The sequence below is a fragment of the Lactuca serriola genome, chromosome 9 (assembly GCF_051521515.1).
Source record: "Lactuca serriola cultivar US96UC23 chromosome 9, Lser_US96UC23_V15, whole genome shotgun sequence".
In the NCBI taxonomy this organism is placed as follows: domain Eukaryota; kingdom Viridiplantae; phylum Streptophyta; class Magnoliopsida; order Asterales; family Asteraceae; genus Lactuca; species Lactuca serriola.
The window spans coordinates 59,255,505-59,326,968 of record NC_136416.1 but is presented as its reverse complement, the minus strand read 5'-3'; the positions used below and the strand labels follow the sequence as shown (position 1 = coordinate 59,326,968).

Sequence of the window (71,464 nt, the reverse complement as noted above, 5' to 3'; positions counted from 1 at the left end):
TGGGAATACCATCCCCTCAAGAAGTCATGAAGAGTTGCAGGTGATGTGGCAGCGTTGTGGATGGAAATGGGTTTGACCCATACCCAATGCTCTAAAAGACAAAAATTGTTTTAAAAACAATCCAAATACCCCTAAATTACACAAAATAAAAACATATATATTAAACAAAATAATAACATATATCTTTTTGAAAAATTGAAAGATAATACGTTTGATTTTCTAGGATTTCATTCACATTTAAAGCAATACTATTTTGAGATTTCTATTTATTTTATCTTATTTTATTTTTTGTTAGTGCAAACAACACTTCAAGGTGGTAGAAAATCATTCAAGTCGACCTTGAAAATCAATTCATAATTTTGTTCAATTTATTTCTTAAAAAATTTATTCGATTATAACTTATACCAAACAATCCCACCAAATATAACTTGGTTTCAATCATACCAAACAAACCCAGAACCAAAGGATGATGAATAAAAACAAAAGCAGCAAACATGCTTTCAATTGAATTCAACCCCTGATAAGTTAAAACCCATGTATCTTTTTTATCATAATTTTTAGAAGAAACTAAACCAAATCTCCAATTGTACAACATTTGGTTCGTAAAGTACTACTACCGATGATGATGATGATGATGATGATGATGCAGAATGTACATGCAATTAAAGATCTGTACAACAATTACAGTACCACCAAACCAAGCAAGCTTTCATGGCCAAACAACATCATGCAAAAAGCTTTCTTTTCCTTTTCCTTTTCCACCAACACAAATCAAATCATATCCCCCAATTCCACAGATCCATATGTTGCAAGAGCTTCTGCAACCCTAAGTGCCATTGTCGCCTTGTAAGTTAGTAAATCTGCAACCTCCATTAACATCTGAGCTCTTTCACGCTTCACAATCGCTCCCTCTTCAGCCCTTTTTGCAGCTCCTTCTGTTTCTTCGACTTTCAGGGCCGTGTTTTCCGCCTCTTCCACGTTTTTATCATACAGGGCTGCTGTAAATATGACCATCATACCAAGGTCAATTTCGTAATTTCACATTATATGAGAATAAAAAAAAAAAAAAACAAACAGAATAAAATATATATTGCATTAATATGTACACACCTTTCAAGAAAGTTAGTTGCTTTCCTCTTCCCGATTGATTTCCACGTTTTCTAAATGACCTTTTCTTGCGAAGAACGGATTTGGTGTTGAGCTGTTCGGTTTTCTTTGGTTTGTAAAACTGCCAAAAAAAAAACAAAATTACATAAGAAGGTCTGCAAATGAAAAGACGTTAATGCCCTTATGAGATGGCATTATGATATTGTTAATAACATTTTATATTTACCTGAAAAACACGGATAAGAGCCGAATGCTTCTTCTTGCGTTTAGCCATCCAATAATCATAAACACCTTCTAGAACATCCTTCGATGCCAGCATTTGACATCGATCAACAACCAATGCCACGTCAGCATAATCTTCAGGACTACCATAAATCCCTCTCTCAAAACTATCAATTATTTTCTCAAAATCATCTTCATTGACTTTCACATCACGGTCAAAATTAAACTTTTTCAACCACTCGTCATCGTCAGAATCCATGTCATACACAGTGTCACTCCTTTCCAAAACCCTAGAAACTTCATCACCTCTTGAAGTAATATAAGAATCAGGCATTATAAAAGGTGAAGATTCAACATCTGCATACCCTTTTACTTCATTTACCCGAGGAACAGGGATTATGCTAGTTAAAGTAGCTTGCAATTGGACACTTCTTTCAGAACATTTCCTGTAAAGTTCTTTGAAAACAAACCAATCTTGTCTATTTGGGAATTCAAGTCTCCAGCTTTCATCATTTCCAGCCCAAATTATTGCATGGGTGACCCGGTTGTGAAAACAGGATCGCATTGCGGTTCGGGTTTCGACCCGGAAACTTTCGACCCCGTTTCTTTTAACTACAAGAAACCATTGTTTAGGAGCAGCCATTTCCATGGTGATTACAGCTCCACTTTCTCTATAGCACCTATCTGATTCTATCACTAATATATTTGCACTGCAAGTAGCTGAATCTATATTTTGGGTTAGTTCCACAAGTGTAGATTTGAGTTCTTTGAAATTAGGTCTGCAGATTGACTGAGAAATCTCGGGGTTTGACTTTATTGGGAAGAATGGAACGCCATCTTTTACCAGACAGCTTGAGGGGTTCCTTCGTTTTCTTGATCTGAAAGAACTTCGCCTCTTTTGAATAGCTCGGTGGATTGTGATGTTGTTTCTTGGTGGCAAATTTGAAGTATTCATACCTGTTGGAACCTTCTTTCTTTTGGATTTGGATCTTAAAGGTAGCCGCTTGACTGGAGATTGATTTCTTTTGATAATGATTTTTGGTGGCAAAGTTTGAAAATCGGTTAGTAATTCATCTGCTATGATTGTCTTCCTGGCTTGCTTTCTCACAAACTTCTTACCATATCTTTTATCTGAAGAGACTTGAGTATCATGATCTGTAGATGGTAGATTTCTCTTCCGTTTTCTTGAATAAACCAATCCCCACCTCCTGCAACCACTGTTATGGTGAATTTGATGGAAAGAATCGTCTAACCTCAATTCCCCTAATTTGATTTCAGTTTGTGTTTCTCCTTCAATGTCCATAAGCTCGTCGTTGTTTGCTTCATGTGAATTGTGCCATCCGTTATCTTTAAATTCAACATCACCATCGTCGTGATCGAGCAACTCAATCCAATCTTCTTCGGCGTTTTCAACAGCGAGATTTGTTCGCCTCATATGTTTCAGCTTCTCGTCAGTAGGAAACAATCGTCTACCTGACCTCAAAACCCTAGCACCAAAAACCCTAGTCGTCCTCCTCATCTCCACCGACGGCATGGGCACCGTCCTATCCCTCTCCCTCTCCCGATGAGCAATCAAAACCTCCGACGATCTTTCTTTCCTAATTCTCCTCAGACTCTCAAAATTCTCATGACCGATGAGGTCAATTCGTATCCTCAGGTAAAATCCTCGACGACAAACTAAAAATTATACATATACATATGCTTATACTCACAAAAAAAAACCAAAAATCTAAGTAAAAAAAGAAGACTTCACGGACATATTAGATCCGGATTTTTCTAAGAAGCGACTAATCGTTTGAAAAGTTCTAGTCCTGACTATGTTCTACATACATGTCTGTGATATAAACGTACCTGTTAACGGCTGATAGAGTTTAGAGATAGAGATGTGGTGGTGGGGGTGGTGGTGATGAGTGGGAAATCGGCAAGGGCGGGGGGCGGAGGGCGGGAGGAAGAAAATGATGTATGTGGCGGCCGTTATGGCAGAGAGGGGTAAGTGAAGAGGCGGAAGCGGTGCTGGCCGTTGGATCTGGAACCCTAGGGTAACTGTTCCGCTCATATTATTATTCAATCAAAATTAAAAAAGAGGGAGTAAAAAGGGCAAAATTAAATTGAATTTTTCTCTTACATCCATATATTTTGTCTCAATCTCAACTTTCACCCCAAATGTTTGAAGTATTTTCACTTCCAGTCCTTTTAATACAGAGACAATTTTCACAAACTTAGAATTCTAAATGGAAACATATCAAACTTATAAAACCAAACATTTATTCAACTACACTCTAAATACCTTATAAAAACTATTTATTATTCTATAACCATGTGTGACTTAAAAGAAAATACCAAAAAATATAATTTTATAAAGAGGTTTGCTAACGAGTGTTTATATCATAAGTTGCATACGGTCAGATAAGAAAAGAAAATGTGTTGGATGTGAACATAAAATTTAATTATTTATTACAAAGTTCTAATCTAATATAAAATTTAATTTTTTTTATAAAATTCTAATTTTTATGTAGACAAAAAAAATCTCTAAGTTATATGTGATAAAAGAGAAAGAGAAGAAGAGATACAAAAGTTTTGGATGTTTTTAAATTAAGCTTTTATTTTATTGCTATAAATAAATATAAATAAATCAAGATGTTTAATTGGTGCAAATTCAGGAAAAAATAATCACGAAGTGTCGAGGTCTTAAAATAAGAAAGTTATGCCAACATGTAGTCCATTAATAAAGGTTGTGCCAACCAACATGTGTTGACAGGGGAAGCAAGAAAATCTATGCACATAAATAAAATTTATAAATAAATTATATTATGTTTTCTTGACAGAATTTGTTTTATTTTTTTATAGCTTTATGGTTGTGATTTCGTACCTTTTAACATAATAGTTATGGGTTATGTGATAGAAAACGTTACCAAAATGGTTTCAAAATAAAGTAAGAGTAAAGGGTTTTCTAGACTTTATGATAATATTAATGAAGGGTAGAAAGGATAAATATGCATAAAATTGGGGGTTTAAATGCAAATTTTTACTGAAGTCTATCAGTCAATTCATGCCAAAGCGTACACAGCAAGGAAAACAAACAAGGGCAAAAAGGACATTTCGCATTAAAGCTATCACAGGTTTCTTTACCTGGAACCAAGAAAATGCCATTAAACCGCATTCAGATTTTCTATTTCAAGAGTATCGAGAGCGAAAAGCTTATTTGGTAAGCTTTTCGTTACATGTAGACAACTCGTCCATTTTAAAAGTTCAAAAAAAACGTAACAATAATAGTATTAATTTATCTCATTCGTAGTTTTTTATTTATTTATAATTTATAATATAATGTTTTATAAATTTTAATGAACAAGATGCTATTACTTTAAATATGTTCCAGTAACTATTTTAGAAAAAAAAAATTGAAATTAACTAATTGACCAAATTTTTATAAAGCTTTTGTCTAATGTATTATTTTCTAAACATAATTTATAAGCTTAAAAAGTAGTTTATAATTACATTAACTAAAACAGAAATGTCAAATCTATCCTTATTCTTTAATTATTTTTCAAGAAAATAACCAAATATTAAGAAATGACCTTAATAAGATTTGAAAAAAAAAAAAAAAAAAAAAAAAAAACGTTATACTCATTTTTGCACTTTCGCTTGAATGGAGATATTAACTATCACCATCATGTATTTAATACCATGAGAGTAAATAACTTGAAGCAAACAATCAGATTCAATGGAGATATGTTACAACTTACTACAACCACATGTTCTTCCATACAATTAGATTCAATGGATTTGTCTCCAAGTTTTATTAGAAGAATGATATTTCTAACGATTTTTCTCATGTGATTCCTTGAACATAAGTTAAAAGAAAACTAATATAAGTTGGTTTCGATAAACAGAAAATGTTTTCTAATTTCTATTAATATTGTTCATGCCAAGAGCCGTAAGCATCACATCTTGAGGACTAAATGTGTAGATTTATAAATAAAATTAGATATGTGTGAGTTAGTTTGTTCTAAAAAAAACACATCTTATGATGTTATGATGTCTATGACTATGACACAGAGTTAATAATGTCAAAAACTTGACTATGATGTATGTATTAAATTTTAAGCAACGTAACTGTTTTAGAGGCTGTTTTCATGTGTGTGTGTGTGTATATATATATATATATATATATATATATATATATATATATATATATATATATATATATATATATATATATATATATATATATATATAAAGAGAGAGAGAGAGAGAGAGAGAGTTAGGTTCAAATGTTTTCACTATTTATTGTGTGCCTGTATGATTGATTCTGGACCAATCATTTTAGTTATTTGTAGAAAGTAATTAATGCATATTAAATGCTGAAGATGTAATTAATATCTATTATATCTTCAACATGTAATATGCATTAATTACTTTCTTAAAATAACTAAAATAATTGGTCCAGAATCAGTCATACATGCACACAATAGATAGTGAAAACAAAATAACCTAACCCTATATATATATATATATATATATATATATATATATATATATATATATATATATATATATAGGAGACTTCAATTGAGAAAAAAAAATGTTTGAGAATGGGGAATCATTCTCAGCGAATCATTTATTTTTGCCGCAAAATCTTCCAACGTACCGACAGAAATGGGAAACGAATGCACATGTGTTTTCCAACATAACATATTTCCTTAAACTATGTTAATCATTACCTTAATATATACAAAAACATAGTTTTTTTTTTAATTTTTATAAGCTATTTTTATCAAAAAATGATTTTAAATATACCAAAATTCATGATTTTTTATTCTCTACAAATAGACATCCATATTGATATAGTTTTAAGATAAAATAATTTTTTTTTTATATTTTCAGCTATCGTTATTCATAAGTGAATAAAAATGAAGCAGGTTTTTACTACAGTACATTCGTTATTCAGTTATGAATAAAAACTATGATTAATTTTTTTTTTTACAATTTAAGTATCATTCATATATGAATATAGCATATAATAAACATATTATATTCATATTTAAATATTAGACGATGCATTCACTTATGAATATTACATAGTATATTCACTTGTGAATATTAGATGGTATATTCACTTATGAATATTAGATGATATTTTCATATCTGAATATTACATAGTATTACATGGTATATCACATGTAGGCCTGGCAATTCTCGACACGACACGCGACACGACCTGCGACACGACACGAAATAAATGAGTTTGGGTTGAGTTTTCAACCCGCCAACCCGTCAACCTGTTTATTAAACGAGTCATATATGGGTTTCTCAAAAAATAAACGGGTTGACCCGCCAACCCGTTTATATTCTTAATAAAAAAAATTATTTTATTTTTAAATGTATTTTTATGTATCAAGTATGAATATTTAATTAGTATTTTATAATATATACCATTGATTCATAGACTATTTGACTGTTTTGACATTTTGACTCGTGGTGAATGGTCTAAGGTCGTAAGTCGTAACCTATAAGGCTAAGTCTGTAACATGTTTCTATGAATGTTTATAATTTTCATTTGGATGTTTAAGACTTTAATGTCTAAAATTCGGACTCACGAACCTAAATCTGACCCACAAACCAGCCAACTTGTGAACCCGTATAAATAAATGGGTTGGCGGGTCATATATGGGTTTATGTTTCAAACCCGCCAATACGTGACCCGCCAACCCGTGACCTGTATATTTAAATGGGTCGTGTTTGGGTTGGCATATTTTGACCCGCCAACTCGCGACACGCCAACCCGAACACGACACGATTGTCAGGCCTAATCACATGTGAATATTACATAGTATATTCATTTGTGAATATTAGATGATATATTCACTTATGAATATTACACAGTATTTTCACAAGTATATATAATTTTTATATGTTATTCACATATGAATAACATACAGACTTGCATATTTGTTTTTTTGTTTTAATAATCATATATTGAGAAAACATATTCATATATGAATATAACGTGATAATTTAGTCCATGCATTTCATTAAACAGTTGGAGTGCATACAATTTAACTTTTTTTAAAAATGTTAAATACATGATATTTTGACCATTTAAATCTTACAAAAGAGTAGATTCATAGAGAATTATATGAAATTTTTCAAAAAAAAAAAAAAAAAAACGATTTGATATTTTTCTAACCTCAATTTTCAAGTTTTATTTGATAATCGATGTAAAATGAATGATATGAAGTGGATTTTTGTTTATTATTGATGATGTTGATCTAATAACGTTGGGAGTATAATTAATCACTAGCTATCTGGTTTATTTCTTAATATTTTGGTTGTTTCGAGAAAAAAGTTTAAAATATTAGGTTAAATTTTGTCTTTGACTCCAAATAAAATTACTACTAAATCTATACTATATTTCGTTTCTATATAAATATTAAAAATGATGAAAATATAATATGACTATTACGAATTTAATATTTAATATTGAAGATCAAGATTAAAAGAAAAAGGTAGTCAAAACAATAAACTTTTAAAGGTTATATATAATAAAACGAAGTAAAATGGAACATTATTGGACAAATAAAGTTAATTGTACAAAACATGAGATTCATATGGTAATTAGTGTAACAAAAACAGTTGATAATATTTACCATAAAAAAAAAAAAAGCTTAAAACTTAAATGGTAAAAACCATTATTGGAGTCCAATATTAAATTAAAGTGTTACATGTTAAAGCTTTAAGAAAGTTTTTGATTTATTCATGTGACTAATTTGAATATGAATTATTTAATTGTATTTTATATATGTTGATTATTAACAATTTATTATAAATTTGTGATACTACTCACCGTAATTATAAAAAAAAAACTCCAACCAAAAGTTGTAAATTTACAATCTTGACTAAAGAAACCGGTCAAATATTTCTCATAATAGAAAAAGTTTTAATTATTTGATACGAGGCTCAGATCAAAGGATGCCTATTATGATTTTATAGAGCTGACAATAATCGATCCTTCAAAATTAGCAGATTGGGTTAAGATTTTCAATCTATTTAGATTAAATGGGTGAACCCGTCTAACTCATTTAATTAAATAGGTTGAGTTGGGTAAATATTATCGGCCCGTTTCAATCCACCAACCATTTAACTTATATATATATATATATATATATATATATATATATATATATATATATATATATATATATATATATATATATATATATATATATATATATATATAATTTAATAATTATTTAAATATTATCATGTATTGATCTAAGAATTAATTTATAAATTATAATGTTATATTATTATTTATGTTTTAAAAAATGTAATTCTAATACGTATCTTTTTTCTTTACACCGAAAACACCAGTCACGCTTCAAAATCATTTCGAAATTACATATGTTTAATGTTGTTTGAACAATTTCTTTTTATTTGTGAATAGGGACTGTGCTTTTATTATATTTTGAAAGTTTATTTAACTTTGAAACTAATTTAAGTGGTGTAATTTTTAGTTAATTTATTTATTTTTTATTTGAAATGAGTTAACCCAGTTTAACCCATTTATTTAATAGGTTGAGTTATGAATTACATAAACGAGTCAACCCGGTGACAACACATTTATCTGAAAAGTTGGGTTGGGTTGAAATTTCAATTCAATCAATAAATGGGTTAAACCCGAACCCAACTCAGATCAACCTATCGTCAGCTCTATGACTTTGTTTCACAATAGCATAGCAGACCCAATTGGTTTTTGGTCCATGTATTTATATCTATATAAGGTCTAAATGTTGATTTTTTATGTTTGTTTTTTTAGTATACCTTAATTTAGTTGTAATCTAGAACTTTTAATTATTTTCATGTCATTGTATCAGTATTTTCCTATTAACTATGACAATAGTCTTTGGGTAACCAATCAATTCGACTTGAAGACATGAACTTTGAATATTTATGATAACATGTTTTTGTAAGGTCATACTTGGAAACTCTTGAAAAACTTACAACCTTTCATAGCTTATTCGAATGATCACTTAAAGTCCATGTTACTACGACACGAGTGGATGGGAGTCCACTGATGTGCTCTTGAAGGTTAATTTTCTCGAACATTTACCACAACAAGGTAACGGTCATGATTATGGTGTCTTTAGTTGGATGCGGTTATAAGCATTAAGTAGGGGTAGAACAGTGATAATGGAAATAGATAAACAAGGATATGTTAATGCCAGATGTTGGGATTATCGTGATTGGATGACTATGATTAATTGATTATCTCCACACGTCATGACCACTAATGCATATACATTTTCATTTTTTATTATACAAAATAGTCATTTAAGTATTTCATATTATTTAACAACTGCTTTTTTGGTTATACGTACATAAATTATAACGGATACATTGTTTTTTCCCGATCAATAAAATTTTGTCCAATTCTAATAACATCTACAATAAGTTCATCAACCTCCTTGTCGCCAATATCTGAGAATATGTTAAGATCATAACGATAACATTCTCCATTTTCGCAATAATATGAGTATGTATAGACAATTCTTGCATATCCTTTCCCTTTTGAGGTCATGTTGGATCGAACATCAACACTCGAACTTAAACTTCTTATGTAGAAAGAGATATGAAATTGATAAACAAATTGCTAGACATACATAACATCTTATATGTGCAAAATTCGCAAGGCTATATTAATTTCAATAGCATCATTAGTGGGCATGTAGTTGTGGTTGTGGTAAATAATGGTGCTCACATCATTCACGAGGCCATATGCACATTTGTGTAGCATGCATTTATTCTAAGTAGGTAAAACAATACAACATATCGCATATTAGGCGTGAGCAAAAATTGAACTGCAACCAAAAAAGTGCATAAACCCAAAACCAGAACCAAAACCGATGGTGTGATTTTCAATTTTTCAAAAACTAAACATTTTCGGTGTTGTAAAACTTTTACTTTTTCAAAAACCAGAAAAAAAACAAACCGCACTAGATGTATTAACCGCACCGCAACTATTTATATACAATATCTAATTATTTATTTTTTTAATTAGTTATATATTATATAATATATATTAAAAGGTTAAAATAGAACGCACATTTGAGCGGATACCAATAGTCATAATACACGATTACACGCTCATTCTCATTCTCTTCCTCACCGGATCAATTTTGAATGGGATACCAATAGACGATAGTCGTGGTGAAACTTGGCAACTTTAAGATACTGATTGTTAATTATTAATTATTTGACTTTTTAAGATAATAATTGTTTGTGATTTAAGCTATTGTTTTATACCTTATGTGTTTTTATTATTACTAGTAATATGTTTGAACTCTTAAAAACATTAAAAAAAATGTCTCAATTGTCCAAATGAATCATGAAAAAACTGAAATATTATTTCAACTGACTGCACCAAACCGGTTTTAAAAATGGAATAACCGCATTTACGGTTTGCGGTGCGGTGTTAGCCTATAACCGCATCGTGCTCACTCCTAGATATTAGTATGTTATGTAGGGGTGTGCATGGGTCGGTTTGGGTCGGTTTTGGACTCAAACCCAACCCAACCCATAAATGGTCGGTTTCTGGTTTTTAGAACCCAATAGGATCAGTTTCTGGTCGGTTCGGTTTCTTGGGTTCTGAGGTCGGTTTGGGCGGTTTTTCGGTTTCTTGGGTTCAACCCATACACTCACGGGTTTTAGGTTTAAACCCATGGGTTTAAGGTTTTAACCAATTTTCCATAAATGAAGCAACAAGTTAGATACTTCAAAAAATAACAAATTGAAGTTAAGTACTTCAAAAAATATGAGTCTTACAACAAATAGTCAATTACAACTTACATATTACAACTAAAACACAATCAAGTATGGGTGGTTTTTCGGGTTGGATGGGTCGGTTTCTTGGGGCGGTTTGTCGGTTTTAAGTATGGGTCGGTTTCTTGGGTTGGATGGGTCGGTTTATGGTTAGAAACCGAACCCGAACCCGATTTTTCGATTTCTAAAAATATCAAACCCAAACCGTCGGTTTTGCTTCGGTTTTGGTTTTTTCGGTTTCGGTTTTGTCGGTTTTAGTCGGTTTCTCGGTTTTTTGGTTTGGGTTTGCTCACCCCTAATGTTATGTCATTGACACATAATCTTAGTAGTTTAGCAGAAGATATGTTTAAAAGCTTTTCTATTGAGTATATATGAAGTTAGACCACTTATGATGAACAAATGACAATGAGATGTGCCTATGCATAGGCACATACAAAATATTACCTTGCATAAATGTGGAAAAAATTTACATTGGCCTCATTTTGAATTCAATGCATGTCAAAATCAGTACAACTGGATATGTCTTGTATTGTCCTACATAACAAATAAAAGCTCTTATAACATGCCACCAGGCACATATCCTTCATCAAACAATTGCTCATTTAATACATTCAAAACTTCCGATACACACTCCGCTTCAAAATTACCATCCTGCCCCGAAGAAAACAAATACGTTTTCTTCTTCACCTCAATCCAACTATACCCCGTGTCCTTTTTCAATACCTTATCTTTCATAACTTTCCTAACTTTCGCAATTTCATGCCACATATTTAACTCACCATAAATATTCGACAACATGATATGCGCTGAAACATCATCCGGATCAATACTAAGAATTTTCTCAGCAGCATATTTTCCCAATTCAAAATCTTTATTTATTCTACAACCCGATAAAAGACACCTCCACACCACCTTATCCGGTTTAATATCAAAACTATTTATAAAATCCAACGCCAACTTCGTTTGCCCTTTACGCGAAAACAAATTAACCATACACGCTAAATGATCGGTTCCAGGGGTAAGATCGTAATTTTTCATACAACGGAAATGGTGTAACCCTTCTTCTAGAAGCCCGGAATGACCACAAGCAGATAAAACACCAATAAATGTCACACTATTAGGTTTCACTCCACAATTCAACATCATATCATAAATTTCTAAACTTTCTTTACCATGACCATGATGCGCGTATCCATTTATCATTGTATTCCACGAAACGATGTTTTTCGAATTAAATTTATCGAAAATTACACGCGCATTCGATAATCGTCCGCATTTCGCGTACATATCAATAAGGGCACTTCCAACCACAACATTTGAATCAAATCTGTGCTTCACGATGCATCCATGTGTCTGTTTCCCCCACTCGACAGCTGGCAGATCGCCACATATGTTTAAAATGCTTGAATAAGAGTAAAGATTGAGTTCAAATCCTTTGAACAACATGTCACGAAGAAGCTGTAAAGCTTCTTCGTGACAATTTAAATTCATATGTCCAGAAATGAGTGTGTTCCATGTGACAACATCGTGTTGAGTCATTTCTTGGAAAATCTTTAAAGATTCTTGGAGAAGGGCGTTTTTGGAATAGAAGTCGATAAGTGAATTCCCGACAAAGGTGAAGGAAATGTAACCGAGTTTTGTAATTAACGAGTGGAGTTGTGTCCCGATTTTGATTTCTTTTGTGTCAATGAAAGCTCCAAGAATAGTTGCAAATGTTCTTTCGTTTGGTTTGTGATTTGAAGAATGTAATTTAAGGAAAAGATTAGTGGCTTCTTTACCTTTGCCTTGTTGGACAAAACCCTGGATGAGTGCAGTGTATGTGGTTAAATGAGGGTTGTTGACTTCATGAAAAGCTTGTAGAGCCATTTCTAGTTGACCACATTTAGCATACATGTTAACTAATCCAGTGATGACAAATTGGTCCATTCTGATTCCACATTTTATTGTGTATGAATGGAGTTGAATGCCAAGATTCATGTTTTCTACAGCAGCAGAAGCACCAAGAACAGTTGCACATGCAAATTCATTGATCTTTACTGCTGCTTTGTGGGATTTGGAGAAAATCTTTAATCCTTCTAAGTATTCTCCACATTGACAAGCACATGAAACGAGTGAAGTCCAAGAAACCTCGTTTGGGTCCAAAATTTCATTAAAAATAGACATTGCATTCTTCAGCATCCCACATTTTCCGTAGAAATTAACCAAAGAGTTTTCTACAAAACTGTTTAATTTGTTCTCTAACTTTATAATCATTGCGTGAATTTCTTTACCTGTGATCAAAACCCCTAAGTTAGCACAGGCAGATAAAGCACTGACGTAGGTGTAGTGATTCGGAGTAAAACCATCAGCTACCATTGATCTAAAACAATCCAAAGCTTCATCCGAGAAACCCATATGAGAATAAGACGAAATTAAAGTCGTCCAAGAAATAAGGTTTCTTTGAGGCATTTTATCGAACACCAGGCGCGCATCATTAATACGGTTTGTTTTACAGTACATTGTGATTAGATGGTTGTACGTATAAACATCTGGGAAGACCCCAGATTTGATAAGCATGGCGTGAACTGCTCTGCCTTTGGGAGCTGAGCTTGTATTCGTAAACGATCGTAGGAGATGAGTGAAATTCATCGGGAGATGGTGGTGTGTTGTTGTGGAGGATGTTTTCTGATGGATGTGGCCAGTGTTGCATTGGTGCTAGTCGTCAATAAAACTCGTATGGATCCTATGGGAGTTGATAGTAATCGCTGATGGCTCCCAATAAATCTCGTATGGATCCTATGGGAGTTGACAGTGACGACAGCCGCTTTTAAAAGTGTTGCACCTTTTCTTTTCTTTTTTCTCTTTTATTCAAGATATAACTATAACTACACTATATAAAAAGAGCCCATTTAGTGGCCAATGGCCATTCATTCATGAAGGTGATTTTATTTTTTATTTTTATTTTTTTTTGGGTTCGGCTGGATAATGGATATCGATTTCAACGGTAAATGAGATGAGCACTTGACATTGATAGATTTTGCTCACAATAACAGTTTTCATTCGAGTATTGGAATGCCCTCGTATGAAGCTTTATATGGAAGAAAGTGTGGGACACACATGTGTTGGTTAGAAATGGGTGAGAAGAAGTTTACGAGACCAAAATTGGTAAGGATTACCAATGAAAAGATCAAGATTGTCCAAACTCACATGAAAGCGGCCCAAGACCGACAAAGAAGTTGTGCAAATTTGAAGAAGAGACATTTCAAGATGAATCCCGATGATTTATTTATGTTGGAAATATCGCATTGGAAATGAGTGATGCGTTTTGGGAAGAAAGGAAAATTGAGTCTCAGGTATATTGGCCCGTTAGATATTTTTGAGAAACCGGATCTCAAGTTTTCAAGTTAGAATTTCCCCTAGAACTTAGTAGTATACACAATGTGTTTCATGTATTCCCCTAGAACTTTGTAGGGTTTGGATCTTAACTTGCCTTAGAATAATTTGTTAAATTGTTTCTGTTGTCATGTGTTTATTCTATTGTTGGGATTAGTAAATCCCATTAGTGATGTCGTCTCCCACCATCGACCATCTCCCGATATTACAATACTCCCCACTTATAGTTATTCCTTCTAACGGCCCAAGCATTAAATAAAAACCAAAATAGAAATTAGTGTTGTTTTGATGTTTTAGTAAGCTAAAGGACGTAGTAATGTAAATCATTCATGTTGAAGATGGTATTAGGTTAAGTTGCAAATGGTGTTCCATTTGAATGTATGTACATCGATTTTGGAGTCATATCACCACTTTTAGCGAGCTTTGGGTTCGTATAATTTTTGTATGACAATTGACAGCTACAATTGGCATAGATGGGTGGAGTATTGGGTTATAAAAAAAATGCATAGAGAGAGGTGATGATGTTTAAGATTTCCATTGAATATTAGTGAACTCTGATGTGTCGGTTATCTTTTTTAGGGCAACTCCAGTCACCGCAAACTACAAGTCCGTCAGTGGCACCCATCTACAAGTTCAAGGGTGGGGTTGGAAGATGTGTTCCATTTATTTAATAATTTAAATAAATATAATAAGAAAAGAAATTAGAAGTAGACATAATCATGAGCATTTTTGTCATTTCATTTGTGTTTAATGGAGTCATATGGATGGTAACTACAAGGACCAAAGATGATGAAGTTGCCAACCATAAGGATCAGTGACATGATAAATCTCAAAACTATGACCAAACCTATATAACACATATGAACCAAAAAATCTAAATTAACTATATAACATTTCAACAAGATGGGTTACTATAAGAACCAATATTTTTGGGATAATTATGATGTAGAATGTTATTTTCGTTGTTAAGGGTATTTTGATCCTTTTGAAGATATTTAGATTTGTGAAATATTTTGGATATGTTATATGCATTTATCTTGTGTTTTTAGGTTATAAGAATGTGATATTTGATTTATAATGGAATAGAATTGATGAATGCAGGTTTGGAATGGAATGACATTGAAAAGGGAATGGAAAAGCTGATTTCAGCCTCACCATGTCGCGGTAACGTGCTTGTTGCGGTGCAGTGAGCGAGGTAGTGATTTTGAGTTTTCTCTGTCGTAAGTAGTAGGCAATGTACTTTGGTTTAGTGGCATGGTGTATAGGTGCCATAAAGCGATGGGCAAAGTAGGTTGTTATGAGGAATAGTCATCACGTCGTGGCATAAGGTTGACCACGAGCTCATTTAAGATGACATAGCGCAGTAAGTACCTCGCCACATCGCGATTTTGATTAGTGATAAATCAAGACTTAGGGCTCATTTGTTCATAATCGATCCCCATCTCCTCTAGAGATCCCTCTGGTGATTTTATGATTAAGAAGGTATCAAGAGGCGATTTAGCTTGCTTTGGGCTAGGTAAGAGCATATCAAACCCTTATAGTAGTTGTTTTCTCCATTTTCAAGCTTTTGATGGTTTTAATGGTGAATTTCAAGTTTTAGGTTTTGATGCTAGATTTCTCAAAGTAAACTTGTTATTAATGCTTGAATAAGTTTCATAGAGCTTAGTCCATGGTTTATATGAAGTTTTAATGGTTGAAATCCATGATTTGATCCTAGGGTTTGGAACCCTAGAAATGTAAATAACGAAGAGGGTGTTCATAAGGTTAATTGTTTATTAGCTTGATTTGAGTAATTTGGGGTTTTGTCCAAATTGTGAATTTTTGGCTAAAATCACAAGTGATGTCTTAATGGATTAAGACATGTTTGAGGGACTTAGGCCTAATTTTTTTTATTTTGTTAAGTCATGAACTTTGAACTGATAAAGTGTACTGAATGGATAAAGAGTTGTTGATATAAACACTGTTTCTTTTTTGCATTGAACGTATTTTCTGAATCTGAATAAATGATTGTTTTACCCTATTGTTTAATAATAACAAAAAACATAACTAATAAGAGAGAACAAATTAGAAATAACCACATTAAATAAATTAAAATTATTAGATCTTATTTTTTTAAAAAAATAGATCAAAATATTTATATTTTCCAACAAAGAGAAAACCCTATGTTTCTAGGATTTTTTAATCAATTGGTTGTAGTTTGTACGCACATTCTCAATTGGAAATTTTGGTCAAACTATTCAGCTTATATTTTAGACCAAAAACTTTTTTGGAATTAATTTTGAGGTTTCTTGGCTTACAAAATACAACAAAGAATGATTTTTTTAAATGACAAGTTAAATATATGACAGAGAGTTTAAAAACAAAGAGATAGATATACGGTGGAAACCTGATTTACTTTAGGAAAAGGTAAAGGACAATTTTGGAATACCAAATATAAAATCATGGCTTAAAGTTTAGAAGACCTTTATCTTAACTTAGCCCATTAAGAGATTTTGTTAGCATCAAGTAAAAAAGAAACAATCATATATAGTTGAACCCATTAAGTTTGTTATACTTTAAGTTTATTAAGTTAAAAAGAAACAACACCTTAATATGTATAAATGTCCTAGGTGGTAGAAAGGAAGGATTTGGAGCTTCTCAAGAGAAGCTTTGGAGAAGTTGGAAGTAGGTTGCTATTCCACAACACAAGGTGAGTTACATCTCTTTTAGAGTATGATTATGTGATATAGAACATGTGCAAGCACGTAAAATTTTAAATATATGGATGTAATCATCGATTACATCATTATTAGATTGTGTTATGCTGAATAATCTTGTGTTATGTTTTATGATGTGTATGCTTATGCATGAAATAGTTAGATTCAGGGATCAAGTTGTTGTTACAACTTACAATTCCTGTAGCTAAGGTCAAATCAGGTTGCATTACATTTTAAATGTTTAAAAGATTTATGTGACAACTTATTCACAAAATGAGTCTGCTCACAGTGGACAAGTCTTGAATGCTTCTTTGTCGTTTTTTTTTTTCTAGATGTGAGGGTTGGATCCCTCAATCATTATTTTTTTCATGAGCTTTTTTTGTAACTTTTTTTTTTCTTTTTTATAGTTTAAGGATTTTTTATAAAAAATTTGAGGCTGATGTCTTTTTAATAAATTTTCTTACACACTTTTATACTAATTTATTTTTTACTTCTGTAAAAATTATTTTTACAACATTTTTATATTTTTTTCACAGCTTTATTTTTCATGAACTTGTGTTTGTAGAGTTAATTTTTTAAATAATTATTTTCTATATTCTTTAATAACATTTGCCAAGTTGTGGGTTACTATAAATAATATTACATCATAATTTTTTTTTCAAAAGTTACATCCCTATAACCTAAGTAATAATTTGCAAAGTTACAAATATCATTATAAATTACATATATGGTGCTATATAAAATAGTCAATCCGACAAAACACACAAATAAATCTCCATTAGCTCGGATACAATTGCATTGAAAATTAAAAAATGACACATGTCATAATATTTAAATGAAAAATATGATGGACCTATTATAAATTTTATAAATAAATAAATAAAAACATAGACACCGCAATCATAGTTTGTCATTTTTTAACAATGCAATAAACGTAACGATTCAAATAAATAATAAATAACAACTTAATCAATCAAGTTTATTAACTTTTGGGATTTAGAAAAGGCTATTCACTCAAACAACCATACATGAAACCATCCTATTATCACAAGACCACATTTTCCTGAAGTTTAAAAAGGAAAAACGACCTAAAGGGTAGTACTTATAATGTTTATTTTGTAATATATACAAAATAAAAACTTTACGAGTATTATTTTTTACTTTTCCTTTTAAAAAATTACCATAAGTCTAGTTACTCACATTGAATGATATTTTCCTTTTTATTCGAGGCAAATGATGCAGTTACTTGGAAACACCCCAAATCACACGACCCGCGAACAAAACAGGATTACGCGGTTTATACCTCGCCCTTCAAGATAACTTCCATCTCTCTTGATCCCAAAGCTTCGTTGACCCGAAATCTTCCATCCTCGTTCTTGATTTCCCACTTTTTTCATATCAGTCGGACAAAATTCAAGTAAGTGTTGGGTTTCCGTTTGATCTATTCAAGAATCGAGTTTTCATGATCCTCTGTTTGATCCAGTGATCGATTTTACCGTGTTCTATCTCGTTAAGTCTTGATCCGATCTGATTTTTATTCAATTATTGCAAAGTTTATTTGATTGTGATTTGGGGTTTTTTTTCATGTTGTCAATTCTTCATTCGTAAATAGAAGATGTATAGCAATTTTAAGGAACAAGCAATCGTGTATGTAAAGCAAGCAGTTGAAGAAGACACAGCTGGTAATTATGCAAAGGCCTTTACGCTTTACATGAATGCATTAGAATACTTCAAGACCCATTTGAAGTATGAAAAGAATCCAAAGCTTAAAGAAGCAATCACCCAAAAATTCACCGATTATTTGAGGAGGGCTGAGGAAATTAGGGCTGTTCTCGAGGATGGAGGAGGCAATAAACCCTCATCAAATGGAGGAGATACAGGGGTCGCTACAAGGCCTAAATCAAATAAAAAGAACGGAGATGGAGATGGTGGTGAAGATTCTGAACAATCTAAACTTAGATCAGGGCTTAATTCTGCAATTATAAGAGAGAAACCGAATGTTAAATGGAATGATGTTGCGGGTCTTCAGAGTGCTAAACAAGCTTTGCAGGAAGCTGTGATTCTACCTGTGAAGTTCCCACAATTCTTTGTTGGTTCGTTTGTTCACTTTTTCCCTTTTGATATTTGAATTTTCAAGTCCATAATGTTTGGTTATATTTATATTTGGTGATTACTAATAAGCAAACATGTTTTGTAAACTTATGTTTAATTCTTTGATTATTATTTTTTTTACAAAAAGGGAAGAGACGGCCATGGAGAGCTTTTTTATTATACGGACCACCAGGAACAGGAAAATCCTACTTGGCTAAAGCTGTGGCAACGGAAGCGGATTCAACTTTCTTCAGGTAAAGTTGTGAGTCTGTGACTCTGACTCTGACTGTGACTGTGACAGTGTGATGTATTGACAATCATCATATTTTCTTGTGTTTGTGTAGTATATCTTCTTCGGATTTGGTTTCAAAATGGATGGGAGAAAGTGAAAAGTTGGTTTCAAATCTATTCCAAATGGCTCGAGAAAGCGCCCCTTCAATTATTTTCATTGATGAAATAGACTCGTTGGTGGGCCAACGTGGTGAAGGAAACGAAAGTGAAGCATCTCGACGTATTAAAACCGAACTTCTTGTTCAAATGCAGGTATTTTATGCTCAAATCCCTTTTGTTACACATAACAGGTTTTACTGCCTTTAACATGCATTGGACTGGACTCAGACTGATGTCAGTAGGACAAAAATTATTGTTTTTGTTTTCTTTCAGGGTGTTGGAAATAATGATGACAAAGTTCTGGTTCTTGCAGCTACAAATACTCCGTATTCATTAGATCAGGTAACTTTTTGGAGATTTAAATTATTGATTTTTCATTGGCAATATTAACGCAAAGTGAATTACAGGCTATTAGGAGAAGATTCGACAAGCGGATTTATATTCCTCTACCCGATGTAAAGGCAAGGCAGCACATGTTTAAGGTAACATTGAGGAGGGCATTTACGTCTTTTGTACAGACCAGAGATCGAGAACTAGTCCTTCGTACCCTTTTTTTGGGTTGGACAAAATTTTTTAATTTTTGTATAACAAACACAACACAGTACGACCTGTTATGTTATGTTATGTTATGTTATGTTATGTTATGTTATGTTATGTTATGTTATATTATGTTATGTTATTTTATGTTATGTCATGTCATGTCTTGTCATGTCTGTATAGGTACACCTTGGAGATACGCCTCACAACCTGACTGATCGTGACTTTGAGCAACTGGGGTATAGGACAGAAGGGTTTTCTGGTTCGGATATTGCTGTTTGTGTAAGTATTTAACTTTTTACTGTTTTTTGGTGGGCATTTTCATAATTTTTTTGAATGTAATCGATATGGCTGGAAAATAATTGTATGTGTGCTTCTTTTTGTGATAGGTTAATGAGGTCCTGTTTGAACCTGTGCGTAAAACGCAAGATGCTATGTTTTTTATTAAAACATCTGATGACACCTGGGTGCCTTGTGGACCAAGACACCCAGGTGCCATTGAGATCACTATGCAGGATCTCGCTGCACAAGGGCAAGCAGAAAAGGTATGGAGGTTTGAAAATCAAACCAAACCATAACGGTTTCTGTTGTTCATTGAGGAATGAACAACAAATACTGTTGTGGATGAATCTTTTTATATAAACAACCTTGAACCTTGTGAATTTTTTAAACTAAATTTTGGTTTTGAATATCTTCTAGATCCTTCCACCGCCAATATCGAGAACAGATTTTGACAAAGTTTTAGCAAGACAGAAACCTACTGTAAGCAAATCGGATCTAGAATTGCATGACAGATTTACGAGAGAGTTTGGAGAAGAAGGATGATGATTGATTGATTCTTTGAATGAAATGTTTATATTTGAATTATTAATGGATGATTTTCTACAAATGTGGCATCAAGAATATTTTGTGCAGTTGAATGTCATTTGCAATTTTTTTGGCTTATAAATCCTATTAATTTTGAAGTTGGATGGGTACCAGAGAGGGAAGGAACCTTTGTAAAAGTTCGTTTTTCCTTATTTTTGCAAGGCCTTGATTCTTTCATCGGGAATATTGGGAATATTCGATGAAACGAAAAGAAATATAAAAGTTGATAAATTTGTAAAGAAAAAAAAAATCAGACTTTAAAATAGTGGATGTGCTCATCATAACCGGTGTGCACAAAATCGGTATTTAAGTTGTTATTGGGTTAGTATTTATAACTGTTAAAATACATTGAATAAAAAAAGTTTAATCTTATTGAAAGACAAATGATATATTAAAGTCACTATTATGATATTGTTTTTACTAGATTTGCATATATTTTTTTTTTTTCAAAACTAACATATTTTATTGAATTTTTTCTATAGTTGACCATTTTACTGGTAACCTTCCGGTTATTCATTTTGCCACGAACCGATATATATATATATATATATATATATATATATATATATATATATATATATATATATATATATATATATATATATATATATATATATATATATATATATATATATATATATATATATATATATATATATATATATATATCATCCCTAATAAATAAAGAACTTTTTGCCACATGTATTCTTCTCTTTCATTTGGACACATGACATTTTTAGAATTTTTTCGTTTTCTATTTTCCATTTGTTATTTTATTTATTTTTCATTTTATTAAATTAAAATTTCACATTTAATATGTATAGTAATATATATGTAAAATATTTATTAGAAAATGTTTATATATGTAATATATTCGATACATTAAAGCCTCATTAATTTTAATAATTCAAAATTTTTCTCATTTTTCTTATAAATTCAAACTTTTAAATTGTTAAAATTTCATGTTTTTGTTAAATAAACTCATGTAATACATGAGTCTCACAGCTAGTATATATATATATATATATATATATATATATATATATATATATGTTTCAATTGTAACAAAAAAACAATAGTATCTAAATAAAGAACTGTAATGAAATATGTTTATTGATAATTAGTCATATATTCATGTCATCTACTCTGATAAATGAAATTTTTTTTGATACATGTCACACTCACATTGATTTGGCCACATGTCATTTTGTGATTATTTTCAATTAAATTTTTCCCAAATGGTATTTTGTGGTTTTTTCTATTTTATTAAATTTTAATAATTGCAATAAATATAATAGTAAATGCATATCAATTTGAATAATTGATTTTCCTTCTAATTTCAACATTTCTAAAATAAAACTTCATTAGATTCATTTGTTTATTTATCTAAATTAGCATTTGTTTAAATTTAAAAGATAAAAAATCACTTTAATTTTAATAATTTAGTATTTTTCTAATTTTTTATATATTCAAACTTTTTCAAATGTTTAGAATTTTCATTTTTTTTTTAAATAAACTCATTTATACATAGATCTTACACTTAATAAATATAATAAAAACAGAAATATATAAAAGAAAGATGAAACGGAAGTGGTTGGACTTGTGGATGTTGTACTCATGTCATGGTTTATTTAGTTTTTGTCGACATGGTTTATTTAGTTTTTATCAACAAGTATATGTATAATCATAAATAAAAATAAAATCTATCAAATAGCATAATTCTTTTACCATATATGAAGTTTTATTTTAATATATTTTTCTTATTTTTGTACCTTTAGTTTATTTTATATTTAAGATTTAAGATAAATACTTTTGTTTGTTTTATAAGCACAATTATTTTTAGAATAAATTATATATGAATGATACTTTATCTACAGATTTGATCCTAATTTTTTTATAACTCGAACAGCATTATACTATGTTTTTGCCTTTATTAATATTTTTTTTAATTAATTAACTAATTATTAACTTTAACTATTTATATTATTAAATAATATTAAGGTCCCATCCTACTGGATACTCTATTTCCCTTCAGAAATTACCGGTGAATAAATTACCACCATGCTACCACCGAAAAAAGCAAATTACCAATTTACCATCATTGGAAAACACCAATAGATGTTCAAATCGAGAAGAAAAAAACATTATCCATAAACCCATTAGTTAATTAATTATTAATTATTGAAAAAATGACAAAAATAGCCATTTACACTAATTGCATTACAAAAATAGTCAAAAAAAATCGAAATTACAAAAATAGCCACCCATTTCGCAGATGAGAAGGTCCCATCTGCGAAATGACCTTCTCATCTGCGAAAGTACAAGCACCTAAAGCACAACTGTGCTTTAGGTGCTTGTACTTTCGCAAATGAGAAGGTCATTTCGCAGATGGGACCTTCTCATCTGCGAAATGGGTGTGCTTGTACTTTCGCAGATGAGAAGGTCCATCTGCGAAATGGCTCTCATCTGCGAAATGCCCTCGATTTTGAGTATAAAAACGTTTTTTTTTTCTCCATTTTCACCCTTCTCTACACAAAAACTCTCTCTAACTTTGGGCTTCTCTCGGAATTTTGGCTAGTTTTTGAAAAAAATGGAGGATTATGTCAACATTCCCGCAAATATGGTTAGATTTTAACTCTTTTAATGTCAACAATCTCTTTATTTTATCATTTGTTGTATTATTTAGTGTTAAAAAAGGGTAATTTTGTTGTGTTTGATAGTTTTAATATTTTTTTAGTATACTTGAAGTTTAAATGCAAGTAGAGACAAGTAGAGACTGCGTAGATAATGTTTACAATTTGTTATTTTTGTTGTTGTATAACCTGAAATCTTGTATATTCTTATCGTATAATTGTTTATATAAAGTGCAAAATAGTCGTTTGTATATATATTTGTCGTATAAGTATAACATTTGTATAAGTTGAAAATTTGTCGTATATATATTGTTAGAAATTGTTTGTGTTTGTCGTATAAGTATAACATTTGTATAAGTTGAAAATTTGTCGTATATATATATATATATATTGTTAGAAATTGTTTGTATTTGTCGTGTGAGTTGAAAATTTGTATAAAGTTGTCGTATAACTTGCAAAATTGTTAATTTGGTTGTCGTTTTATTTTTAAATTTTTTTTGTTTATATGGTTATAAAATGTTAGTTTTAATTAGAAAGATAAAAATTGTTTATATATTTGTCGTTTAAGTTGAAAATTTGTTTAAGTTGAAAATTTGTCGTTGATATATTTGTCGTTTAAGTTGAAAATTTGTTTAATAAAATGTTTATATAATTATGTATGATATTGTTTTCTATCGTAAATATATTTGTTGTATAACTTGGAAAATTGTTTATATATGTGTATGTTATTGTTTTTTATTGGAAATATATATATTAGTAATTAAGAAATTGTATTTGCAGTTCGTAATCATATATTTAAAAAAAAAATATATTTTTTAGTTATCTAATTTGTTTTTGTGTTTTTTTTGCAGCATGATTTTAGTTTAATGAATACGAAAGCCTTTGCGAACTTAAAAGGCTCTGGCGGTAACATATGGAAAGTATTTGAAGTTTTAGATGATGTCCGACGTGCTATTTTCAGAGATACCATCTTTGGTTATTTTATTGATGTCCCTCGTTTACAAGGGGACGCATTATTGTTTCATAAAATGTTCCTTCATCAGATCCGGCCGGACCCTGTTTTATCTCCAGATGGAATAAAACGTTTATATTTTCGAGTAGGCAATACGAAAATGGTTTATGGACCGGAAGAGTTTTGTTTGATTACCGACTTCAATTTTGGGGAGTATCCAAAAAACATTGGGAGAAAAGGGTCGGAAAAATTAATAAGCAGTAAAAAAAGATGTTTATTGTGTGAACGGCTATTTCCGGACCATACTAATAGTTCGGTGAAAATCGGCGACCGGAAACGTTTAATTTTAAATCGAACATTCCTAGCACTTGACGACGTTGATGCAGTTAGAGTATGTTTGATATACGTTTTGTGTGAAGGTTTTTTGAGTAAAGAAGTTAATGATCGGGTGCCACAAGATTGGTTTTTTTTTTTGCTGAGAATTTGGATCTCTGGAACAGGTATATTTTGTTTACGTTAAAAGTTCTATTTTATTAAAGTTATAATTTATATAATAATCAATTTTGTTTTTTTGTTTTGTTAGCTTCGCTTGGGGTAGCTATCTCTGGGATTTTACTTATGTTGACCTTGAGGATACATGGAACAAAATACATAATTATTTATCACTTTCTGAGCGTGGTCAAACTTTAAAGTACTCCGTCTCAGGATTTACGGCTCCAATAAGGGTATAAAAATTTTCTTATATTTAAATTGTTTTATTGTTATGTTTTTTATTTTAATTTTAACTTTTATTACTGTAATTGTAAAAAATTGTAGATATGGATATATGAGATGATTCCGGCTGTTCGTGCATGTGGATTTGCATCGAGAAAAAATAAAGACTTGCCTCGGATGAAACGATGGAGTGGAACAAAAAAAATTGAAATGGGTTGACGTGAACATGATTTGGTCAAAGATGCAGGTTTAAAAATATTTCGTTTATTATTAATAAACTTGATTATTATACTTTTATATGCATTTTTAATATGTTTAATTTTTTAGGAGGGGCTACCACCAAGACAAAACATGTTACCGGGTGATGGTGAGATGACGTCTTCTTATTATATGTCATTTCAAGAGTATGTATATGGTGAAGAGAAAGCAGTTCCATCCCCAGTACGGGACCATTTTAGGAGACAAGACGAATCTTCGTCTAGTATGTCGTCCAGTAGTCGCTCTCATGGTAGAGGTCGGGGCAGTGGGAAACACAAGCTAGACGAGGTGTTGAAACGGCTACATGCACTGGAGCAGCATGTGTTTATGAACCGACAACCTACAGAGGTTTTTGTTGAAGAAGTGAATAATGAACAATTTTGGAACGACATTATTTTTGATGATCCGACAGTGTCACAAAGAAATTATGATGAACAGGTTAGTTACACGCTACATTATTTATTAAATTTTATTAACATATATGAATACATGTGTTCATATTTTATATTTGAAAATATAGGTTGTGCAAGATGAAGTAATGAATAAAAAAATACAACTGAAAATGTTTTTGGTGATATTCAAGACGACAAGGTTGTTATAGATGTTACCTTTACAATTTTAATAATTACTTTTTAATAAAGTGTTTTTCGTTATTAATTATATTTTTAATGTAGGTGTTGGAGGAGAAGAATGAGTATGCGGGGAACAAATTTGATGATGATGTGTTTGATGTAAATAATTATAGTGAAGTTAAAGAGGTTCTTATAGTTACATTAATATAAATATTTTGTTTATTTAGATATTATTGCTTATTAAATTATGTGTATTTCGTTATTAAGTATAAAGTATTATTTTTAATGTAGGAGTGGGAGGAGAGGAATGACAATGCGGGGAACAAATTTGATGATGATGTGCCGGACGAAGACGAACTAATAATAACGGGAATTGCATATTATTTTGATGATGATGACGACAAAGAAGTTACACCCGATAAACCGAGGAGTCGAAAACCATCACAATATTTGTTCCCTCCTTACACCGAGGTATTCGTTTTATTTATAAACTGATGATTTTATGTTTATAGATTTAAACATTTGAATATTGTTTTTAGTTGCACACGACACCGAAGCAAAAAAGAAGAACAAAAAAGAAGGTTGATATCAAATCAACAAACCCCGTTCCTCCTCCAGTTTTTGGTGTTGCTCATGACTTCTCCATGTTGCGCCTGCAACCTTACGTAGCAGGCGGTGAGGATGTCATCCAAAATTATGTATTGCATTCATATGATGTCCAACATCGTTTGTTTAATTTCGTGTTAGATAGAGATTTTTGGAGCTCATTGTTTGGGCATACACACGACGGATGGTTGGAGTCAGCGGTAAATTAATTGTTAATTAATTATTTTAAAAGTTAATTGTTTTTTAGTCAATAACAAAACTATCATGTGTGCAGCATATAACCATTTGGTACCGACTATTGATGGAGAGACGGTTTGAGAGCGACCAACATACAATAATGCCTCCAAATTTTTTTGTTTCTCATGCTTTGGAAGAAGGACAGGACTGGAGGGCGTTTATGGCTGGTATTGCTACGTACCCCAACTTCATGGTTGCTTGGTGGAATGTTGATACGGTAAACTTAATAGTTTATATTGAAAATAATATCGTTTTTTTGTTATGTTTTTGTATTGTGATGTAAATAAACATAATTTTATTTTCTAATCCTTATACAGGTCTTATTGCCGATTCATTCATCCCCTAATCATTGGCTATTTGGGGAACTACGATTAGCGTCAATGGAAGTGCATATTTATGACAGTCTTGGTAGAGGGGCTTATGAAAAATTCAAATATGAAGGAATCTTTTCCAAATTTGTACGTCGGGTGGCAAATTATTTGGACAAGATTAAGTATTGGGCCCGGAGGAACATCCCAAGGATTCCATTGAATATGCAATTCATTTATGAAGAAAATGTTCCCCAACAAAGTAGTCATTTGGGAGATTGCGGTGTTTTTCTTTGTATGTTTATGGAGCAATTGGTTTCAGGTCAACCAATATGTGTTCTTATTGACCCAAAGAACGCAGCTTTAGAGTTCCGTCTACGGATGACAAAAATTATTTGGGGGTCTAGTCTTGGTCCTATGTAATTGGATTATATAAATGTATATATAAATTAATGTTGGATTTCATTATTAGTTTATTTTTACAATTTACTCAACGGATGACAAAAAATATAACGTTACGACAATTACAACAAATTAATGACCTACTAATTACTTATCAATACATACAACATAAGAACGACTACAACATTTGTTTTAACGTTACAAATACAACAATTTATTGACCTAACAACTTCAAAACCATAAAAACAATATTGAAAAGCTTACAACTTGTAAACAAGAACTGCCAAGAACAACACCCAACTACAAACCAACGCTATCTTTAACTTCTTATTTTCTGATTGAAAGAGCTTATTAGAGTTAGCTACTTTAGCTATTACCATAGAAGATTGGTCCTTCTCTTCATCAACCCAACTGATAAACCCGCATTTTGGTCCCTGTTAAATTTAATATTCACAGTAAGAAAATAAATTTTTGTGATGTAAACACGAGGGTTTAAATTTGAATGTCGTTAACAACATGATACCAAATATGGGCAAGCGTAAAACAATCTTCCTGGGTTTTTAGCTGTACCCGAAATCCTAACGATACGTTCTCCTCCGCAATTGCAGTATGCCATTAGCCTTCTTTTTCTTTTAAATCGGAGTTACTTTCTCAGTTAAATTTTTCATAATGAGTGACACCCATTTATAGAATAAATCATATTACAGACAATTCTTTTTGACTATGAAATGAACTGGTTTGACTATGAATTCAAAAAGTTGAACTATGAAATGCAGACAAGTACATTCTGTAGTATTGTCATGTCGGTCAGTGAAATTTGACTATGAAATGAACTGGTTTGACTATGAATTCAAAAAGTTGAACTATGAAATGCAGACAAGTACATTCTGTAGTATTGTCATGTCGGTCAGTGAAATTTGACTATGAAATGAACTGGTTTGACTATGAATTCAAAAAGTTGAATTATGAAATGCAGACAAGTACATTCTGTAGTATTGTCATGTCGGTCAGTGAAATTTGACTATGAAATGAACTGGTTTGACTATGAATTCAAAAAGTTGAACTATGAAATGCAGACAAGTACATTCTGTAGTATTGTCATGTCGGTCAGTGAAATTTGACTATGAAATGAACTGGTTTGACTATGAATTCAAAAAGTTGAACTATGAATTTAAAAGGTTAAACTATGAATTTTGATCAGTAGAGATACAATATTTTCTATTTATAATTGCATTTGTGTGATGATTGTAGAGCACTATCATCGGTATTGAAAATGAGTAATTACAGCGAAAGAACCTTTTCTCAACTACCAATTTTCTTGCATAACCTTCAAAGAACAAATCCTAATACCTTCACAGCCATTAAGAAAACCGATACCAACCGCTTTCAATTCTGTTTTGTGGCTTTAGGTTGCGTGGTATAACATACTTCTTTTATTGAGTTATATAATATTTCATGGTAATGTATCTCGATTAGTTTTTACTTATCACTAATATGTGTTCGTTTTTATGTAGATTCGTACCTTCCTTAGGTGCATGATACCGCTGATATATGTGGGTTATTTACCCCTTCTTGGGAGCTTTCTGACAACAATGTACTTCGCAGTGGCTTTAGATGGAAATCATGAACCACTACTCTTAGCAATTGGTTTGGGAACCTTACAGTGTGAAGAATCATGGAGATGGTTCATGATGAGGTTAAGAGATTGTTTAGGTGAGGACATAGAGGTTGGTTTCATAAGCAACCTGTGTGATAACATAGACTTTGGTGTTCAGAGTGCCTACCCGGATTCCTATCATGGATATTGTCCTAAAGATATAGCTCGAAAGATACATGAGTCTGTCGGACATAACAATACGGAAGTCAAATCGTTGTTTTGGAAGTCATGCAATGCATATAGCGTTGATGATTTTTACTTGTGTTTGGAAAGGTTGCAAAGTACATGTAGGAAACCACCTTTCTGCACATTGCTTATGAGTCCAATTTACTGGCTTGACGATATACCGATTTCAAAATGGACAAGAGCATTTTTCCCAAAAATACGTTACAATGTTAAATCGATTGACGTCCCTGAAATTTTGCAAATTATATCCTCACGTGAGTTTCCTATAACAACGATAATTGAGTTAACCACCACGTCGATACAATCAAAATATGTTGAACGGGCCAAACTGGCTGGTAAGGGAGATTGTTATATTTAGTTTTTTTATTGTGCTACTATTTTTATTAAAATATCAAATTTTACAGGGAGGTTGTCTGGTGGGTTGACCCCTTACGTTGAGAGTAAGGTTCAAAAAAGTCTCAACAAGTCTTATAATTGTAATGCAAGACGTTTGTATGGGGATACATTTGAAGTCGATGACACTTATGATGGGTTTTGGTCATAAGACATCCTATGTGCTCATACAAACCCTAATGCTTGGATCTAGGTTTCTCTATTGTACATGCTTTGAATCCAAGACTATAAACCCTAATTCTAGCATATGGAAATCAGAATTCACATGTAATTAGGTTTAAGAACATACCTTGATTGTTATATAGCAATAACAATCCAATTCCTCCTTGAATTGACCTTGGAAGGCTGAGAGTCACAAGTGTCACTCCTCTAATGGCTTACAAACACCATAAGCAAGTGGAGAAGGTATAAAGAGAGAGGAGTGAGGTTAGAATTCGTCCTTAGGACCTCTTGGGAAGGGTTGGACGAATTCCTATGCCTTAGGGGGTTTATATAGGTGTAAAGATTAGGGTTTTAGTCCTTATCCTTATCTAGTTGCTTATCCACCAAGCAACCATAAGATAAGTCCTAGAAATCCTTATCCTAGTCAAATTCTAAGGGATTTACACCTCAAATTCGTTCACCATATATATAAGATAATCCTTACCTTATTTTGTAACTATCACATAATTACAATTCAGCCCCTCTAGTTTAATTAATTACACTTGATCACAAAATTAATTCTTAATTAATTATTGACCAATATTAATTAAACAAATATGATTTCTCCTTTAATATATTATTCTTATAACATATTAATAAATCATAATAACCTCTCTCTCTCTATTTATTTCTCCAATCAAGTTGCTTTGGTGAAGGCAACCCAAAAGGACCATGCACCATCGGGTCAAGTACATACCAAAATAGTTATGGACTTAGACACTAATCCAACAACTTATGCCACCAGCAACGTACAAGTTGAACGAAGGGTATGTAGTTGTGGTAAATGGCAAAAAAGCGGTATACCATGTGGCCACGCTATAACATATCTAAGAACTCGTACATCTGAGTCCATTCAGAGAATGGTTGATTACAAGTTCACTAATTATGTGTATCGACTTGCATATGGATATGAGTTGGTGAATACTATACCATCACATGTGCATTGGGAAATACCAAATGAAACGGTGGTCCTGTTACCTCCTTCAATGCAGTAGTTATTCATGTAGCACCTTTATGTTTTATGTAGTATTATGTATTAGTTTTTTATGTACCCCGTTTTTATTTTAGTGTTGTGTTATGTATTAGTTATCCATGTACCCAGTTTATATTTTATGTCGTATTATGTATTAGTTATTTATGTACCCCATTTATATTTTATTGCGTTCTATATATTGGCTATTGACGAAACAACATATATTAAAAGAAATGGACGTTTATTAAATAGTAACGACTAGACACATACAACAACAAGTAACTTAAATAACGAAAAACAATTAACTTAACCAACATGCATATTAAAAATAAGGGACATTCTTTAAAAGATTCCATGCATCTAAGTGGGTAAACTCGCTACCATCATATTCAAAACGGTATAGTTCCAAAGCCACCTGCCGTAGAATGTCTTCATCCGTATTTGCATGTTCGTTATCCAACTCGTTATAAATACGTTGAAATTGTTTCACCTTCATTTTCATATCCAGAAACTTCGCTTTGACATCTCTTCTTCTTCGATATTGAGTGCGGTTCATTAAATGGTGAAACAAATTACAGACACGAGACCAAAATGATCCAGCACGAACTTGTGGGGGACCCGGTGGAAAATCCACCTCTACAGTTGTAATCCAAGCTTGAATCAAAGCGACCTCCTCTGCGTTCCTCCATATATGTGGTGAGTCCATAATTGCAAGGAGGGAAGTAATACAATACAATTACAACGGATATTGAAATCTATTTATAACGACTCCTTACTTTCCTGGTGCAATGACTTGTCAACTCAAGCAGCAATGTATTGTGTTGTCATTCAACCGGGGATGAATTGTCAACTCGAACAGTGATCTGTTGTGTTATAAGTATAGTACACTGCAATCGTCAGTTAATTTTGACTATGAATTGCAGACATATTAGAAGATTGGACTGCGATTTTGTGTAGAAACTACTATAAATTGACCTTAAGTTACATGCAATACTTTATTAAATTAACCAATAAAGTTGTTCAAATATTGTTTTTTAGATTCTACTCTCTTTGTTTCAATCAAAATGAGTTCTATATCATGGAGCAATGAAGAGTTCTTGGTTCTTACACATGCTTATATTCATGTGTACGAGACAAGCAAGTTGAACGATCCAATGTTTTGGAGCCGTTTAACCAATATTTTCAATGCTGAAAACCGAATGGCTACAAGAAACGATCATGACGAACTAGACATCTTAGCAAGATGGTATGAAATGAAAACCGAAGTTCTATTATTCAACGATCTTTATATCAAAATTGACGACACCCGTTTAAATGCTACTGAGGATGTCATCTTGGAAGCTGCTAAGGAGGAATACAAGTTATTAAGTAACGGGTTGGAATTCCAGTTTGAAGCCCCTTGGAATATTTTGAAATATATCCCGTTTGTTTAAAATCTATTTTAGTTTATTATTTGAGTACTAGGTTATTTTCATGTACTAGGTTATTTTCATGTATTTCTTATGTATTTCGTATGTATTTCGTTTGTTTAAAATCTATTTTAGTTTATTATGTGAGTACTAGGTTATTTTCATGTATTTCGTATGTATTTCATATGTATTTCATTTGTTTAAAATATATTTTAGTTTATTATGTGAGCAACTCGTATGATTAACTTGAGTTAATAAATGGTCATTGCATTAGTTATCACAATATATTAGAATACATTAGTAACAAGGATTCCATGAACCATTAAAAACATCACAACAATTACATGAAAAACAACGACATAATACGAACAAAGCATTAACGTAAAACACAAGTCCATGGGTTATTCTTAACACAAATTAGAGCGGTCTACTTGAAATACTGTTTATCTCTAACAACCTTCCAAACTTCCTCATATTCGAAGTCTCTGTCGTCATGCTCACAGATGTAAAACTCTGTAACAACTTCCAAGAACTCTTCTTCGTCACGATAACGAACATTGTTACGTTTCGCATAACTACATGCTCGATTGAACCATGTCACTTCTTCCTTTACATCCGTCCAGTTAGTAACAACATATGATTTTTCTCTTTTTTGTCCTTCTCCCATCTCATGGTTAAACAAAGATGTGATGCGACTCCATTCATCACCAATTAGGCAATGCGGGGGAGCAAGTAACGATTCACCATCCTTAACACTTAGCTAGCATCATGTTAGAACTAACACCTCGTTTGTCGTCCATGGCCTTTCAGAATTGGAACCAGGTACTTCATTCGAAGAACTTGCTGCATTCGACGACATTTCTAATAATGGGAATTCGTTTCGTTTAGGTGATTTGGGTGTTTGGTTTATAGATCTTAAACATCTATTTATATAAATAAATAGACTATGAATTAATACTTTGACTATGAAATGGTTATATTTGGACTACGATTTTCAGCTTTATGCAGTGTTTTGTCATGTCAAACTGTCATTTATCTCTTGTCACTTAAGGGTCCCACTGGGATGTGCAGGTTACTACAGTGACTTGTCATTACTGTCTAGTCATTTCAAAGTTGGACTTCTCATTACTGTCTAGTATGTATAAATACCACTTATTGCTCCAGTTTAATACAATATCGACTTTATTATGAGTTCCTCACACAAATTCGAAATTTGCTCATGCAACGAAGTAGATTGTTACTACTGTGATTCGGTAGACCCTTTTTTTACACCCTCTTTAGCTGGGCCATATATGTCACATGAAAATTTTGAAGAATTAAAGAAGGCTGAAGCACAACAAGAAGAGGACAAAGAGTCATCCCGACTTCTCACTCAACTTGCTAATGATATAGATTCGGAATGCAAACAAGCTCAAGAATAGATTGACCTCAATAAAAACAAAATCAAAGAGCATAAAGATTGGATAAAAAAGAGTAAGAAGGCAATCAAAACGACTGAAAAACGGCTTGCTGAGAAGGATGAGCAGTTGATACACATTATGGTAAAAAAGGATCGTTTCGAAGACAAAATGAGAATTAGGGATGACTATATAACAATGGAGAAAGAGAAGTACTCGTTGCAGTTCCCTGAGTTTAAAAATTAGTTACAAAGTTGTTGTAATATTATCATGAAACAGATTAGGTTGCCAAAGGATCGTTTGTTGTTTTTTTAAATAACATGTTGTAACTGTTAAAATAAATCTGCAAACTATATTTTATAATATAAAGGCTTCATTCATTGTTATAATCAACAAACTTAACTAAAATATGAAAGCATAGCAATGTCTTGTAAGAGTTAATAAAAATATTACAATACATAATAAGCTAACAACTCGTCATTACTCTTAATTTCAAGGTTGTTTTATATCAAAATCAGCATTATAGGTTTGTGAGCAACTCGCTGAACCACCAATATTATATGCCATTTCTGCAGTAGAAATTATGTGACCTGCTCTGCTACCGGACGCCCTTCCAGTACAATTATTTCTCGTGTGTCCTAGTTGACCACATGTAGAACACTCTTTTATAATTGGACCCTCGCCTTGGGATGGAATGCGGTCTGTGTTTCTTGGCCTGCCTGGCTGACGTTTATCCATTATAGGTGGCTTAACAATCATCAAATAATCGGGGATCTCCCATTCGGATGGCTTCGACAGAGGGTTTATTGATTCCTCATATGTTTTCCTCAGTGTTTCGGTAAGGTAAGCATTTAATGCAAACCTCGAGTAGTCTTGGTAATTGTTCACTGTTAAACATCTTATGACATGACCACAAGGTATCCCATCAAGTTGCCAATGCCTACATGTACATGTCATATGTTGAAAATCAACAATCACATTTTGTGCCCCCTTTTTGACCTCGCATTTTGTATTTGAGATCATGCGAACATCCCATTTGGTAAAAGTTTTCTTGTTTTCTTTTACAACTTCATCCGCCCAAGGGGTAAGTGTTGTTGTTGCTTCCGCTAAAAAAACAGCCAAAATGAAGAAGTTAAGATCAATAACATCAAAACTAATAAAACATTAATATTACAAATTTACTTAATACCTGCAAAGTTACGTCTTTGAAACCACCATTGTTGCATTGTAGCACGGAAAAAATCAATCAACATAAGTATTGGCACCTTACGTGCGTGTCTAGATAATGCATTTATAGACTCCGCACTGTTGGACGACATAAGATTGTATCGGTTCCCTTTAAAATGTGCCCTTGACCAGGTTTCTGGATTTATACTTTTTAAGTACTCCCATACTAGTTCTTTTGTCTTTTTCATAACATCCATGACAGCATCAAAAGCATCAACTGTGTACGCCCTACACGCCTCCCAAAAAATTCCTTTAACCGTCTTACTCTTGCCGAATCTAGATACTATGTTGAAATACAAATGGACACCACATATTCCATGATGAGCGTGAGGAAAAATGTTGGCAACGGATGTTGCTATAGATGGAGACCTATCAGATATAATTGTAAGCTCCTGCATATTTCCTATGCAATCATGTAGTTTTTGAAAAAACCATGTCCAAGAATCGGTACACTCATTTTTGCATATACCATATGCAACCGGTAATATTTGGTTTTGTCCGTCCTTAGTAACTGCAAGTAGCATGGTACCTTTGAACTCGCCCTTTAGGTGAGCTCCATCTACTACTAGGGTCGACTTACAAAAATTGACAAAAGCTCGTACCTACAATACATTGTATATCTATTCAAATACACCAAAATAAATATTAAAAAATTAAATTAGGATATGATAATACTAACCGAGCAACCGAGTGCGACGTACAAAAACTCAAAGCGATCATCAGCATCTGTTTTAATATGTGTGACAGTACCCGGATTATGTTTGGCCAAGTTGTGACAATACGCCGGAAGTTTGGTAAAAGAATCCTCTTTCGTACCCCTTAACGACAACAATACATATTGCTTCGCACGTCATGCCTGATGGTATGAGATATTGATATTCAATTGAGCATTCATATCATTAACAATTTCTTTTCCCTGATAAACTCTACTATAGTCTTCAGCCAAAACATCAGCAACATATTCACCCAAAACATATTTGTTTGCTTGTCGATGATTAGGTTGCAACAATTTTGAAGAGCATGTGTGTACATCAACAAATTTATTCACTTGGAAAAGTCCATCAGAATTTTTAATTGCTTTTGCTCTTAGTAACCAAGAACAATTTTTCGAAACACACACAGCTTCATACCTTGATTTGGTGGATCTACTTGTCCTCGTCTGGAAACCTTCTCGAAGACATTTTTTACCAATACACCGCTTTAAAAGTTCTTTGTTCTTAAATATACTCTCACATTGAATCTTTTGAAGATTCATGTCTACCATCTGTGTTGGGATATCTTCATTAATATCAAATGGTCATGCTGGTACAGGGGGCAAACCGTGAAAAAGGTTATCGGGAAACTTAGCTTTAACTTCATCACCCAACTCATCTCTATCGGAATTGCTTTGTAGCTCGGTTATATCTAAACATACATCACCAACATCAACATAATGCCCGTAAACATGATTTTTTTTCATTTTTTTGACTTGAATTTTTTTTCTTTTTAGTTTTATCTATCACACGCCTATTCATAAGTTTAACTTCTTGTTCGGCAACATCATCACAACGACCACCCACATGATTAAGATATGTACCAACATCATCATCACCAACAGACTTGTAATTCTCGGGATCCACATAGTAAATAAGTGAATAACTAACATCAACATTTTCAGCAACACTGTGAAACTGAGGTACACTAGGAGTATTGAAAGTACCTCGGATCGTTGCTCCCTTTATAACTGCATAAATTACCAACAAGCTAGTTTCCAATTTCACCACCCCCATTAACCTCCTCAACTTCATCAACCACCACAAACACTTTCACAGCCCTTCCTCCACTACATTTGATTACGTTTATCAACATTCTAACATCCATGTCTTCAACTATAGCTATATAATAATTTAATTCTGGATGGTGGAAACGAAGACTAATTCTATATTTGTCTAACAAACCAATTTTGCTTCTTACCAAAGATACAAAATCACTATAACTAATATACTCAGAAAATATCAAAGCAAGTTCGGAAATACCTCCCTGTGGACATATGTATTCCAGATTAGTTCCATTAACTTGCCATCTCCCACCGGTTACAAGACAAACCAAATATTCAATCATTTTTTGAGCAAATTGTAGAGAGAGTTCCTAAACAAATAACAACCAAAATGATATTTTTTCTACAAAACTTTTTATATTGCAACATGATTTCGTAGTCAAACCAATTCATTTCATAGTCAAACTTAAAAAAAAATAATAATAATAATACAAAAAAAAAACACCATTTCGCAGATAGAGTGAGAGGATTTCGCAGATGGACCTATTCCATCTGCGAAATTACCCCTATATATACAGAAAAAATATTAAAAAAAAAATAACTTCTCATCTGCGAAAATACAAGCACCTAAAGCCATTTCGCAGATGGGACCTTTTCATCTGCGAAATTAGTGGCTATTTTTGTAATTTCGATTTTTTTTTGGCTGTTTTTGTAATGCAATTAGTGTAAATGACTATTTTTGTCATTTTCTCTTAATTATTTATGTACTTTATTGAGAAGGTAAATTTTTAATTAAATTTGTGATGTAAATAACTAAAATACATTTAACCTAAAAATTAGTGGACCATAATTTCATTTCCAAGTTTTTAATCTTTTTACAAACATAGAAAAAAACTAAAATTGACCCAATAAACCAAACAAGAAACAATAAATCAAACCAAACACCCCCCACAGGACCTTGACCATCTCCCATACCCTGTACCTCCAATATCAACCGTAAGATCAACAAGCACAACCATCCAACGGCTTAAATCTTTTCAAATCTTGTTGAGTTTTGCAGCCTTGATCACTGGATTCGCCTTTGAGATGGCTTCTTTCCCAATTGTCTTGAAATCAAAACTGCAGGCGTGGAGCTCCGGATATCGGTGGGTCCCGCAGAAAGTAGTCCCACACTTGCACGTGAACCCCGTTAGCCCCACGCGCCGGTTGCATGACCCGCATCGGTTCCGCTGCTGCGGTTTCGGAATCGGAACAACCTCAACCGCCACCGGAGGCGGAGGCACAGCACCCGATTCTAGATCTGTAGTGACGGAAAGAGATACTGATGTGCCAGAGGAAGAAGATGTTTCCAGTGGTGGTGGAGGTTGTTGTGGGGCTTGCGGCGGGGTGAGGCTTTTTTCGACGGCGAGTTTGGCATTCGACATATGTTGTTCTTTCAGGCGATGATCTTTGTAGCACTTAGAACAGAGGTTGAGCGTCGTAGGGCTACCAAAAAAGCCGCAGTTATTCGCGCAGAGGACGTGATTGCTTGCTTCGTGCCATTCCTGTTCCTCAGCCATTTTCGTTCTTCTTCAAACTTTCTCGACAGATTCGTCTTCAGCCAAAAGGTGTCGTGAGCGATCGATTGACACCCAAATCAATCGCTCAAATACACGAAATTGCAAAAGCTGTGGGAAACAAAACCAATCAAACAGATCCGCAACGATACAGAAGGATAAAAAAAAAACAAACAAACAAGATTTGGAGACTTACGAGAAGATGCAATCAGAGAAACTTTGAAAACCCAGATGGGTATGAGGGAGGAAGAGGACCACACAGAGGAGGTGGGGAGGAGAAAGGGTGGGGGAAGAAATATAGCAGCAGGGGAAAGGGAGATGAGGGCCAAGTGTTTGTGAAAATGTCTAAAATGAGAGGACAAATGAAAATTGGAATAAACGGTGGTGGTGATGTTTGGGATTACGTGGTTATCATTTAAATTTCATACATTAAAACACTCCCTATTAAATTAAAATTTTATTAAAGAAAATCCAACGTCACTCGTTTTATCAAATATATTATTGTATATATATTTTTATAAATAGTTTTAATTTTTATCACTATATTACGTTTTCTGTTTGGAACAACGTATACGTTTCGTCAAATCAATGTTCTTTTCCCTTAATTGAAAAACATTATTATTATTATTATTATTGTTATTATTATTATTATAATATAAGAATACCAACATTTGTCCTCTGTGTCGGCCGGTGGTCCGTAGACTACAAAATCAAACGGCGGTCTCCTACACGTTAAGCGTCAACTAACGGCGGCCGAAGAAGTCTCTTACTTTTTCTTCTTTAAAGATACTTTTTTATGATTTATTTATATAATTGGTTAGAAACATTTTAATCATTCTAAATATTCCTGTGACATAATTGATTATAACCAATCTTTAAAGTAAAATTTATTATTTAATATAACAAACATCATTCGAGAAACTAACGTGGCCATTATTTCTTAATTATCAAGAATCCAATAATAACCAGATATAAAAACTTTTAAAAGCCATTATTTTTTCTATGAGACGTGTACAATAATTTCCATGTGGTCTATTACTATACAAGGTTACGACACCAGTGGTGCTTCCAAATTATCAACGTCATCCGGTGGTGATTCCAGTTTCAACGAGCATGCAAAACACAAGGAGATCACCTGAAAAAGTTTAACAAATCCCATCAGAAAAAAAGGGAAGTTCATGGTGGTTGTAGGCGGCAGGTGGCGGTGGTGGTGGTGGTTGAGTAGGCTTACCATGCATAAAGAGGCACAAATTATGCTAAAGCCTTTACAGTCAAAAGGGGCATTGGTGGACAAGAACCATGCTGCAAATTAAACACCAAAATTAAAGTTGACATTCAAATTAGAGTAAAAAATTAGTTAAAATGATTTTTTTAATTATTTTAATATGAAATCGATAATACAGAGATCGGAGCTCACTTGTTAATGGAGTCATTGCTAATGGTGACAACAGACTTGCGATCGATTGCACTCCAGCAATAAAAGTCTGGGCTTTTCCCTGAGATCGAATTAAATGTAGTTGGGAGTGGGACCCACAAGATGAAAGATAATAATGTAGTAAAAGCAAAATTAAACTTTTACAAAACCTGATCTCTTGATCTTGATCCTTTTGATATAACCGCATAGGTCTGTGTTAAAAAGATCAATCATCATTTCATATTTAACTAGTCACTTGACATTGACATGACTAAACTAAACTGGACTGGACTAGACACTACTGGAAAAAAAAAAACATCTTTTTGGTCCGATTTTCATTGATGAGATAAGGAGGACGTTTATGTCTTTTCACAAAGATCAGGTCCATGTCCCATCTTGTTCCACCTTTTATAAGTGATCCAAAATGTTGCACCTTTTGTCTCGATCCAGCTCAGACATGTCAAATACAGTACAATGTTTTATCATCTTACAGATGGTTTGACTAGGATAAAGATGACTCCAAATGACGCGCTAAGGTAAGGCACCTGTAAAATAACTTGCTATTAATTACTTTATTTTATTAATAATACTAATTCTATTTTAAAAAAGTCAGCATTTGCTTTTAACTGTCATATAAGTTCATAATTCACAAAATATTAGAAATCTTGATCTCTAAAGAAATCACGTATTTCTTTACTAATTTTGGGTTATGGTCATTACCCAAGGAGCCCATGCGAAGCCATAAAGCAATGCCTGCAAATAACACAAAATTAATAAAGTAATAATTATTAGATATTGGATTTTGCAATTTTTTTGTCAAAATCATGTTAAAAATAAAGCGAACATACATAAGCTATCGATGCTAGTAAACCTGTGCACAATATTACTTTCTCTCCAACCAACGGATTAGCAAGAGGAAGCACCACCAACTAGATAAAAGAAAAGGACAAAATGGTAATTTAATCAAAATTCAGTGATTACAACATAAAACCAATAGAAACTTTCAAGAATTTTAATTTTATAAAAGGGTACAAGAACAAACCTGAGAAACAATCGAACCTACACCAACCATGCTCAAGATTTCTGAAAGTTGATTTTTGTCAAAACCAAATGCTGCTTTCAAATAATACTGCCAAGATTAAAAAATTTTAAAAAATGATTATATATTGAAATTTATTGATTCTTGTTACAAAGAAAAGAAATGTGAATTCACAGATATAGAATATACCAGTAACACAGTGCTGATGCCAGACATTCCCAGTTCATAGAAGAAGGAAACGACGGAAATACCCCTCAATGTTGGACTGAAACCGAAAGTGCTCAAGTGAGTGATTTTTCACCATAATGGAAAGGACAAAAAAGAAGGAAAATAAATGATAAATTTTGAAATCATACGTGTTGAATACAATATTTACAGCGTATTTCATTGTTTTATAACGTTCTTGAACAACTGTGAGTGCTTTACTCAAATAAGACGAATGTTGGTCAACCTTTGGAGTTGACTTAACCGTCTCTACCAAAAAGATTGCCATATAAACCGGACAAAAGATCAAAAGCGCTATCGAAACCTGAATAAAAACAAATCTAATCACAAAAACTTTAACGAGTTTATGATTCAATCGTGTATTCCACTACAATAAAATCAGGGTAGTCGAGTAGTACAAGGTCCTAGTTTTATATAATAAACTTTTGTCCTTTTTTAACTTTTAGCTTTTTTTGTTTCTGTTTTGCTTTTCATACAATATTTACATCGGACTTTTATCATTTCTTCACTTTCAGCTTTACTGCTAGCATCTGTTTTTTCCATACAATGTTACGATCCTACCTGAAAAATGTACTCCTCAGGAAGAAAGCGTGCGAGGAGGTTTCCTACAACATGCGATGTAGAAAATAGACCGGTAATCCAACTAAAAACAGCTACCCTCTTTCTATTATCAACAATATCTGCCTATAAAAATTGACAAATAATATTAATTCTTTTAATTTTCTTGCACATACTTAATAAGTAGTAATATATGAATGAGATGTCTTACCACATAAGCAACGGCAATGCAGAAAATACTTCCTTGACTAATAATGTATGAAATTGTTCGAAGAACATAATAAGCATACACAAATGATCTTGACTCATTGATGGCAAGTAGGGCTGACGGATAATTAAGTAAAATGACAATTGTGAGTGCTAATTAGAGTTCAAGGCTATATAAATGAGAAATGATTAAAGAAGACTTACTAAAGGGAACTATAGTTGTAGATACTGTAATGAGGAGTAATGGTTTGCGTCCATGTTCGTCTGAAAGTTGACCAAGAATTGGAAGCATGACCATCTTGAATATTCCTACAATCTAAAAGTATAAAATTGGAAGAAGAAAAAAAAGTTAAGGGACGTTTAATACTTTGATAGTTGTTGATTGAGTCAAAGTTTGATTGAATCAACCCACCATTTTACCGGATCCCAGTAAGAGGCACATAAACAAACCCTTACCTTTTAGAGAAAATTTGTGAAATGATCAAAAAGGAAGAGTTGTTTGAAGAAAATGACCAAGAATTATGAGTTTTTGAAAAATGACCACGGCTTTCATAGGGAGGGCCTCTGCGAAAGTCGTAAGTCCTTTAGCTATGAGGAACAAGAAAACTCTTTGAAGAAATGACATGACAAAGAAAAAGACAAAAAAAAAATATAAAATTTTAATTCCGCAGAGGGTGCATCGTTCCACAAGATGCTTGCTGCAGATCTGTTCTTCAAACGTACTTATCAGAGGAATTGTTTTTGCTAAAACATGGCCTAATAACAATTCTGGTTTTTGTTTTCTTATAAATCATCGAATAAATAGACTTAGAAACGTAGTTTTATGGTTTGTATTTTGAATCCATGATATGTGCTAAATGTTGATACCTCATTAGATTTAGAAGAAAATAAATACAAGATCGTTATTAAGCAATGTTTTAACGAATAACAATTCCTCTGAGGTGGTACTCTCTGAAGAACAGATCCATAGAGGTCACCTTTGTGGAACGATGCACCCTCTACGAAATTAAGATTTTATAGTTTTTTTTTTTTCGTCACGTCATTTTCTTAGAAAGTTTTCTTGTTCCTCAGAGCTAAAGGACTTCCGCAGAGGCCCTCTCTGCGGAAGTCGTGGTCATTTTTCGAAAAATCCTAATTCTTGGTGATTGCCCTCCTTTTTTGTTATTTCACAAATTTTCTACTTTTTATCCAATCTTGAAGAAAAGGGTAAGTTTAAAAATATCAAGATTATAATTTTTCTGTCATTTGAAAAGGAAAATGAAAGAAAGGAACAAAATTGCAAATAGACAAAAAGAACAAGACCAAGTAGTGTCAGATTCCATGTGTCATTTACCCTTCATGGCCCACTAGATTATTATATAATTTTACTCAAATATAAAGAATGGAAATTACTTTTGAGATCAAACACAGTCACTTTCAGCTTTAGAAGTGATACAAATTCTTTATATCATCTTTATCCTAAACAAGTCATGCTTCTTTTTCTATTCAGAAGTCACCTACTACGCTAAGCATAATCAACATACGTTGACATTAACGCAATTAAAAGTTAAAGCACTCAGAAAAAAGAAGGATAAAATTATGAATATATGAACACTAGTATTATCAGTTAAAGACTAATTATTTGATAAAAACAGCAATAAAAACAGAGAAAAGAAGGCAAAAACCCCAAGTGAGCATATTATAATATGATGAATTGATGATCAAAGGAGAGGGTGTGTACGTACAGTTTGTTGAAGGCCGTTGAGGTAAATAGCTTCAGAGCAGGTGTTTTCGCCGGGACAAAGAGCTTCGGTGGTGACATCAACGAGCACAGAAACAGTCATCTCCTCCGCAACCCAGTGAAAACAGAGTGGAAGCAGCAAGTGTACCAGTGGTCTTAAGTCCCGAGCACTATCCCACCACCTCGTCATTCTTCTTCCGGTGTTTCTTAATTCGAGTTCTTGCTTTGATATTTGTAGCAGGTTAGGTGTTTGTAGAAATGATCGGTAGTATTCGTCTGTTTGCGTATGGAAATGAGTAATGTTGATGGACAGATTTTGGCATGATCGGGGCCTCCTAACCTAACTGATACGATTAATACCATACTTTTTAAAAGTTTTTTTAAAAATAATTTTAAAAAAAGGAATATTCACTAAAAAAATTGACCCCTTCACTTAAATAGTTATAAGAAACTAATCATTTTTTCTTCATAAATCGACTAAACAACCATCAAGTTTGAAACTTTAATAGTTTTGAACTACAAAACGTATTTCGGGCAAGCATTTTTGTACAAAATGTACCGAACTAAGTTCCTTCGTTTTGGAAGTTTTTTTATGTTGACAAGATGTTTCTGTTATCAACGAAAAATATATCACATACTTCAAAAATTTCTTTTTCGGATGGTTTTTATATCATATATGTTTGAAATTTCATAAGCATTGTCTCCATGGTCTACCACATACATTCAATATCTTGAAATACATTTTCCACAAAACTTCAAAAACCTTAAGAAAAAACAAAATGAATTCATTAAGTGATATATTTAGGGGTCTCTATCAATGTTTTAAAAACCAGTTTAAACTGATCGGTCAAACTGGTGACCGAGAACCAAGGAGGTGGCAGTTCAACTATCACTGGTTTTATATTGATTTTTGAACCGGCTGCTTTTTAGAAAAACCTGGTTAAACCGGTTAAATCGAATAAAAAGACATGAAAAAGAATCATTTACATAATAAACTTTGGTGATTTTTTTTCAAATTTATTTAGTTTTCTCTAAATAAAAACATATGATAAATGTTATAAAGTTTTTTGATGTGTTTTGTATTCATCTAAAACTATATTTCGTTTCAGTATTATATTTTATTTTCTTTTCGACATATATGGATTGATATAAAACACTAATACTTATGGCTATGTGTTATTTTAATATATTTAGATTCAACTACGACTTATTTTATATGTATTTTTAATATTTGAACTTGTAAATATCAAATTCATAATTTATATATGTACATATGTGTAGGAAAATAGAGAAAACATGAAAATATATAAACTGATTCACCCGACGATCGAACCGGTTGAACCGGAAACCTGTCACCAAACCGGTTCAACTAAAAAACCGGTTTTTAAAACATTGGTCTCTAGCATAGTTGGGGAACATGACTGAAAATCAATGATGTTATGCAATATATATCCTAAAAGTAAAGAGAGTATATTATATATTTTACTGCAAATATAAATTATTATGATTTTGTTAGTTTGGTGGATACCGACATGCATTAACGATATGGATATCAATTTATATTACCAACCTTTCGTGATAAATGATGTTATTAAGATAATTGATGACAATGTTATAAGACATCTCATGGTTGTTTATTGATTTTCTCAAAGTAGGTTAGTCATCGAGTGTTTAGTGTGTGTGTATGTATGTATGTGTTTTGCTCTTTGTCGTTACCTCGATCATTGTATTATGTCTAGCGTGTCATGTCCAACATATTTATAACATCCAGTTTCGAGATAAGGTCTTGAGCTTTGAGGGATAAAGTTTTGGGCCTAAAGGAATGAGTTTTTGGGCTAAAATAATAAGTCTTGAGACTAAAAGCATTAGTTTTGTGTAACACCCAAAATTTCAAATAATTTTTCACGTTTTAAAAACACACTTTCATTAATAATTGTTATAAAATATCATTGTATCACATAATCAGTTCATAACGTCACATCCCAAGATCATAAAATATAAAAGCTCCTCATGTGTGTACTGATCAAGCCGATGCCTTCCCGCGATCCTCACTGGTACCTGAAACACATAATACAACACTGTAAGCATAAATGCTTAGTGAGTTCCCCAAAATACCACACACAACACATATTAGCCACTCGAGGCTATAACTTTGTTTGACCCTCTGGTCAATATGTCTCAGTGGGACCCTCCAGTCTCATAACTCTCTGGGCCCTCTGGCCCTAACTCTGTGGACCTTCCGGTCCTAACTCTGAAAACTTTGTAACATACATAGCATAAATCACATAGAAATCACATCATGCAAAATACTCTGTCACATAACTCTAATTACCACTCTAGGTAAAGTATAGTGAGAAGACTCACCTCAGGTAACTTGGTAAATCTCGAACTCTATAAAATCGGATCTAGCCTCCGCCTAATCATATGAAATAAACACTCTAAATCAATACATCTCTCAAGGCTAGACTGTGACATCCCCATTTTCATGGCCAGAAAAGACCGATTTTGTTTATGCTTTATAAAAATCAGAGTACCTCTTTTAATAAAAATGTTGCGGAATTTGTTCCCATTAAAACATGATAAATACGTTATCAAAGCACTTCCGAAGAAAAGTATTTTTATTCATTTTTAAACATTTGGGATGTCATCGTCAATACAGAAACATAAGCATAAACATAACTTACATTCATTATCACTAGTGATTTATATCTCCTTAATCTCTCAGTGTAATGTGACTTCATATCAACACCTGTGATATAAATAAACTGAGTGGGTCAGGTTGGGAAACCTGGTGAGTACATAGGGATTTCAATCCCACAATGTTATACCATATATATAGTTTAAAACTCACAAAATATACAATTTCACCATATATATAAACAACTCTTATCCCACCCCGTCGATCCTCACAACGAGACTATTCATACTCTCGGACCTAAGATTAGCCGTTTTACCTAATCCATACTCCCAGATCAGAAATGAACGACTTTACCTAATCCATACTCTCGGACTAGGGACGAATGACTAATCCATACTCTCGGATTAATGATGAATGATTATGCCTAATCCATACTCTCGGACTAGGGACAATGATTATGTCTAATCCATGCTCCTGGATTAATGACATATACTAAGGTTTTATTCTTTGAGTATAATTCACTCGTACTCGTAAGAAAACACTACCCAATATTCCTCATAATTAATTTAGGTTTACTCTTTATCCTAAATCAGCATATATAATCAGGTATGTTTATTAACAAGTATCTCAGACAACATCAAATAATTCGCACATAAACATATATTTAATACTTCAATCGATACTTGTATTAAAATAATGTTCATGAAAGGGACTATGCACTCACTTGAAAATGTGGTGATTCTGAACTCAGACAGCTTCGCTTCTTAAAAATAATTTCCTTCGACGAAACCTAGTATTATTACCACTAGAGTTTAGTCTATTATTTGTCGAGACTAATTAATAGTCTAGCTATTATTACTATTATATAAGCGTTAAACAATACTTATATAACCCATAATAATAGCCCAAGTACTTATTATAAGTTCCTAATAACGTTACTATAATTAAATAAATGATATATTAAAAATAGAATAGGCGTAGCTCACTTACAGCGAGTTTTATAGAAAATCGGGCTTTTCTTGGAGCAGCATTCCCGAGCCGAAAAGCTCTTCCTCTCGGAGCCGTCGAGCACTCCAGGGCTTCCGCCTCATGCTAGGGAGGTTCCCTAGGCTTTTCAGGGGGTTTCGGGGCTAGAGAGAGGTTCTGGAGAGAGAGTAAAAAGAAGAAAGAATGAGAAATGTGTGAAGAAAATGAGGGTGGGAGAGGTTCTATTTATAGGGTGAAAATGGTTGAACTTGGTGCCACATGTCACCATCTAGTGGCAAGACTTGGGGAGAAAGCAATGACCAAGATTGTGCCACATCACCCATTTTCGCACAACACACTTCCGACTTCTAAAATCCGTAATTTTCACATACGACATCCGTTTTTGACGTTCTTTATATCCACGCGTAGGTAAAAATAAGATCTACAACTTTCATTTTGACTCCGTCGGCTAATTCTTGACCGATCTTAAATTTAACAGTACGAGGAGATTATACTGTTAAATATCCGCGTAAAATTCATAACTTCTACATACAGACTCTATTTTCGTCTGTATTTTTACCGTTGAGTGCCTATTAATGAGATCTTCAATTCTCATTTAGGTCGCGTAGGCGAAAAACTGATCGAACTAAAATTCGAGTTTTGGGTCGTGCACTACTATGCCAAATCTTAGAAAATTATAACTTCCTCATACGAAGTCAGATTTGGGCGTTCTTTTTTTGTATGTTCTCGGTTTAATATATACTACAACTTTTATTTGGATCGATAAGGCTAAAAAGTCCTTTATCAAAAATTCACTATTTACGTCTCCCGGTGCCGTGCCGGTTTTGCCATAAAACTTCGATGGGCCATAACTTCTTCATTATAACTCGGATTTCGGCGTTCTTTATATGTACGGAACCCTTGAGACATATTATAAGACCTGGTTAAGATTATTTATTCTAAATAATCTTTTTTCAAAATTCGTTTTCGACCCCTATTATTTCTAAGTTGACTAGCCCGGATCTACGGGCGTTACATAGACTATTCCTTCTCTTACTACTCTCAGAAGGGTAAAAGATCATTTTACCCCTCTCATGGCTCAAAGACCCTAAAGTTGACCAAACCCTAAACGTCAATAAAAGTTAACTCTCCGGGTTACACTGCGCGTACCAAACATGTACGCTTGGCGTACCCGACGTCCTCATAGAAACGGGGTGCGCGACCCCTTATGCCGCACGTACTGGGATTACACCCTGCGTAAATCCCAGTTTTAGACTCTAAGCTCTTGAGGTCTTAAACAGTTAAGACCCACGTCCAACTTCTAGATCTGACCATTTCTAAGCCTCTTAATCCATAAAGTTGGTGACTTTAAGCTTTGCATGGCTGGACAAGTCACTAACTCCCATAACATTTCATTTCCCAACTCTAGAAAGCTCATAACTCAAGCATGACCTCATAACACCGACCAAGATGGAAACTGTATGGATCTATAACACAAATATCACTGAAATGGGACAGATCTAGGTCCATGGAGTACATTACACTCATAAAGTCTCCACCTTTAGGACTTTTAACCCTAGAAATGGTCCATGCAATCATCTAACCAAATAAAGAGGAAAGTTTTGAACTTTATACCTCTAGATGAAGCTCCTTTCACTATAGATCTCAAATCCAAACTTGCACTTCAAGCCCTAGCCTTCATAAGCTCTTGTCCTTCTTCTTCACTAACACACCAAGACACTTTTAGCTCCAAAACACACACACTCAAGCTAAGGACGATGGAAGGCTCTCTCTTAAGGTTTCACTCTCTGGTATGGAGGCTGAGAAATGAGCCTTAGCATCCTTTAAATCGTGCACAAACCAAACATTTAGGGTTTGCATCTAGACCCCTTACGCCCAGCGTACCCAGGCGAGTCTGCGTCCAAATTAAGCGCATGAGTACGCGCAACGTACTCCTCAGTACACCCAGCGTACTCATTTGATACAAGAACACTCACAAGGGACCAATCTTGACAACATGACAAAATGGAAGGGTCAAATAGCTTACCTGAATTTTGGGATGTTAAAATTCTCCCCTATTAGAACCAGACTTTGCCCTCGAAGTCTCATGCCGAAAACAACTCCAGATGTTGCTCCCGCATCTTTGACTCCGGCTCCCAAGTCAGCTCGGACCCCCTCTGATGCTGCCACTGGACCTGAACTAGAGGCAGCTCCTTGTTCCTCCGAACCTTGACCTTCCGGTCCAAGATCGTGATCGGTCTCTCAACATAATTCAGATCCGCGTCCACCTGGATATCCTCCAATGGCACCACCGCCGACTCGTCGGCTATACACTTCCTCAGCTGAGACACGTGGAAGGTATCATGAATCTGGCTCAACTCCATAGGTAGCTCCAATCGATATGCTACCCTGCCCACCCTCGCGATCACCCTGAACGGTCCAATGTACCGGGGCCCCAACTTGCCCCTTTTCCTAAATCGGATCACTCCTTTCCAAGGAGACACCTTCAGGAGTACAAAATCTCCAACCTGAAACTCGAGCTCGGATCGACGCTTATCCGTGTAACTTTTCTGGCGACTCTGGGCCGTCAGCAATCTCTGCCTAACCTGTTGTATCCGCTCTGTCGTCTGAAGCACTATCTCCGTGTTGCCCATCACTCGCTGCCCTACGTCTCCCCAACAAATGGGAGTCCGATACCTCCTCCCATACAATAACTCGAAGGGAGGCATACCAATGCTCGAATGGTGGCTGTTGTTATAGGAAAACTCAGCCAAAGGCAGATACGTGTCCCAACTCCCTCCGAAGTCCAACACACATGCCCGAAGCATGTCCTCGAGCGTCTGAATCGTCCGCTCACTCTGTCCGTCCGTCTGTGGGTGCTAAGCGGTACTGAAATGCAGCCTAGTACCCAACTCCTCATGGAAATTATTCCAGAACCTGGAAGTGAAACGCACATCCTGATCTGCACAAAAACGAGATCGGCACACCATGTAGCAATACCACCTCCCTCACATACACCTCTGCCAGCCTCTCTGCGGAAGAGCTCTCACTGATAGCAAGAAAATGAGCGCTCTTTGTCAGCCGGTCGACAATCACCCAAATTGCATCGATGCCTCTCGCGGTCCTTGACAATTTGGTGATAAAATCCATGGAAATTTGTTCCCACTTCCACTGGGGAACCTCAAGCGGCTGCAACTTGCCATGTGGACACTGGTGCTCGGCCTTAACCCTGCGACAGGTCAAGCACCTCTCTACAAACCACGCCACATCCCTCTTCATATAGGGCCACCAATAGTCTTTTTTCAGGTCCAAATTGGGATGGATCGAAAACCTCGACCTGTGTACCTCCTCCAACAAAATGGCACATGCCCCGCCCTCAAATGGCACCCAAATCCGGCCCTGAAGGTCATAAGCCTCCGACTATCGACAACGAACTCAGATATCTGTCCGATCACCCGCTCTCGCTTGCGGTTCTCCGATCTCATGGCCTCCAGCTGGGCCTCCCGAATGGTGTCCAACACCGTAGTCATCACTGTCAACCTCATACAAACATCTCGCAAAGGGGCACTCTCTGCCCTGCGACTCAAGGCATCGGCTACCACGTTAGCCTTGCTCGGGTGGTACAGGATCTCACACTCATAATCCTTTACCACGTCCAACCATCTCCTCTGACGCATGTTCAACATGGGTTGATCCATCAGATACTTCAAGCTCTTGTGGTCCGTGTATATAGTACACCGAACCCCATACAAGTAGTGATGCCAGATCTTGAGGGCGAACACCACAGCCCCCAACTCCAGATCGTGAGTAGGATACCTTGTCTCATGAGGCTTCAGCTGCCTCGATGCGTATGCTATCACATGCCCTCTCTGCATCAGCACCGCACCCAATCCCGATATCGATGTGTCACAATATACCAAAAAGTCCTCCATTCCCTCCGGAAGGGCCAACACTGGGGCTTTGCACCTGACGAAGTGTCTCGAATGAGGCCTGCTGCTCCGGGCCCCAACTGAAAGCCACGCCCTTCCGGGTCAGTCTGGTGAGAGGAACAACAATCATGGATGAATCTCCGATAATAACCAGCCAACCCCAGGAAACTCCTGATCTTCGAAGGGGATCTCGTCACCTCCCAACTCATCACCGCCTCAATCTTGGCCGGATCGACCAATATCCCATTATGGTTGACGAGGTGTCCTAGAAACTGGACCTCCCGTAACCAAAAATCGCACTTGGAGAATTTGGCATAAAGCCTCTCTGATCTTAGAACTCCGAGGATCTCCCTCAAATGCTCCTCATGCTGCTCTTTGGACCTCGAATACACCAATATATCATCAATGAACACGATCACCGAACGATCCAACATCGGCCTGCACACCCTGTTCATGAGATCCATGAACGCCGCCGGTGCATTGGTAAGCCCAAAAAGCATCACCACGAACTCGTAATGCCCGTAACGAGTCATGAACGATGTCTTCTGGATATCCTCATCACGCACCCTCATCTGATGATATCTAGACCTCAAATCAATCTTGGAGAACCAAGACGCTCCCTGCAACTGATCGAACAAATCGTCGATCCTCGGTAAGGGGTAACGGTTTTTGACCGTCAGCTTGTTCAACTCCCGGTAATCAATGCACATCCGGTGTGAACCATCCTTTTTCTTGACAAAAAGGATCGGCGCTCCCCACGGCGAGCTACTCGGCCGTATAAACCCCTTTCCCAGCAGCTCTTGAAGCTGCGAGGATAACTCCATGCATCTCTGGAGGTGCAAGGCGATAGGGCGCCTTGGTGATAGGTGCTGCCCCCGGAATCAAATCGATACGGCACTCCACCTGCCTCTTGGGAGGCACACCCGGTAACTCCTCGGGGAAAACATCTGGGAACTCATGCACTATCAGGACCTCATCGACCGACCTCGGTCTCTCTGCACCTACCCTCGTATCCATCACATAAGCCACATACCCACTACAGCCCTGCTGTAGACTCTGCCTCGCTCTCGCGGCTGAACAAAATGCCGACCCAGAACGGGTACCCTCGCCATAAACCGTAAGAACTCCCCTACTAGGGTATCGTATGGTCACTAGTTGTCGCTCGTAGTCGATAACCGCTCCAAATTTGCTCAAACAGTCCATGCCCACGATGACACAGACATCTCCCATAGCAATCGGGACCAAATCAATCGGAAACTCAACGCTGAGGATCTCGAGTACACATCCTCGAATCACATCAGTGGCATACACTGCTCTCTCGTAAGCTATGGAAACTCACAAAGGTCGACTCAACGCCTCACAACGAATACTGATGTGCTGACTAAATGCTAACGACACAAAAGACCGACTCGCACCCGGGTCAAATAACACCAAAGCAGGTACAGAACACACAAGAAATGTACCTACGCATATCACAACATAAGCATAACACCATAAACTCAAAATAAACAGAGGAAAGAATACATACCAGCCACAACATCGGGTGCTGCGCGGACCTCCTTTGCTGTCAACCGGAAGGCTCTCCCACGAGCCTTCGGAGTCTCGGCCTTCACCGACCGACTCTCTGTAGCTCGAACAGCAGCAGGGACAGATCCCTGAGAAGCTCCCTGAGCTGACCCTCGTAACTGCGGACACTCGGCCTTCCGGTGTCCGGTCTGGTTGCAGTGAAAACAAACTGCAAACCCCTTGGGGCAATCCAAATGGCCATGTGCCCATCCTTGCCACACTTGTAGCAAGACCCTGCTTTGCACACCCCCTTGTGACTCTTGCTGCACTTGCCACAAGTGTGGCCCTTCTGGTTCCCTGATCTCGAATCGGTGGGCTTAGCCCGGTTGGCAGCCGGCTGGGACTGTTTCGGTCGCCGATCTCTCCCCTGAGACTCTGTCTCCTCCCTGGCCTGAGTCTCGAGCTCAATCTCCCTCTTCCGGGCATTTACCTGAAGCTCAGCGAACATCCGGTACGTCGAGTTCGCCATGAACTCTCGTATATCCCTCCTCAGAATACTCAGATACCGACTCATACGTGCCTGCTCGGTAGACACATGCTCAGGGCAGAACATTGCCTTCTCATGGAACATCCTGGTGATCACAGTAACAGACTCAGTACCCTGCTTGAGGGTCAAAAACTCCCCGGCCAAACGCTCCCTTTCCACCGGGGGAACGTACTCATCACGAAACATAGCGGTGAACCTCTCCCAGGTCACCGCAACAAGCTCTGTTGAAGAATAGTGCGCTGTCACAAACTCCCACCAGTCCTTCGCCCCCAAGCGAAGCTGGTTCAGCACGAACCGTACTCTCAGATGCTCCGAACATGAACATGTGTAAAAGCACCCCCTCAATGTCAGAGATCCACCTCATTGCGGCTATCGGATCTTGAGTCCCATCAAACTCTGGTGGCTTCGTGTTGCTGAACTCCCGGTACAGCAACGCGTTACCCCCCTATGGCCTGGCAACAACAACGGCCACAGTGGCTGCAGCAACAACAACATCAGTAAGAGCAGCATACCGCTCATCAAAAGTCTCAATCAGTGTGGTCTTGATAGACCCGAACATCTCTGGAATCTCCGCGCGGATGGCAGCAGCCACTTCATCATGAATCATCTGGCGGAGCTCCTTATCGCTCACACCCCCCTCGCTAGTCCCCGACCTGTGGCATGTTCCCACCATGATGTCTCTCTAAAATACAACACAAGATATCAGAGACTCGCTCGAGTGTACACACACTCGATATCCCAACCCTACTTGATCCCTGGTACCCTAAGGATTCTTACTTGGGCTGGGCACTAATCCGGTGCTTTTGGTAGTACGGGCCCAATACTACCGTCCACACCGCATCAATATTCACCCCAAGTCCTCCTCCTAGGATCCCAAATCCCAAGTACTCTATGCTCTCTCTATACATAGTCTACTCTCTAGCAGATCTCTCATAAGCTCCTCGCTGCTATCTATTCACTCTTAAGCATCTCCTAGAAGCAAAATCCCTAGGCTAAGGCATCACAAATCAGGCCACTCTAGTCCTAATAAGAATACCTAGCCTACTCTAGCATGCATATCATATCATAACATATCTCATAACTCATAATGTAAGGGTATTTTGGGAAATCACCGTTCGGGCGCTAGCTGATCGTACACACTGCTCTGCTCTGCTCTTTCAAAACTTTTTACTCTTGAGAAAAATTTTGTGAATTTTATTTTGAAAATCTCTCAAATCCTCAGTTTGAGTTCAGATACGCCCGGAGGTGCACCCGAATCCCTCAAACCAAGGCTCTGATACCAACTTGTAACACCCAAATTTCCAAATAAATTTTCACGTTTTAAAAACACACTTTCATTAATAATTATTATAAAATATCATTGTATCACATAATCAGTTCATAAAGTCACATCCCAAGATCATAAAATGTAAAAGCTCCTCATGTGTGTACTGATCAAGCCGGCGCCTTCCCGCAATCCTCACTGGTACCTGAAACACATAACACAACACTGTAAGCATAAATGCTTAGTGAGTTCCCCAAAATACCACACACAACACATATTAGCCACTCGAGGCTATAACTCTGTTTGACCATCTGGTCAATATGTCTCAGTGGGACCCTCCAGTCCCATAACTCTGTGGGCCCTCTGGCCCTAACTCTGTTGGACCTTCCGGTCCTAACTCTGAAAACTTTGTAACATACATAGCATAAATCACATAGAAATAACATCATGCAAAAGCATGCAAAATACTCTGTCACATAACTCTAATTACCACTCTAGGTAAAGTATAGTGAGAAGACTCACCTCGGGTAACTCGGTAAATCTCAAACTCTGTAAAATCGGGTCTAGCCTCCGCATAATCATATGAAATAAACACTCTAAATCAATACATCTCTCAAGGCTAGACTATTCCTTCTCTTAGTACTCTCATAAGGGTAAAAGACCATTTTACCCCTCTCATGGCTTAAAGACCCTAAAGTTGACCAAACCCTATAAGTCAACAAAAGTCAACTCTCCAGGTTACGCTGCGCTTACCAAACATGTACGCTGGGCGTACCCGGTGTCCTCACAGAAACGGGGTGCGCAACCCCTTACGCCGCGCGTACTGGGATTACGCCCTGTGTGTAACATCCCAAAAATACGAGCCAAAAATTTCATTTTCTTGAAACATATACTTAGCAAATATTAGAAATAAAACGTTCACCGATCATATCATTTCATAAAAGTTATCGCATGTCTTGAGAAACATTTTATAAAACATAATAATGTCAGAGTACAAATTCCTAGGAGGATCTCATAGTGCGGAATACAAGGAATGTGTGTGATGGGCCACTACCACGCTAGCTCCTTCCCCTTCGAAGAAGAGGTACCTGAAACCAAAACTGAAAACTGTAAGCATGAAGCTTTGTGAGTTCCCCCAACATACCACATACCATACAATCGCATAACATCCATATTTTGTCAGGCATATCTGGGTGCCCGACCTACCCCTTCGGTCCTCTCGACCGGATATTGTCTAGTATATCTGGGAGCTTGCCTCCCCTTCGGTCCTCTCGACCGGATACTGACCAGTATATATGGGAGCTTGCCTCCCCTTCGGTCCTCTCGACCGGATACTGACTAGCATATCTGGGAGCTGGCCTCCCCTTCGGTCCTCTCGACCGGATACTGGGGACTATTTCACCCCCTACTACTACAACATAACACATATATCACATAACTTATCTAGCATGGCTGGGCATGACCGCCCCTTCGGCCCTATCGACCGGTATTCTGGGGAACTATCTCCCTCCTATTGTCACTAGCACATAACATCATATCATACTAGCACAATAACATATCACAGGTAGTATCAACCCTAGATGAATATCACAGAGACAAACATCTATAATACAATTCCTACTGGTGGGCCGGCATTGTGGCCGTAGACCCACCGCTACTTGAAGGTAACTCACCTCAAAGTAGTTGCTGATCTGCGTGGGAACTGATTGTCTTCTGTTGCTGCTGCCCCGGAAATCCTCCGGCTATAATCCCCACAAAACACTTAGTCAAAATATTGCTAATCGACCTCAGGGTAAAATGACCATTTACCCTAACCAAGCCAAGAGTCAAAGTCAAAGTCAACTTCCAGTTGACCAGACTCGCCGAGTTGGCCTGCCAACTCGCCGAGTCCCTATCCTTTTGTCTGACCATAATCCCATCTCTACTCGTCGAGTTAGGCATTGACTCGACGAGTTTTCCTTCTAAACCAAAGTCCAATAGTCCTTCATCCCACTCGCCGAGTTGTATGAACAACTCGTCGAGTTCATCTTCATCCGAAGAACACTCCATGCTGAGACTCGCCGAGTTGTATGAACAACTCGCCGAGTCTGTTCTTGAGGCAAGAAGATTGCCTTGAACTCGCCGAGTTTCTTCATGGGTGAGTATGGATTCCGACTCACTGAGTCACACCACATGACTCACTACTCCACTCCGCAAACACGAAAAGGGGGAAACTTGGGGACTCACGACTCGACTCGCCGAGTCCGATGAACGACTCGCCGAGTCTTTCACATGCAAATACTATATACTCGATTTTGCTCGAATCCAACTCATGCCATACATAGATCTAGGTTTCTAGGGCTTGATTAACACGTAAATTTTCCAACTTTACGTGTAAATAAACACCAATGAAGGTTTTAGGGCTCAAAATGCACTAAAAGAGTAAATCTAGGGCTTTCATGCAATATGGCTTCATAAAGGCAGTAGATCCGAGCTTCTGGAGCTCAATCATGCCTAGATCTAAGGGTTAATCAACTTATTACCAACCCTAATACATAATGAAGCTTGGAAATGGCTCAAGAAGGACTTAATGGAGCTATAAGGGACTATAAGCATGAAAACAGAGGGAAACTGAGTTATACCTTAAGTAAATCCCTGAAATAACACCAAGATGTATGGCCTCCTTCTTCTCTTCTTGATCTACTCTTCTTCTCTCTCAAAATCTTCAAGAAAACACACCAAAGCACTTCAATCTCACAAGGAACAAGGGTTGGACGGTATAGGGGGCTCTGAGGGTGAAGGGGGCGAGGTTGGGGCGCATAAGGTTGGTTTAAATAGGGTGCAAACCCTTGGAATTTAGGGTTTCATCAGACAGCGGGGACTCGACGAGTCCAGAATATGGACTCGCCGAGTCACCAACTTAAACGTGTTCCATATCCCGTCTCTACTCGGCGAGTCGGGCCTACAACTCGCTGAGTCCAAGGCTAAAAATGCAAAACACTTAGATAAATTTCACATACCATGAACCAAGTGCTACACCGTGTAAATCCCAATTTTAGAATCTAAGATCTTGAGGTCTTAAACAGTTAAGACCCACGTCCAACTTCTAGCTCTGACCATTTCTAACCCTCTTAATCCATAAAGTTGGTGACTTTAAGCCTTTGCATGGCTGGATAAGTCACTAACTCCCATAACATTTCATTTCCCAACTCTAGAAAGCTCATAACTCAAGCATGACCTCATAACAATGACCAAAATGGAAACTTTATGGATCTATAACACAAATATCACTGAAATGGGACAGATCTAGGTCCATGGAGTACATTACACTCATAAAGTCTCCACCTTTGGTACTTTTAACCCTAGAAATGGTCCATGCAATCATCTAACCAAATAAAAAGGAAAGTTTTGAACTTTATACCTCTAGATGAAGCTCCTTTCACTGTAGATCTCAAATCCAAACTTGCACTTCAAGCCCTAGCCTCCACAAGCTCTTCTCCTTCTTCTTCACTAACACACCAAGACACTTTTAGCTCCAAAACACACACACTCAAGCTAAGGACGATATAAGGCTCTCTCTTAGGGTTTCACTCTCTAATATGGATGCTGAGAAATGAGCCTTAGCACCCTTTAAATAATGCACAAGCCAAACATTTAGGGTTTGCATCTGGACCCGTTACGCCCAGCGTACCCAGGCGAGTCTGCGTCCAAATTAAGCGCATGAGTACACGCATCGTACTCCTCAGTATGCCCAACGTACTCATTTGCTACAAGAACTCTCACAAGGGGCCAATCTTGACAACATGACAAAATGGAAGGGCCAAATAGCTTACCTGAATTTTAGGATGTTACAATTCTCCCCCACTAGAACCAGACTTCGCCCTCGAAGTCTCATGTCGAAAACAACTCTGGATGCTGCTCCCGCATCTTTGACTCCGGCTCCCATGTCAGCTCGGACCCCCTCTGATGCTGCCACTGGACCTGAACCAGAGGCAACTCCTTGTTCCTCCGAACCTTGACCTTCCGGTCTAAGATCGCGATCAGTCTCTCAACATAATTCAGACCCGCGTCCACCTGGATATCCTCCAATGGCACCACCGCCGACTCGTCGGCTATACACTTCCTCAGCTGAGACACGTGGAAGGTATCATGAATCTGGCTCAACTCCGCAGGTAGCTCCAATCGATTTGCTACCCTGCCCACCCTCGCGATCACCCTGAACGGTCTAATGTACCGGGGCCCCAACTTGCCCCTTTTCCTGAATTGGATCACTCCTTTCCAAGGAGACACCTTTAGGAGTACAAAATATCCAACCTGAAACTCGAGCTCGGATGCCTATCCGTGTAACTCTTCTGGCGACTCTGGGTAGTTAGCAATCTCTGCCTAACCGGTTGTATCTTCTCTTTCATCTGAAGCACTATCTCAGTGCTGCCCATCACTCACTGCCCTACCTCTCCCCAACAAATGGGAGCCTGACACTTCCTCCCATACAATAACTCGAAGGGAGGCATACCAATGCTCGAATGGTGGTTGTTGTTATAGGAAAACTCAGCCAAAGGCAGATATGTGTCCCAACTCCCTCCGAAGTCCAACACACATGCCCGAAGCATGTCCTCGAGCATCTGAATCGTCCGCTCACTCTGTCCATCCGTCTGTGGGTGGTAAGCGGTACTGAAATGCAACCTAGTACCTAACTCCTCATGGAACTTCTTCCAGAACCTGGAAGTGAAACGCACATCCCGATCTGAACAATCGTCCGCTCACTCTTTCCGTCCCTTTTTGACATTCTTTTTATCCACAGAAAGGTAATAGGAAGCCATACACTCTTATCAACTTACTTTTTCCTGAAAACCAATCGAACTCAAATCCAAAAATCATTAAAGGCCCAAACCAACGCCTTTACCGATACCCTTGGGCTATAAAGCACCAACCGAGCCGTTTCATCACATAACCAACATTACCCGCATCCAAATGGGACTAAACCTTTTTTCCCAAAAGACCTAAGCCTTATGATAATTGATGATCGGGCCACGACCCTAAATAATGAAGCAATTCGAAACCGAGTGTTACAAAAGTAAGTGAGATTGCCAAGATTTTTGATTGAAACTAATGTACTGAGCTCGTGGATTAATTGACGAATAGTTGTAGCATTGTTTCCAGTGACTATAATATTGTCAACATAAACCGGAACATAAAGAAGAGTGCCCCTTCATGAAGAATAAAGAGTGAGGGACCAGTTTTAGACCCCTTGAAGCCAAGTTGTTGTAGGGTTGTAGACAACTGATGGAACCAGGCTCTTGGCACCCGTTTGAGACCATAAAGAGACGTATAGAGCTTGCATACATGAGTGAGTTTATTTGGATCAACAAAACCCTATGGTTGACAGATAAACACAATTTCATTTAGGTTACCATGTAGAAAGGCGTTTTGAATATCCAATTGCGTGAGAGACCACCCATTGGTGATGGCAAGTGAGAGAATCACACGAATGGTGGTGTTCTTGACAATCGGACTAAAGGTATCATGAAAATCAATACCATGTTGTTGTTTAAAATGCTTGGCAACGAGACAGGCCTTGTAGCGAGTGATTTTCCATCTTGGTCTCGTTTACTCGGTATACCCACTTGCAATTGATGATATTAGAATTTTTGACAAGTGGTATCAATGAACTTGTACCATTTTTGACAAGTGTGTTGACCTCTTCAGCCATGGCAAGACGCCATTCAGAGGATTGATTGGCAGCCGTAATGGAAGTGGGTTCAAGGATTGGTGTCGAGGATGAGATTGTGTGAAAGGCGATTGAAGTGTAACATTGGTTGGGCTTGGGGTTTGGCCAAAGATTAGGTGGCTGAGAGCAAGGAGGTGGCGGTGGAGGTGAGGGTGGTGGTCTTGGGTCGGAAGGGGCGTTGGGTGAGGTTGGAGGACTGTTTTGGAGTGAGGGAGAAGGGGCGAAGTTGGCTGGTGGGGAATTGGGTGGTATAGGATGGTCAGGTGAAGGTGGGTAGTTGATTGGTGTTGGGTAAGTGGAGGTATATGGATTGGTGTTGGTAGTAGTGAGTGTGTTATGGGTAGGTTGAAAGGGAAAAACATCTTCATTGAACTACTGTACATGATGAGCGATGTAGACTCGTTCGGTAGCGAGATCCAAGCACCGATATCCATGGTGAGTTGGATTGTAGCCCAAAAATACACACGGTGTGGACCTAAAATCCATTTTGTGTTGATTGTAGGGTCGTAGATATGGGAAACACTGAAATCCAAAGGCACGTAGAAAATTGTAATATGGTTGTTTCTTGAAGATGATCTTAAATGGAGATTTGTTGGGGGAGATATGAGATGGCATGCGATTGATAAGATACACTAATATTTCAAATGTGAATTGCCAAAATCTTTATGGAACATGAGAGTGATCAAGGAGGGTAAGGCCCGTTTCAACAACATGTTGACATTGACGTTCAATAATACCGTTTTATTCACTTGTATGTGGGCAAGAACGCCGATGTATGATACTAAGAGATGAAAAGAAGAGGGAAAGATTGCAGAATTCTCTCCCCCCAATCAGTTTGAACAACTTTGAGTTTAGTGTCAAACTATCGTTCAACCATTATGACAAAAGTTTTGAATGTGGAATACACATAAGATTTTTGAGCTAATGGAAAAATCCACATGTAGCGGGAATAATGATCAACACAAAGCAAGACGAAACAAAATCCATCAAAAGATAGTTGTGGTGTGGGTCCCCCAAACATCACAATAAACTAAATCCGAAATATTATTACTATGGAAATTTGAATCATGAAAAGGTAGTTTGGAAGATTTTCCCAGTTGACACGAACTACAAAAAGATTGTTTTGTGGAAACTAATAAAGAACAAGAATGAACAATGGAATTAAAGACTCGTTGATGAGGGTGTCCAAGTCTCTAATGCCACACACTGGAAGATACTGAATGGCTAAAAAAAGCAATCTTGGGAATGACTTTGAGTTGTGACAAACAAAGGGAGTAGAGACCATGCTTACTTGGGCTCGTGAGGAGACTGTTTTTGGTAATTTCATCCTTCACAACAAAAAAAAGAAGAATGAAATTCAAAGAAGACGTTATTTTCAAGACAAAATTTTGGAACAAAAAGTAAATTCTCTTTTTTATTGTGGGAAAATGAAGAATATTTGATAGAGTAAAGGTTTTGTGTGGTGAGGAGACCTTGGACAAGCCAATGTGAAAGATTATAAGAGCCTTACCATCACCGACATGAATAGAATCCGAACCATAGTATGCTTCGGGGTTATCAAGGTTTGACAAATTAGGTGTGACATGGTTGTTTGCTCCTGTATCAGGAAACCAAGATGCAACTGAGGTCGAGCCAATGTCCGAGAAGGATGTGAAGTTTACTTGTGAGGAGGTAGAACGATTGGTTGTTAATTTGGACGTTGTGAAGGAATATGCCCGATGCCACATCGATTACAATATCCATACATTGTATTTTGAGTGGAAGCCCATGCAAATTGTGAATGGTTATTGGATCCTTGACTGTCATCACGACCACGATTGGAGTGCCCGCGAAAGTTTCCCCGATTATTGTTGTGTTGATTGCCTCGAAAGTTGTTTGAGGAGTAAGATGAATAGAAGGATTGGGTTGCTGTTGATGAGGAGAAATGTTTAACTGAAGGCCAAGTTGTGAAGAAAGTTGTTGAAAAGAGGTTATTTGTAATTAAATGGTGTTTGGCTGGTGAGAGGATGTGTTGGTTGAAGCTATGAAGGCCCGGTGAGCTACGATTTAAGTAGGGTTGTGTTTGTTGATCATGAAATCATGATCACTGAGGAGAAGAGTTCATTAAAAAAAATAGGAGGAGAATGAGCAAGAAGGTTGGATTTCAAACCATTATATTTATCTCTAAGTCCTGAGATGACTAGCATGATAAGATCTTTGTCTTTTACCTATTCTCCAATGTTGGCCAGGGCAGTGGCGTATTCCTGTGCACGGGTAAGATAGGTGATTGAAGATTCATCGCCTTTCATCTCAATATTAAGAAGTTGGGTGCATATGTTCGTTCTAATGCAAGCCAAAGTTCTCTAGATGTTGTACCTTGAACGTTTTGAAAGGATGCTTCAGAAATTGTTGAGATGATTACCATTCTGACATGTGCATTGTTGAAGATCCAATTGAGATAAATAAGGTTATCAATAGGAGCGACTTCAACAGTTGCTTGAATCTTTTGGGTTGCACACTGAACTGTGCCATCTACATAGCCAGAAAGGTTGTTGGCTATCAAGAACGGTTGGATCATTTCCTTACAGTACCCGTAATTTGTGGGTGATAAAGTGAAGGCAAATTTTTGAGAATTATGGGCTATCTTTTTTGTAGAGGCTAAGGTTGTAACAATGTCCATGGTTGATTGGAGTAACTGGCAGATAGATTTAGGGTAGCAAAGTTGACGGCTGCTAGGGTTAGTGGTGACCGGGCTATGATACCATATAGAACAATATAGGGTACAATATATATAGAGTTTGATATTACACTTAAGTACCCTAAACTTAACCTAAATATAATTGATAGTCTAACTAAACACATCGTGTGGCTCTATGTATTTATATGGATATAACAACTTAAATAATTAATAACCAATGTGTATAAAATGGTACCTCTTCCTAACAGAGTATGGACATGTTGCATGTGCCAATTACATGCGTAAACCATTACTAGTCCCCCTTTCTCCGTCAGAACTTGCATTTAGAGGAAGAATAACAAAGTAACGGAAGCTTTGAATTCTTCGATCTGATACTGATGATACTGATACCATATAACGGTTTATAGAAAATAAGGAAAACAAACTGGAAGCTTGTTGTATTCATTAATACTTCAGATCTATATACAAGAGTGTTATGATGGGTACATTATGGGTAAAGAATAAATTAAAGGGACAGTGATGGACAAGATACAGGGATGGGTAATACTTATTCAAAATACCAATTAGGTGATTAAACAATTATAAACTGTAATAAGCACCCCTCAAGATGGAGATTCAAGAATATATATTCTTTAATCCCATCTTGAACATAAAAGGTGTTAATTTTGTAGCTGGTAACAGTTTAGTGAACATGTAGGCTAATAGATTAAAAGACCGAATCGACATCAATTTGATTTTTTGATCAACGACCTTATCTCTCATGAAATGGAAATCAACTTCAATATGTTACGTACGTTCACGGAATGTTGGGTTGGTAGCAATCTGCAGAGCTGCATCGTTGTCACAGAAGAGAAGGGCATAATTGATAGCAACATTGAAATCTTTTAGAAGTTGTTTCAACCATACTAGCTCAAAAGTGGCAATTGCCATAACTCTATATTCTACCTCGGCAGATGAATGAGAAATGGTGGATTGTTTCTTTGATTTCCAAGAAATAAGAGAATCTCCCAAAAATACACAAAAACCAGTGATGGAACGCCTTGAATCCGGACATTTAGCCCAATCGGAGTCACAAAAACCTTGGGTGTGGACATGAATTGGGACAATTGTTGAACATCAAAGGTTATATCTGGTCTTGTTATGTTGAGATACAATAAACGGCCAACTAACCTCCTGTATTGAGATGGGTCATAATAATCATCTCCATTTACACATAAATTGACCATGGGTTCCATAGGAGTAGTCTTAGGCTTGGCACCTAACATACCAACATCTTCAATGAGTTTCAATGTGTAATTGCGTTGATAGACAAACATACCTTCAGTGGCCTTGGCAATTTCCAATCCCAGAAAATAACCCAAACTGCCTAAGTCCTTCAATTTGAATTCATTATTTAGCAGTTGCTTCAAATTTATAATGCCTTGTTCATTTGAACCAGTGATGATTATGTCATCAATATAAACAAAGAGTGCAACATAAGTATCACCAGATCCTTTATAAATCAAAGAATAATAAGATCTTGACTGAACGAAACCAGATTTAAACATGAATTGTGGAAGCCTTGAAGCCTATTTAAGACCATATATAGACTTATTCAATTTGCAAACAAGTCTTAAAGAGCTTTTATGTAACAGCCCGAAATTTCAAGTATTGTAATAACTATGTTTCTGGGGTGTTTTAAGAGGGGACTCGGCGAGTTGGAGCCTAGACTCGCCGAGTAGGATCGCAGACTTGGTCGCGGGTTCGCGACTGGACTCGACGAGTCTACGCTGTTTAGCGAAAACCCTAACCGTTCAGGTTTGGGACGTATAAAAAGGACTCATTGGCCGTCATTGTTCATTTTAGCCTTCTGAGAAGAACCCTAAATCGATTGTGTGCATCTGGAGCAAGGATTATAGGCCACTGTTGATTATAGAAGAGTGGTTGTGCAAGGAAGAGAAGGGATTGGCTAAAGGAGCAGCAAGGGAGTCACATTCTGAGGATTAGGGACACAGAGAATACATCATCCAGGTAAGAATTCGAGTATACTCTGCTATGTTGATGTGTTTATGGAATTAGGGTTTGTGGAACCCTTTTGTGATTAGATTGAATGCTACCCTAGTCCCCCAAACGATTGTGACTCTGTATTGGGACCTTTGGAGGTCCAGAATGTCCCATGCCTGTACATTTCGGGAATTGATGAAGGTTTTGGATTGGAATCCTTATGCCTTAGGTCAATATGTATGTTATGAATCATGGGGTGTATCATGAGCACCAAAATGAGGACCTTACGTGATGGACCAGTCTAGGAAGGCCAGGCCTATGAATGGTCGGAGCAGTTCTGCCATTAGAAAGCAGTTTGAGCGGTTGCATGGCATGGACTCGCCGAGTCCGATGAACAGACTCGGCGAGTAGCTTGAAGATTTACTGGGACTCGTCGAGTTGTTCTTCAGACTCGGCGAGTTGAGTCGGGGTGGCCCCGCGATTCTTCCAGGAGGAATTCGTCGAGTAAAAAAGGGGATACTCGACGTGTAGAAAGGGTGTCTTAAGGAATCGGTGAGTTAAGGGCGAGTGGACTCAGAGTCGTTGAACTCGGCGAGTCTTGGGGTGACTCGGCGAGTTAGATCGCGGATTGAGTGAAGTTCTGAGTATGGGGACTCGGCGAGTCATAGGGTTGACTCGGCGAGTAGGGTCAGTCAGGGGTTGACTTTGACCTTGTCTTTGACCAAGGATTTACCAGTGGTTCCAGGGGTATTTTGGTAATTGTTGTTATTGTTTGAGTTCAGTGCATTGGTGACTGTCCAAGGGTGGAGATCATATCAGTGATCGGAGCAGCTTGAGCTATCTGTTCAGTCGGCAGTTTCGAGGTGAGTTATCCTCACTATATCGCTAGGGTTTATGGCACCAATGCCAACCCTTTTATCGGATGGAAATCCGGGTAGTTGCCAGTTGTTATATGTTATGGGCCGGAAGGCAATACATGTTATGGGCCGGAAGGCATTACTATGTGGACCGGAAGGTCATGGCCTGGAAAGGCGTATGTATGCATTTAGTATGTTGACTGATTCATAGGGTAATGTTATGCTAGTGACCGGCCAGACCGGTATCTTGTTTAGAGTAATGCTATGATATGTGATCTGTTGATCGATTGTTGTCTATGAACTGCTATATGATTATTTGTTATGTTATATATGCATTTTATGCTTATGGGCCGGAAGGCGATATGTTATGGGCCGGAAGGCAATATGTTGTGTGATGGACCGGAAGGTCGGCGTGGGTAGGACCGGAAGGTTTACCCAGCAGGGACGGAAGTCCCCTGAGACACATGGACCGGAAGGTCAGGGCCTGGAAAGGCGTATATGTGGTTGGTATTCTGGGGGTATCTCACTAAGCTTTCGGGCTTACAGTTGTGGTTTTATGTTTCAGGTTCTCAAGAGTCTGTGGCAAGGCAAGGGCGTGATCATACCGTTCCTCGCGTTGGTGTTTTATGATATGAACCTGGGAAATTACTCTGTTAAATAATGTATTGAAAACCTTTTTGTAACAATGTTAATAAAATGGGTGATTTTGAAAAGTTTTAATTGTTTTGAAATTTTGGATGTTACATTTTAGGACAATGAGAAACATCAAGACCAGCTGGTATGTCCATGAATACCTCTTCATGTAATTCTCCACTGAGAAACACATTATTAACATCTAGTTGCACCAAGTTCCATTTCTTTATTGTTGTAATTGCAAGAAACATCTTGACTATAACCAATTTAGCCACCAGTGAGTATGTCTCAAAATAGTCGATTCCTTCCTTCTGACTGAAACCCTTTGCCATAAGTCTGGCTTTATATCTTTCAATCTTTTCATCACTACCATATTTTATCTTGTAAATCCATCTGCATCCTACTAAATTCTTGTCATTTGGTAAAGGAATGACATCCCATGTGTTGTTTGTCTTCATAACACTCAATTCACAATCCATGGCATTACACCATTCGGGATATTAGAATGCTTGATTATAATGTTTGGGCACAAAATTAATTGAAATAGACATAGCAAAAACTCTATGTATATGATAAAGTTTATCATAAGATAAGACATCTTATAGAGGGTAATGAGTATATGAAATAGAAGTATTATCCAAATCAACTGAATGAGACATGTAATTACAATGAAAATCTCTTAGATAAGGAGGATTAGACACACGAGTGGTTCTTCTTAATGTATTAAGTTGTTCAAATTCAGGAACAACTGAATCATAAGATGAAATGGGTGACGGAATGGAGTCATACTCAGGAATGGAATTATTGTTATTAGAAAGGTGAGGCAAAACAATATGTTGAAAAGGATCAGATTGAGTATGAATGGTTTTTGGGGACAAAAAAGGGAATATTTGTTCATGAAACACCACATCTCTAGAATAGAAAAAACCTGATTAGTATGGAAATCAAGAATCTTGTAGGCTTTCATACTTGGGGGATATCAAATAAAAACACACACTCTAGCTCTGGGATCAAATTTCAAACGATTATTGGTAAGAGTATAAGCCTAAGCTAAACATCTAAAGGAACGAAAATGTAGATAATCAGGGAACATACTAAATAAACGTTGAGGTGGAAAGGTGTATGGACCCTAAATATTACAGTATACCATGTATACCTACTATGATCATAAACCAAAGTAGCAAAGTACTTGTATCCATTATGAGGTGGAAAGGTGTATGGACCCTAAATATCACAGTGAATCATATCAAACAATTCATCACGAATATGATTAAAAGATTGAAAAGGGAGTTGCTTCTGTTTAGCTAAGGGACAAACATGAAAATGTGGATTGTTTGTATTCAAAGGTACATAAATATTAAGCAAATCTTTAATATGAAACATCCTTTTATTTGAGGGATGACCAAGCCTCTTATGCCAAACATCTGGAGAAACAACATTAACTCTTGAGCTACTTTGATGTGATTTTTTACTTATAGTACCATTTCCCATCACATATATATATATATATATATATATATATATATATATATATATATATATATATATATATATATATATATATATATATATATATATATAGACCTGCATCGATCTCAACCCTGCCAATCATCTTCATGAGCTTGATATCCTAAATCAAAGCATGATTGCATTTGAAATGGACAGCAAATCTTTTTCTTCTTGTTAAAGCACTGATTGATATAAGGTTCATATCAAATTCAGGAACATAGAGAACATTCTTGAGTATGAGAATAGGATCCAATCTAACATCTCCAATTAACTTGACATGTAATTTAATCTTGTTGGGAAGAGTAACTGTATATCTATGAACCGTACATATATTATGGAAAAGATATATATCATGACAAATATGATGAGATGCACCTGAATTTAAAATCCATAAGGAGGACTTTGAGCCATGCTTAATAGAAATATAATAACATTTACGTGTTGAAGTATCGTCACTTGGATTAACAAAAATCATATGAGAAGAAAGAGCATATAGAACTTGTTGAAATCGTCGTTAAAAGAATCCTCTGAACATGTTGCTAAGAGTATCATTAGGATCACCTTTCCGATTGACATCTTCATTCATAACAACAGCAGCATGAAAAGCTGTCTTTGGTTTAGGTTTATATCCATGTGGGTAACGATGTAGTTTGTAACATTTGTCAATGGTATGTCCATGAAATTTGCAATAAGAACAAAATGGATTTTCTCTATTTCCATTTCTGTTGTTATTAGCAAATTTACGAGATTGATTGGCCTTGGCAAGAAAGGCAACAATTTGCTGTGAATCATTAGAAATTGATTTTGTTTTTCCTCTTGAGCAAGCAAAGAGAAAACACGATTAATAGAAGGTAAAGGATCCATGAGGAGAATTTGACCTCTAGTTTGAGAGAATGACTCATTTAATCCATCAAAAGATTCATTATATGCTCAGCTTGAAAGTACTTCTCTATCTCTTGGATTCCATTGCAGGTACATTTGTTGCAGGTGCAATGAGGGCGAAAATTGACGATTTCTTCGGATAATGACTTTAATTTTGTGAAGTAGACTCCTATAGAGTCTTGATTCTAAGACATGTTGACAAGTTCTCTCTGAATTTGATGGATGCGGGGGCCACTACTTTGCTGGAAACGATCTTGCAATTAAATCCTTCCAAATATCAACACATTCTTAGTGAACATCACACTGGTGGAAATCTCCTTAGAAACAGAATTCAAGATCAATGAAATAACAAGCTTGTTAGTTCTCATCCAGGCACTGAAAGTTGAATCTGAAGAGATAGGTTTTGGAAGAGATCCATCGATGAATCCGAGTTTGTTTTTCACAAATAAAGCGATCTGCATTGGTTGACTCCGTGAATTGTAGTTGTCTCCGATCAAAATTTGAGAAATGAGAACAAATCAAGACTATCGAAGTGATGTAAGTAGTATGGATGTGTTCTGTCATCAATCGGAGCAATAGAAGATGTAGAAGAGCTCGAATCGGTAACAGTCGGTATGACGAATTAGATCAGAAGAACAAGAACTTAATCTGAGAAATTAACAAGAACTGAACAAAGGTGCACAATCAGTACGAAGAACTAATTGGAAGAATGAAATTGATTGAAGAAATCAATCAAAGAATTGAACGGAATCTTTGAATTCTTCGCTCTGATACCATATAACTGAAAGCTTACTGTATTCATTAATACTTCAGAACTATATACAAGAGTGTTATGATGGGTACATTATGGGTAAAGAAAAAAATTAAAGGGATGAGTAATACTTATTCTAAATACCAATCAGGTGATTAAACAATCATAAACTGTAATATTAACGTACCAGAAAACAACAAAACGAAACTGTGCCCCATGAGCCGATGCTATTCCACTTTAACCAATAACTTGCTTATTAGTATACACGAACCCAATGTAGAAACATTATCGAAGTAGTAAACCTTGTTTTCTACGGTGTTCACATGCATGCTTGAATGGAGTAGTGACATTGACCGGGGAGGCAGTAACAACCACCTTGGCCCCGTTTTCCTCTCTTTCCTTTTTTGCTTCCTTGTGATGAACCACCTCCAACATACTCTTCCTCTCTTCTCGTTCAACTCTATCATGAAGTCATGTTAACTTCGACAGGTCCAATCGGTTGGATTGGGAACTAGGGAGGGGAGCAATTCACTTAACACCAATTTTATGTTTTTTTTTGAACGGATGGTTACTAGTTAGAAGTTAGTAAAATCATCAACGCCCAGATTAGACCCGAACCTCCAATCTAAGAGGCAAAACCTCTACCAAGTGGGCTAGTCCCACATTGGCACATCGGTTTTACGCCCGAACGAAATGACTTATTTTTATAAAAACTTGGTTGAACTGGTTAAATTGAACCGTTAAAACTTAAAACCTGATTTAACCATTTAAATTGAATTAAAACATATAGAAATGAGGCATTTTGCATAACAAACTTTGATAGTTTTTTACATCTATGTAGACTTCTTCATTGTGTATATATTTTGTTTAATAAAATTCATGATCTTTTTCAGAGCTATATATACAGGAAAAAAAAACCATAAATATTTTACAATTCAATTGACCGAATGGGTTCAATCAAAAACTAGGGGTGTCAATTTATGACGTGACACGACAAAAATACACGAAACAAAACGAAATCGGGACGAAATCAAAATTCGAATTCGTGTTCGTATCGTGTTCATGCCAAAATTAAAAAACACGATGTCGTGTCGTGTTCGTGTTCATAAATCGACACGAAATTGACACGATTAAACATATGGTTGTCGTGTTTTTCGTGTTTGTCGTTTTTTGCCGTGTTATATATTTTTAAGTATGAATGAAATACACTAATAGTTATGTAATATTATCTTTGTCGTGTTTCAATTTGTTCGTTTTCGTGTTAATGAAAAAAAAACACGACATCGTGTCGTGTTCGTGTTATATAAAACCTTGTCGTGTTGTGTCATGTCAGACAAAAACACGACACGACTACCCGATTTGACAGCCCTACCAAAAACCAATGTAAAAACCAAATTCTTAAAACATTACCCGGGAACCAAAGTATTTTCTAAATTGTTCGGGTCTTTAAAATTTAAAGGGATAATGACTTGAGAGGGTAACCAACTATACCATTTGTACATATTTGGTCACATAACTTTTTTTTGTGTGCTCTATTAACCCTTAAACTTGTTCTTTTGTTTAAAACGTACCATTATGACCGATAATAATAAGTTTTTTTCGGTTTCCGACAAACTATGAATTTTCCAGTCATTTTCTGTGGCCAAACATGATTTTTCCAATGAATGAAGTTCTTGAAGGACACTTTTTTTTTCTAGACTTATTTGGGTTCTAAGATCTGAAACATAAACACATAAACATTTCGAGCTTCGTATTTCAAGCTTACTTTCAGATTTTGAAGCTTCATTTCATATTTTGAACATGAAACCCTTGATTATTTGAAACAATTTTATAACTCAAAAAACCCACCGAACAATTTTATAACTCGAAAACCCATTGAACTCATGATTTCAAGAACTTCAAGATTATGTTATG

At 35.9% G+C, this 71,464-nt stretch overlaps 7 protein-coding genes and 1 pseudogene across 11 annotated transcripts; 3 read left to right on the top strand and 5 right to left on the bottom strand.

Moving 5' to 3' along the window:
- Positions 1 to 474: 474 nt before the first annotated feature.
- LOC145072648 (uncharacterized) lies at positions 475 to 3,391 on the bottom strand. Of its 2 annotated transcripts, none has more exons than XM_079019115.1 (4): positions 3,181 to 3,391; positions 1,334 to 3,006; positions 1,111 to 1,228; positions 475 to 995 (listed from the first exon to the last, which is right to left on the bottom strand). In XM_079019115.1, the coding sequence occupies exons 1-4, from the start codon at positions 3,383 to 3,385 to the stop codon at positions 772 to 774; spliced, it is 2,220 nt and encodes a 739-aa protein (XP_078875241.1). In that variant the 5' UTR covers positions 3,386 to 3,391; the 3' UTR covers positions 475 to 771. The 2 variants fall into 2 exon arrangements, with proteins under 2 accessions (XP_078875241.1, XP_078875239.1); XM_079019113.1 differs by having other exon boundaries at positions 475 to 998; positions 3,181 to 3,390.
- Positions 3,392 to 11,619: 8,228 nt separating this feature from the next.
- LOC145076658 (pentatricopeptide repeat-containing protein At2g27610 pseudogene) lies at positions 11,620 to 13,979 on the bottom strand (annotated as a pseudogene).
- Positions 13,980 to 18,463: 4,484 nt separating this feature from the next.
- On the top strand, positions 18,464 to 21,199 carry LOC145072874 (protein SUPPRESSOR OF K(+) TRANSPORT GROWTH DEFECT 1-like). 4 transcript variants are annotated; one of them, XM_079019362.1, is made up of 9 exons: positions 18,464 to 18,633; positions 18,832 to 19,309; positions 19,456 to 19,561; positions 19,652 to 19,850; positions 19,971 to 20,039; positions 20,105 to 20,179; positions 20,418 to 20,516; positions 20,624 to 20,779; positions 20,934 to 21,199. In XM_079019362.1, exons 2-9 carry the CDS (start codon positions 18,832 to 18,834, stop codon positions 21,057 to 21,059), a joined length of 1,308 nt encoding a protein of 435 aa, XP_078875488.1. In that variant the 5' UTR covers positions 18,464 to 18,633; the 3' UTR covers positions 21,060 to 21,199. The 4 variants fall into 4 exon arrangements, with proteins under 4 accessions (XP_078875488.1, XP_078875486.1, XP_078875487.1 ...); XM_079019360.1 differs by having other exon boundaries at positions 18,829 to 19,309; XM_079019361.1 differs by having other exon boundaries at positions 18,464 to 18,725; positions 18,829 to 19,309.
- A 3,813-nt stretch (positions 21,200 to 25,012) lies between these two features.
- Positions 25,013 to 26,756, top strand: LOC145075727 (uncharacterized). The gene is made up of 7 exons (XM_079021860.1): positions 25,013 to 25,186; positions 25,270 to 25,411; positions 25,503 to 25,647; positions 25,728 to 26,096; positions 26,179 to 26,249; positions 26,333 to 26,352; positions 26,743 to 26,756. The coding sequence occupies exons 3-7, from the start codon at positions 25,627 to 25,629 to the stop codon at positions 26,754 to 26,756; spliced, it is 495 nt and encodes a 164-aa protein (XP_078877986.1). The 5' UTR covers positions 25,013 to 25,186; positions 25,270 to 25,411; positions 25,503 to 25,626.
- Positions 26,757 to 26,779: 23 nt separating this feature from the next.
- LOC145074326 (uncharacterized) lies at positions 26,780 to 27,846 on the top strand. The gene is made up of 3 exons (XM_079020727.1): positions 26,780 to 27,036; positions 27,111 to 27,290; positions 27,391 to 27,846. The coding sequence occupies exons 1-3, from the start codon at positions 26,875 to 26,877 to the stop codon at positions 27,802 to 27,804; spliced, it is 756 nt and encodes a 251-aa protein (XP_078876853.1). The 5' UTR covers positions 26,780 to 26,874; the 3' UTR covers positions 27,805 to 27,846.
- A 6,645-nt stretch (positions 27,847 to 34,491) lies between these two features.
- LOC145075725 (uncharacterized) lies at positions 34,492 to 35,816 on the bottom strand. Its single transcript, XM_079021859.1, has 2 exons — positions 35,189 to 35,816; positions 34,492 to 35,105 (listed from the first exon to the last, which is right to left on the bottom strand). Exons 1-2 carry the CDS (start codon positions 35,748 to 35,750, stop codon positions 34,492 to 34,494), a joined length of 1,176 nt encoding a protein of 391 aa, XP_078877985.1. The 5' UTR covers positions 35,751 to 35,816.
- A 1,989-nt stretch (positions 35,817 to 37,805) lies between these two features.
- On the bottom strand, positions 37,806 to 38,880 carry LOC145073649 (zinc finger A20 and AN1 domain-containing stress-associated protein 4-like). Its single transcript, XM_079020172.1, has 2 exons — positions 38,735 to 38,880; positions 37,806 to 38,649 (listed from the first exon to the last, which is right to left on the bottom strand). Exon 2 carries the CDS (start codon positions 38,539 to 38,541, stop codon positions 38,020 to 38,022), a length of 522 nt encoding a protein of 173 aa, XP_078876298.1. The 5' UTR covers positions 38,542 to 38,649; positions 38,735 to 38,880; the 3' UTR covers positions 37,806 to 38,019.
- Positions 38,881 to 39,450: 570 nt separating this feature from the next.
- On the bottom strand, positions 39,451 to 44,040 carry LOC145076737 (uncharacterized). Its single transcript, XM_079022534.1, has 14 exons — positions 43,706 to 44,040; positions 42,186 to 42,297; positions 41,986 to 42,098; positions 41,778 to 41,900; positions 41,348 to 41,520; positions 41,181 to 41,256; positions 40,995 to 41,081; positions 40,801 to 40,881; positions 40,673 to 40,705; positions 40,444 to 40,497; positions 40,123 to 40,164; positions 39,956 to 40,034; positions 39,770 to 39,840; positions 39,451 to 39,673 (listed from the first exon to the last, which is right to left on the bottom strand). The coding sequence occupies exons 1-14, from the start codon at positions 43,889 to 43,891 to the stop codon at positions 39,587 to 39,589; spliced, it is 1,317 nt and encodes a 438-aa protein (XP_078878660.1). The 5' UTR covers positions 43,892 to 44,040; the 3' UTR covers positions 39,451 to 39,586.
- Positions 44,041 to 71,464: the final 27,424 nt, after the last annotated feature.

Coding starts and splice junctions, on each gene's coding strand:
- LOC145075727 (XM_079021860.1), top strand. CDS start 25,627: ATGATTTGGTCAAAGATGCAG. Junction 25,648..25,727: donor TGATTTGGTCAAAGATGCAG/GTTTAAAAATAT, acceptor TTAATTTTTTAG/GAGGGGCTACCACCAAGACA. Junction 26,097..26,178: donor AAAGAAATTATGATGAACAG/GTTAGTTACACG, acceptor TTGAAAATATAG/GTTGTGCAAGATGAAGTAAT.
- LOC145072648 (XM_079019113.1), bottom strand. CDS start 3,385: ATGAGCGGAACAGTTACCCTAGGGTTCCAGATCCAACGGCCAGCACCG. Junction 1,229..1,333: donor CTCTTATCCGTGTTTTTCAG/GTAAATATAAAA, acceptor TTTTTTTGGCAG/TTTTACAAACCAAAGAAAAC. Junction 999..1,110: donor GCAACTAACTTTCTTGAAAG/GTGTGTACATAT, acceptor TCATATTTACAG/CAGCCCTGTATGATAAAAAC.
- LOC145072874 (XM_079019362.1), top strand. CDS start 18,832: ATGTATAGCAATTTTAAGGAACAAGCAATCGTGTATGTAAAGCAAGCA. Junction 19,310..19,455: donor GTTCCCACAATTCTTTGTTG/GTTCGTTTGTTC, acceptor TTTTACAAAAAG/GGAAGAGACGGCCATGGAGA. Junction 19,851..19,970: donor AACTTCTTGTTCAAATGCAG/GTATTTTATGCT, acceptor GTTTTCTTTCAG/GGTGTTGGAAATAATGATGA.
- LOC145074326 (XM_079020727.1), top strand. CDS start 26,875: ATGTTGCGCCTGCAACCTTACGTAGCAGGCGGTGAGGATGTCATCCAA. Junction 27,037..27,110: donor ACGGATGGTTGGAGTCAGCG/GTAAATTAATTG, acceptor TCATGTGTGCAG/CATATAACCATTTGGTACCG. Junction 27,291..27,390: donor CTTGGTGGAATGTTGATACG/GTAAACTTAATA, acceptor ATCCTTATACAG/GTCTTATTGCCGATTCATTC.
- LOC145073649 (XM_079020172.1), bottom strand. CDS start 38,541: ATGGCTGAGGAACAGGAATGGCACGAAGCAAGCAATCACGTCCTCTGC.
- LOC145075725 (XM_079021859.1), bottom strand. CDS start 35,750: ATGCTACTTGCAGTTACTAAGGACGGACAAAACCAAATATTACCGGTT. Junction 35,106..35,188: donor TCAAAGACGTAACTTTGCAG/GTATTAAGTAAA, acceptor CTGTTTTTTTAG/CGGAAGCAACAACAACACTT.
- LOC145076737 (XM_079022534.1), bottom strand. CDS start 43,891: ATGACGAGGTGGTGGGATAGTGCTCGGGACTTAAGACCACTGGTACAC. Junction 40,498..40,672: donor GCTTCGCATGGGCTCCTTGG/GTAATGACCATA, acceptor GTTATTTTACAG/GTGCCTTACCTTAGCGCGTC. Junction 39,674..39,769: donor TTTGTGCCTCTTTATGCATG/GTAAGCCTACTC, acceptor AAACTTTTTCAG/GTGATCTCCTTGTGTTTTGC.